This window comes from Polypterus senegalus, chromosome 13 (assembly GCF_016835505.1).
Source record: "Polypterus senegalus isolate Bchr_013 chromosome 13, ASM1683550v1, whole genome shotgun sequence".
Classification (NCBI taxonomy): domain Eukaryota; kingdom Metazoa; phylum Chordata; class Cladistia; order Polypteriformes; family Polypteridae; genus Polypterus; species Polypterus senegalus.
This window is the reverse complement of record NC_053166.1, coordinates 82,798,106-82,870,194: the sequence shown is the minus strand read 5'-3', so window position 1 is coordinate 82,870,194 and position 72,089 is coordinate 82,798,106. Positions and strand designations below refer to the sequence as shown.

Below are 72,089 nucleotides of genomic sequence, written 5' to 3'. Positions count from 1 at the left end.
AGCCCATGGGGAGGAGGACCCACGTTACCTCTTGGGCTGTGCCCGGCAGAGCCCATGGGTGCAGGCCCGGCCACCAGGCGCTCGCCATCGAGCCCCACCTCCAGGCCTGGCTCCAAAGGGGGGCCCCGGTGACCCGCGTCCGGGCAAGGGAAAACGTTGTCCACAGTTTTTATTTTTCATTGGAGGTTTATTGAACCGCTCTTTGTCTCATCCCTCACCTAGGACCAGTTTGCCTTGGGTGGCCCTACCAGGGGCATAAAGCCCCGGACAACATAGCTCCTAGGATCATTGGGACACGCAAACCCCTCCACCACGATAAGGTGACGGTTCAAGGAGGAGCGGGCCTGCACCAAATTAGCATTATTCTGGACAAAAATTTTTAATTACCTTTCAGACAGCCTTGGACTCACAATCCCTCCTAACCCATTAACAGCTGTGTTTGGGGTTCTTCCAGAGGGGCTTAAAGTGGAGAAAGACAAACAAATTGTGATTGCATTCACTACACTGTTGGCACGCAGACTTATTCTGATAAACTGGAAGAACCCAAACTCTCCTCTTTTAAGTCAGTGGGAAACTGATGTGTTATACTATTTGAAATTGGAAAAAATCAAATACTCAGTTAGGGGATCCGTACAGACTTTTTTCAAAACATGGCAGGATCTAATCAGTAATATTTTAAAAATAAGTTCATGAAGCATAGAGAATTTATTAATTTAGGTATGTTTACAAGCCTTAAATTCAACGCCGTTTGGCTTGCTCTCTCTCTCAGGGGGGGGATTGATTTGTCCTTAACTCAATTTTTCTTTTTGTAAAAACTTGATTGCTTTGTATGGAGAGCAATAAAATTAATTAAAAAAAAAAAATATTCACTCTGATGAACTAACCAGAGATTTGAAAATTATCAAAGCTACATATTATTATTTTGATAGGTTGAACCACTTTTGTCCAGTTATTCTCAATAAATTTCATCAGTATCTTGCTGCAGCTGTTTTTCTAAATTGCAGCCACTATTGTTGAAAAGACTAGCAAGTAAGGGACAATGAAAATGGGACTCCACTCAATGGCTCATTATATGGTTTGATATTCAAACAGAACCTACTTCATTGCTAGATCACCATTGCATTTGCTAGCAGCATATGTGACAAAGTAGGCGCCAAGTCAGAGGCCTCATTTATACAACTTGCGTATGCACAAAAAGAGGCCCAAAATGTGCATACACAACTTTCCACACCAATGTCGTATTATAAATGAATACTTGATGAGGGAATATGCATATGTTTACGGGAACTCTGAACCATGCATATGCAACATTTTGGGGAAACTGGGAAGTGATGACAACCTTGATCAAATAGAAATATGCTGCCAAACCAGCAAAATGACGACTCACATGCATAATAATTAATATCACCAAGCCATTATTATTATGTGTGTTGACATCACAAACATATTATACCTCAAAAGTGATAAATTTGATGTACTATTTTAGTTCACTTTTAAGATGGCCAATGCTGCATATTTGCAAAGAAAATATTTTTTTGTTTTTCACCAGCTTATATCAAGTAGCTGTTCTCAGGAAACTAACTAACACATAAGGAATAAAAGCAGGCATTTAAACTTGATTTTGACAGAAACAGTAACAGGCATATCAAAAGGTGAAAAATACAATTTTGTAAATTAAACGTCTTCCACATTATTATTTATTTTGCAGTCACCTTCACCCATGATGGCATAAACAATCAGAAAACTTTAAAATTACCTTCAGTTATTTTCTAGAAATGGAGTGCAGTGCCATGATATGAGTTAAAGTTAAAAACTAAACCAGTACATGTGTAGTCCAGAACCCAAACCTAAATTTACTAATTGCTATAGAATCCACAGTGTGAACCCCAATACAGGGACAGCCTTAGTAATAGTGAATGTGGCCACAGCACCCTCTATAGATTTGGAAGAAGCTAGAATATGCACACTTACTCTTATCAGTTTGTCACTTCTATGGGAATTAAATGGCCCTGAACTGGATAATTGGGTTAGAAAATGAATGGGCATATGAAGGAGAAGCACACTGAAATGAATTATGACTGAGATATGCAAAAGGCTGGAAGGGCAACTCATACTTTATTGTAAGCCACTTTACTTTGTACTATAGGAGTGTGGGGATGAAGCCTGCTAGTAAGGGAGTGTCTCATTACCAGATGTTAATGGACAATAACAACAGGCACAATGGAAAGGTTTTTTTTTTAATTTTTACATTTTTGACATTTTCTCGTCCTTCATAGTAAAAATCCAAACCCTGATAATAAGGACAGTAAATCCACATATCCTCACATATCCTTCTGTATGTGTTGTTCAATGATCTCATGGAGTCCAAGAGAGGAAAAGAACATAGATTGCCTGTGTAAGGATGCCCCAGAGTAGCACTCACCAAACACATGCACCTGTAAGGCATTCACCACAATGTCACACCAAGATCTTCAACCAAACTAATGGCTGTTTAAACCATTTGGGCTCCAATATGTTTTGCTGTGACTCTGACTCCTTATTCCAAATGTGCTTTTCATTCTGATACTTAACTTGGATTTAATGATGGGACTTTAGACTGAAAATACAGCACAATCATCATCCAGAAGAGACATTTATATGAAGCATGTCAGACTGAGACTAATCAAGCAAGCAGCAGAAGATCTGCTTGAATGGCAAAAACCAATGAGGTTAATTTAGCATGAAATGACATAACATTCTAAAACTCACTACTTAAAAATCTCTGAAAGCATGCTGAACCTTAAATTATTTAGGAATAATTATAAATCTATAGTATTACCATTATTTTGCAGCATCCCTCGTGTCTAATGATGAGACCACAGCTCCATTCACGACTGTCTAAGAAAATTCCTTGTGTTTAGGAAAATTACATTTCAGGCAATTTCTGAATCTAATTATTGCATTTCAAAGTCAAAGGATGATATAGATTATCACAGGGCATGCTCAGACTGAGCCAACACATAATCAGTAATCAACTCAACCTGCACATCTCTGGGATGTGGATGGAAAATGCAGCTCTCAGAGGTGGCACCACACAGACACAGAGAAAAGCCAGGCTGGCATGTGATCTCAGGCAGGGCCAGTTCAAAGGTACACTGCACAACCGCAAAGTTGGTTGCAGGCAAGGCCGTCTTAACATCATAGGCTCCCGGACAAAGTAGTGTGAAGGAGCCCCTGTTTTGATAGCAAAACTGAAACATACACAGGAATCAGAAACATCATGGGCCCCTATGCTCCTAGGGACCCACGGTTAATGCCCATTGTGCCCGTACACTAAGATGGCCCAACATCCAAAAGAGAGTACCCCTTTAACATCTACTTGGTCGAATCCGTAACTCAACAGAGCAGGGGGTTTCTTGAAGACCAGTGCCCTTGCGATTGCCTATTAAACAATGTTTTGCTGCATTCCCAGGGTATGGTGACCCTGTATTCCAGGTCAATGCTGGTGGAAGGGAGCAGCTTTAACCAGTGTGCTGCCCTAAAGCAAAAAGTAGAATAACAAAGGAAAAGCCAAGAAATTATAAGAGATTTAATGTAACATGTTACATGCCAGATTGGTTTATGTGGAGTTCTTCAGTGAGCCAGTGCTCATAAACACATGCAGTCATTATCACTTTGAGTACATCCGGCACATTTACAAAAAATTAAGAGATCAAAACAATAACAGTCAATTATTACAATATATCATTTTACCCGCGACTATGTATTCAGATCTACTTAATGTACTGTATATTACTGTACAAACACACACACACACATAATGAAATTGGAATCTTGGATTAAGCCATTAAAAATAAAAAAGTCTTCAGTTTTAATTTTCTAGACTCATGTATAACATTTATGAATTGCAGACAGCAACCCTCAATGAGACGCCAGTCTCAAGTGGTCATGGACAATGAGTCATAGTCAATGAGTTTGAGGACTAAACCCAGGTCTGAACGACTATGCCACACTTTAACGGTACTTATGAGAAGTCAAGCAAAATGACACCTTTAATTGGCTAATTAACTTTTTATGTAACAATGTTGTAATGTAACAATGAACCCACCATTAATGAAGCTCTTAAGTAACCGCCAAATTACCTGCATTTTTACTTTATTATAAGATTTTCTCTGCCGGCCCTGTTGTGGAGATTTTTTATTTCTTTACCAGACTTTCCCTGCTGCACAATCTATAAAACGCCTGCCAACTGGACGGACTGTCTAAAGAGCTTTCGTTTGCACATTCAGTTTTGTAAGTAAGTGACGGCGTGTTGTTTGTTTAATAACGCACGAAAGTTAAAATCTCACAATACACATGACAATAATGACCCTTTAAATACACATATTTTTATATAATAAAAATAGTTTTTTTTTTCTTTTTCTCTTCCGTTACCTTCTGTTCTGCGTTGTCTGACGTACGGACCATCGTTGGACACACAGCCGCCCGCCACACCGATATATGACAGCTGCTCCACGAGAGAAGAGAGGGGGAAACTGAAGCGGCAGGAATCTGCACAACACAAGAGAGTGAGCAAAGTTAATAATTTCAGTGTCTGAAAAGGACTTTACCCACATTTTTACAGCAGAAGTAAAACAGTAACCCAAACCGAGCAATTAATGCTCAGAATTTTACTCACCAGCAACATTCACTAATTGACGGGTCGGCGGAGGGGGCAGAGGGCCATCTTTTTCTAAACGTTGTTGTTAAGAAAATCAGAAAGCGCTGATTCATTTTTACAAACGCCCGCCAAGTTCGTAGGCTCCGCGGTAAATAGCATGAATGTGCTTTGCAACTCCAAACACCGTGACACCATCTGTTTATTTACCTGGTGTTGGTAATGAAATGCTTCAGAAATGCGTTAAGGATGAAGAATAAATATAACTCGCTGTTTGGGTTACACGTCACTCACATTGTCAACAGAATACTTGAGAAATGCGATAACAGTGAAACGCTTTGTGATCGCTTGGCCGCGAGTCTACTGCTAATGGGCAAAGAAAGTATAACTTTTTCTTAATAGACATGCGCACGTCTGTGATCCTTAAGCGGTCTGTTATCATTAAGGCACAAACCCTGAGTAAATTGAAATGGCGAAAGAACTAGACAGGAAAAAAATCAAAGGTATTTGCATGGACGAATAAGTAAAACTTCTTTTATGTGTTCCAAACTAGTATGAGGTTTCCAAAGCTTTAGAAAACACAGAATGCCTAGCCGAATCACCCGGCTGTAAGACCCGTTGAATGATTTAAGGAACGAAAGCAAAGGTTCATGGTTTTTTAAATGGTGTTACTGATGACTGACCCATCCGTATTCCACGTTGCCTCTGTATTAATGTTTCTGCTCCCGCGAGTCGATAAGCTGTTCTTTTTGGGTCCGATTTGATTCCAGTAATGCTGGTGACTCCATCTTGTTAGGTTTATAACCATGAACGCTAACATGTCCGACTCGTCCCATTAGTTCAAAGTGGATAGTTGGTAGTGCTTAAATTTTGAAGAAAATCAGGTATTAAACAGCAGCTCTTTGATTCTCTTTGGTGTTGCGCTGCACTTCCAGCCTCGATCAAGCCACCCCAGCAAAACAGCACGATACTCCATTGTATATTACAACTAGCTGTTAAAGTTTAAAAATCAATAAAAAAAATAAATCGTGTATTGAGAAGAATTTATATTGTTAGCTTTCCTATCCGAGGGCCTCTTAATATACACTATTTTGGTTTTGCTATCGGGGCGAGAAACGTTAGCATAGTATCTCTGGCCAAACGGAAGGTATACACTCCAATATGAAACGTTGCCACTGTATCTGATATTGTTCAGCGCTGGCAGGAGATCGTCCTGAGCGTGGGGATAACTGCATTGGCCGTGATATCACTGTCATTGAGCAGGTACCTTCTAAAACACACGTAGTTGTGACCTCTCATTCAAAAACATCAAATAATGTCTGCTGAACAAACAGGTATGGCTAGCTAAGCTGAGGCAAGGTACGCTCCAACACGTGGCGAGAGGTACAGTCCCTCAAACAAAGGCTTGAGAGTCAGTGAGTGAGGAGGGCTCCGCCTCCCCCTCCACTCGGCCCACAGCCTGTCTCTCGGTTTCGCAAGAAGGGTCAGGCAGCCGCAACCGAACTATGATACTTAGCGCGAAGAGAGGAGTTGCAAAATCAATCAGAATGCTCAAGCAAATTATAGAAAAAAAGATCTAAATCTGTTAAGTAGTTCTCTCGTGAAAAGCAGTCAGACAGACAGACGTTGGATTTTATATGTAGAGAGATAGATTGAAGCAGTGTTGCGCAAGTAAATTAAAGTTTGGGTTCCATCTTTAAAGCCTGCGTATGCTGAAAAAGAGGCTTAAAATGAGCGTACCAACATCCCACACAAAGGTTAGGATTTATGAAAAGAAACTTGGGTAACGTGCCTACATTTACAGCAACACTGAGCATGTGTACTCAGCATTTCAGAAAAACTAGGAAACACCCTTGATCAAGCAGGAAAGTGCAGCCAAACCAGGTAAATGCCAACTCACATGTATAATAATTCATATAACCTTGCAGTTATTAGAATGTGCCAAACATATTACAAATCAAAAGTGAATAATGTACAGACTTTACTTTAGTTCCTTCGGAATAGGGCCAGTGCTTGTATATATTTGCACTGAGTAACGTTTTTGGGTTTTCTTCAGGTTACTTGTTCTCACATCTCAGGGAACTGCCCAACAGGTCAGGAATATATCAGCCAAAAGCTTCACTCCATCATCCCCGCTCTGCTGGAAGCCATTAACTGAACAGCGAGGCACAACATCAGGTTTTTGTATGGTGTGGGTGTACATAAATGAAACATAACAAGTTTCTGCCAACATAAAAGGAAATCTGCAGCAATGTCAAATGTTTGTGACTGCATTCATCTTGCAATAAGGGCACCTAGGGAGAACGTAGCTGCTTTTGTTAACCATAAGTAGTTGCATTAATTTAATGCATGAGTCATCTGTGAAGCCATGATGTGGCTATCAAACGTTGTGTCTCAGTTTCCTGGGTCAGCCCATGATTCATTTATTTTTAAGCAAAGTAGCTTTGGCAGATATTAAGGATGTGTACATGGTGGCTGGCTTATTGGTAAGGTAACAACTCAGAACCCTCACAGTTTCATATGGCCTATACTATTCATTGAAACAGCAATCATGCCAGGGGGTTGTGGCTATCTACTCAGATGTTGGTGCCATACATCCTTCCCAGACCCCCTGAGATTGATTGTGATTTATAAATAAAAATTGTGTAGAATTTTGCATACACCAGGTTTTATAAATCTTAATTTTTTTGTGGCATATGCATTTTCCTGTTTTTTTGGCATGCCCATAATTTCACCCTCAAATCCATGCAAAGTTTTATAAATGAAGCCCCTGGTCAAGTTGTTTGCTACTTTGGCTTCAATGTGTGCAGATGTTTCACTTGCTTTTAGCCTGCAGCTGGCACTAATGTGCAAACTATAGCACATAGGAAAAATAAACCAACTGAGATCCCTTGGGTCAAAATTTCGGGTTCCAAATTGTATGGTCGTAAAGAGCAACTATGTAAAATTTGGTCAGAATCGGTCAAAGGGTGTAGGATTGTATAAGGAACATATAGTCAGACATTCTATTATATACACTGTATACACATACACAAACACACACATATACTGTATATATTGTAACAAAGGCGCTATATTTTTCTTCACCTGTGTGGCACGTCTTCCCCGTGTCCCACAGACACAACACAGTCCCAAAGCACCACACAAAACACCACACTCTTCTCTTTTAACCACGACTCCTTTCCGTCAAGCTTTGTCCTCCTCCTTCCGACTCTGGCCTTTGGAGTGGTGGCTGCTGGTCCCTTTTATACTCCACCTGGAAGTGCTCCAGGTGGTTGACTGCCGAGTTCCGGCTGCACTTTCAGGTGTGGCAAATACGCTGCCCATAAGGGCTCAGGAGTCCCAGCTGCAGCACAACCTGGCGGCGCCTGTAGGACTCAACAGGGCTGCACCCAACTCCAATTTCCATGGAGCCCTGCGGAAAACCGAAGCACCGCTCCAACCCAGGGGGGCTGCCATCAAGCATCCAGGTATTACACAGTCCATGGCTGCTCCACATGAACATATATCGAAGGTGCGTCCTGGCCGGGCATGGATCCGTTGCTGACCGCCACAACTATATATATATACTAGGGGGCTCTTCCCCCTGCTCGCTTTGCTTGCCCACCCCCGGGTTTGATTATTCGGATATACAATTTAAAGACATTGTTATTTTCATGGGAATTGTTACATACTCTTTCGATTCTATGCTGCATTGCTTCTCTGTGATCATAAGTATACACCCGACCGAATTGTGTTTTTTTCTAATTTAAACTTGTCATAGCTTTAATTGTTGCAGGACCACAGATTCTCATAGCGTATGGTCCATTATTGGGCAAATCTACGTTTTGAACTTCGAATGATGCAAATGCAAAAAGATTATTGTAGACTCAGATATTTTGCCTGTAGTGTTTTTGGATTTCACTTTCACCAAGCAACAAATCTTTTAATTCTCACGGATACGCCTCATCAATAGGAGGCAACACAACTTTTCCTGATGGCAACATGATTTAGACAATCTACAAGTCTCCGACTTAAATGTTAAAGCCTTACAATATGTACATACTTCTGACATATCAATTATGTCCATATATTCGATCTATTTTTGCTGTTCTGTTATTTCACCTAGTCAATCAATCAATCAACATTTATTTATATAGCACATATTCATACAAAAAAATGTAGCTCAAAGTGCTTTACAAAATGAATAGAAAAATAGAAGACACAATTAAAAATAAACATAAGTCAACATTAATTAACATAGAATAAGTAAGGTCCGATGGCCAGGGTGGACAGAAAAAACAAAAAAAAAAACTCCAAAGCTGGAGAAAAAAAATAAAATCTGTAGGGGTTCCAGACCACGAGACCGCCCAGTCCCCTCTAGTAACAATTTCTGTTTGTTTATGCTAATGCAATCTCTACTTTCTTTTTTTTTTGATACTTTCAAATTTTACTACTTTCATAATCTGTAACTTGCTTTGCATGTGTATTGCGGCAACATTTTTTTTTGACACTTACGCATTCCACTGCTTTCATAATCTCTGTAACCTGCTCTGCATGTGTATCGCGCCGTTTTTGAACATCTTTATGAAGTCTTTTATTTCTGACCTCGATTGGACCTACTTGGTTTTCAGTCCCACTTGGACTGGGCTGATTATTACTTTCCTTATTTTCAGAATTTGCACATAGCTGCTCTTTCTTCTTCGCTTAGTCGTTGACATGCCATCTAGAAAGTATAACATTTTTAAGAGCTGAGTGCAAATGAAGTGTCTCTGTCAAAAGCATTCCAACAACTGAGAGGTTGTTTTAAATTTTCTGTAAGTAGGTCGTGACATGCAAAAGTGACCATCTCATGGGTCTTGCTTCCAAAGGTTGTAAAGTCTAGACTTGCGGGATGTCAAAGTGTCTTTCCGAGAAGATCATGTCTCAGCCCAAGATTTTTTATTGTATTAGATATACAGTATATATGTATATATATATCCTCTTTAATAAAAGCCCTGTGTGCGTCCAGGTGTCCATGTGTGTGTGTCTTCTGCTGAAGTGCGCATGCGTGGGGCCGCAACACACATCGCACCATGCCCCGGCCATGCGCACAGCACCTTGGTCGCACACACACTCGAAGCTGGGCACACAGTGAATGGCATATCCGCGGGAGCGCATAATAAGCAAATAAAGCACACACACTGGAAGCTGGGCACACAGTGAATGGCCTTGCCGCGGCAGCACATGATAAGCAAATAAAAGACATCATTGCTGGGGAGATTGCTGATTAGGTAGTCCCGGCCGCGCACATAAAATCCGTTGCTGGGGAGACGCCACACGTACAATAATCAGCTACACGCCAGCACAGATTAAAATACTTGCTGGGGAGACGACACAGTCACAATTATCAACTGCACGCCACACATTACATCAGTAGCTGGGGACACTCTGCTGATTGACCACTGTTGTGACAGAAAATTAAAGTCATATTACGGACATCAAAGCCATTATTACTGTCAGAGAAAATTACAGGCATTTTATGGAAATACAAACCAGTATTACTGCGAGAGAAATTTAAAGGCACACAATACACTGGCACATATTACAGCCACATACAAGCCAGTGTTACTGTAAGAGAAAATATTACGGACATATCTACTAACAATATGCCACCCAAAAAAAAAGGACACGTCAAGTAGGACAAAAGACACAGACAATCAAATCCTATATAAGTAACATCTCCTGGAAGAACAGTCAGCTCAACAAGTAAACATCAACAAAAGAAAGGCTGAAAGACAAAAAAAAAAAAAATACAAATAGATCGATTGAAGAAAAAGAAAATGAGCGTCCAGAAAAACGCTAAAAGAGAGAGACTCAGAAGAGCAAACCTTACAAAAAGTTGGCATTTACTTGCTAGAACCAGTATTCAGCCATGGTCAGTTATATGTTGCATTATCAAGAGTTAGAAGTTTTCCAGATGTTGTTGTCAAGGTTGTAGATGGTCCTGAACAAGGCAAACTCAGACAGAATATTTACAAGAAATGTTGTCTATAATGAAATTTTATAGAAAAATTTCATGAGGTAAAAAAATAGAAAATTTTTCCTAAATATCTTCTTCAGATTTTGTGTATTACAGATTGTTACAAAGGTTTACACTAAGGCAATATTAATTATACTTACTGTATTGTCATACGTTTCTATTTTATTTTTATTATTATTATTTTACTTTAGGCTTCTTGGAAAAATATTTTTGACAAAAAAAAACAATTTTAAGACAAGAAACAGAATGAGGTCAGGGTCCCTTGCCATTTAATATAGACTGTTCCTACTAATGTTTATGCACTACTGTTCTAGCCCCCGTTATTGTAACGGGCTTAATGTCTAGTATACATATACACATATATATATATATATATATATATATATATATATATATATATATATATATATATATATATATATATATATATATATATATATTGTGGAGGATGGCCGGCTGTTTATCCTGGCCAATACCCCCAAGCCGCCAGGTGGAGCCCTCCTTGCAGCATGGAGGTTCCCAGAAGACCAGCAGGGCATCACGGACAATGGAGTTTTCGTGCACCGCCCTGCTGGATGCCATGGGGGCCCCGAGAGGGAGCTGCAGGGAGGACTGAAGAGTTCTTTGTGCCCTATGACCCGGAAGTTCGTCATAGGAAGAGCGACGGGCTTCCGGGTTGAAAAGAAAAGGACTATTTACCCTGACCCGGAAGGAATAAGGACTTGTGGACTGTTGGGCAGGAACACCTCCGGGTCAGGGAGTATAAAAGGACTGTGGGAGCTCCTAGACGGCGAGCTGAGTTGGGAGGCAGGGTGGCTAAGCGTCTGGGAGAGTGGAGGATTATTATTGTTATTGTAGTATTTGGGAGTGGAGGGTGCTTTGTGCACATTATTGATATAATAAATATCATTATTGGACTTTTACCTAGTGTCTGACGTGGTGTCTGAGGGTGCAAGGGTGTGAGCAAGCACCTAATCTATTACAATTGGCGTAGCCGGCAGGATTCTCTGGCCGTCAGTTTGGCAGAGGACCTGAATTTATAAAAATTTATTGTGGACAGAATACCCCGGGAAGACAGCGTCACGACACACATAGGAAAAATCGCCAGAAACCTCACCTTTATCAAGTCCGTCATGGGGAAGAAGAAGACAAAGCAGAGCGCCAGCAACAGCGAGGTCTAGCGCTCGACATTGCTTGCACTCAAGACGAGCCATGGAGCAGCTACGAGTTTCGGGAGAGATTTCCGGAGGAAGACGTCTCCGACGAGGTATGTGCTGGGAATGTACTTTACAATCTTTTTAATTTAACACATGATGTCCCATGTGCATACCTCCCAGATGTCCATCCGAAGGCTCTGCGGGAGGCAGAAGACAAACCCGAAGGCGATGGCGCGCTCTCGTTCAGGCAAACGAGCAACCCGAAGGACTTCCGTATTACGGGTGCCGGCAAGGGACACGTGACCTACCACGAAGGATTCCAGGAAGGTGATGTTCCATGTTCAGCTGTTTGTGGCTTCACCCAAGAAAAGACGGACTTGGTTTTTCCGAAGGGGAAAAGGGAGATGAGCGAAGCACCGCTCTCCCTACAAAAAAGTAAGGAGGTCCAGGAAATGACTGATCGGTCTGTCGACAAATTGATGCAGACTGATCGCAGTCAGCCAAAAGCGGCACCGCGGTCCTCCGAAAAGAACTCCAAATCCCAGGCTTCCTTGCGGGACCAGTCGGAGCACGTGCCAGGAGCGGCCATGTTTATTGGCTCCCAGCCGGAGGGTAAGGCTAATGATGGCTTGAGCGTGCCTCCGGTTGTATTGAATAAATTTTGGGCGTGCACGAGCTGGAGAAGTTGCTTCAGCCCGTGCACAGTTTTTTACAGGTGGTGCAAACAATTCAGACGATCGTTGCAGACTTGAGAGGAGCGGCTGAAAAGCCTATGAACAAATTAAATGAGTACCTGCGGCGATTGTCTCGGGAGCCTCCTGTCTTAATTGATTTGGCTGTACAGGTAGGTAAAGCCGGTACCGTATATGATGAAATAGGGACGCAGAGTGACATGGGCCCGCGTTTAATCCATAGCGGGTGCCAAGTGGATGCGTGCCCTACAAGAGAGGCCGGTACGATAACCGAGTGGCCAGCGGAAGGGCTAATCGATCCGGGCAGCTACACAGTGCTGACTCCCGGCGTGACAGCCCTAAAGACGCCGCCACCGGTAATTTATAAAGTAAAAGGGGTGCAGACAGTAAAGGGTCTCTCTTCATCTAGTAGAGAGACTCAGACTGTGGACAAGCCCCAGATCAAGCAGGAGATCCCGAAAATAAAACGGGGGTCTCCTGACAAAGAAAGAGAGAAAGCACCATTAGAGGCGGCAGAGGTTTCACTCCCAGCAAAACAAGGGGCGGACCTAACATTTCCTAATTGTTTTCAGTCCCGCAGGGGGAGAATACCAGGAGGACGGAGGCAGTGCTACGGGTGCCGAAGGTTGGGCCACATTTGGCGATACTGTCCTTGGAGAGAGGGGGACAAGATATCAAACTGGAATAATATTCCCCCTAGGTTCTCCAGGGACCAAGATATTCAGATTAATCAAGGCTCAACGGAATGTCCTCTTGAGGAAGACTTCCCTCTCGGGGCAGGCCGCTCCGAATCTTTATAATTCGTCGCTGGGGGGGAATACTGTGGAGGATGGCCGGCTGTTTATCCTGGCCAATACCCCCAAGCCGCCAGGTGGAGCCCTCCTTGCAGCATGGAGGTTCCCAGAAGACCAGCAGGGCATCACGGACAATGGAGTTTTTGTGCACCGCCCTGCTGGATGCCATGGGGGCCCGAGAGGGAGCTGCAGGGAGGACTGAAGAGTTCTTTGTGCCCTATGACCCGGAAGTTCGTCATAGGAAGAGCGACGGGCTTCCGGGTTGAAAAGAAAAGGACTATTTACCCTGACCCGGAAGGAATAAGGACTTGTGGACTGTTGGGCAGGAACACCTCCGGGTCAGGGAGTATAAAAGGACTGTGGGAGCTCCTAGACGGCGAGCTGAGTTGGGAGGCAGGGTGGCTAAGCGTCTGGGAGAGTGGAGGATTATTATTGTTATTGTAGTATTTGGGAGTGGAGGGTGCTTTGTGCACATTATTGATATAATAAATATCATTATTGGACTTTTACCTAGTGTCTGACATGGTGTCTGAGGGTGCAAGGGTGCGAGCAAGCACCTAATCTATTACAATATATATTCATGCACGAGCACATAGGGGGCCGCTTAAAGACCTGATGCGCACCGCGACATATCATACCAGGGGACAACGATGGGGTACTAACCTCTCTTTCTTTGTTTCCTCAGAAAGAACGAAGCACCACTGCCATGAATTTACCTACACTCGATAAAGTAACCAGCCACTTCCGGGTTCCTTCTTCCCCTCTGGTCCCATCCTGATGATGTCATTTCTCCCATCCACCACTACGGTTCCTTCCCAGCATTCCGCCTGTCTACTTCTGTCCCCACCTCATAAATTGTCCACCTTTCAAATCCTCTGTTGTGTTGTATATGAAACTTACTGACCTTGCATCCTGCATACGGGTACAGAAACCCCAAACCTTTATGCTTGTCTCGTTTTGTCTTTTACAGTGGCGTAGCCGGCAGGATTGACAGCCCAAAGAATGTCAGAAGGGCAGGACTTGAATACCGTTTTGACAACGATGATGAGTAAGCTCCAGTCCATTGAGCTGGAGCAGGCAGCCACGAAGGTGGAGCTGGCAGAGACCAAGACATGGCTGGTGGCTGCGGAAGCGGTCTCCACCTCCTCCAATCATCCCACTCGTTGCGTCAGACGACATTGAATTGTACTTTATGATATTCGAGAGGACGGCCTCTCAGAATTAGTGGCTGAGGGCGTTATGGGCATCCAGTCTGGCGTTGAACTTGAAGGGCTTCACGCAGCAGGCCTTTCATGATCTACCTAAAGAGGACCTCCTGAGGGCTGAGATATTGAACAGCTACGGCATAACCTCGGGCCAGCAGATGAGGAACTGGAAATTTGACCCTGACTGCCCAGCCAGGGCCCAGGTGTTCAAATTCTGGGGCAATCTGGGACGCTGGATAAGGCCAGACATCAACCAGGCATGCAGATGGTACAGCAGGCGGCCTGTGAGGGGTTAGTGAACACCATGCCTGAGTATCTCGCCCAGCAGGTCCGTAGACATCCCTATAAGAATATGAACAGCCTTCTGGAGGTTTTGTAGCACCAGCTGGCAGTGAACCGGGTCGGAGAAGTCTGCTCGCGGAGTTCGACAGAGATGTGTCGCTACCCCTGAGCCCCCCTCTCGCGCTGCAGAGGCTCCAGTTAAGCCGAAAGAAAAGGTGCCCATCCCACAAGTACGGCGAGGTGCCCATCCCACAAGTACGGCATATCCTCACCACCTGCCCATTAAATGTAGAGCAAATGGATTGCACCTGGGCCAAAGGAGAGAGATATTGTGCTCTGTCAAATCCCCTGGCTGTTCCAAATACGGGAGTGGTACTGGTGAATGGGCACTCGGTTGTGGCATTATTCGACCCCGGGAGTAACATCAGCATTGTTGCTCAGCGTTCTGGTCTACTGCAACAGTGGGTAGCTCAGAAAATGAGCGTGACTGGTGTGTATGGGAAGACCAGATCGTATAGGTCCACGAAGTGCTTTATAACATGGAGGGGTGACCCGAAACAACTGCTTATCGCTGTATTGCCCGAACCCCCCTTTCCGGTTATATTAGGACAAGACTGGTTGGAAAGTTAACGCGGTAGCTCAGAGGCCCTTCCTAGACCTAGGTTGGGTCTGATTATGGATGGACAAGGGGCCATCCCAGCTGCTTCTGCGTCGTGCTCTTCGGCAACTATTGATGACATGGACAATCATGGGGAACTCTCGGACGGACCTCGACCCGGAATTACAAATGGGGGAGGATCCAGGTTGGATAGCCGTTAACCCGGTCCTTCCACAAGATCCGCTCGCCGGCATAGACTACCAGTTCCACTCTTTGCCAGCTTCTTTCAAAAGAGAACAGTGGAACGATGGTTCCCTGAAGTTTGCCCGGAATGCCATCATTTCTGTCCACAGCACATCATCGGAAGATTCTCCGCCACCAGCAGGACCCTACTTTGTTTTAGAAAATGATCTGTTGTATTGAGTAGTGGAACACGAATGCAAGGTTATTGTTAGTTCCACGGACCTACCGGCAGGAGGTCTGCGCACTGGCTTATGCCCACCTCATGGCGCCCATCTCAGGACCAAGAAAACCCTTGAGAGAGGGAAACTCAGTTTCTATTGGCCCGGAATCAACGAGGAGGTCCAGCGTTTCTGTCAGTCCTGCCTGGACTGCCAGGTACGTCAGATACCCAGGTGGGACCGTGTTCCTCTGGTTCCAATTCCCCTGTACCCTTTGAGAGGATTGGTGTCAATTTTGTAGGTCCCTTGGAGCCTTCGATGCAAGCCTAAAAATAGATATTAGTTATGGTCGATTACGCGACTCAATACCCAGAGGTGATTCCCCTGCGAACCACTAATACAAAGAATATTGTACGGGAGTTGGTAGGACTTTTTTTCCGAGTGGGCATACCCAAAGAAGTCCTTACGGGCCAGAGTACACCCTTTACTTCAGATACATTCAGGGATGTTGCCAAGTTACTCCGTATTAAGCATCTTAAAACGTCTGTGTATCATCCTCAGATGGATGGATTAGTGGAAAGGTTTAACCAAACCCTTAAACAGATGCGCCGCAAGGTAGTCAGCGCGGACGATAGGAACTGGGACCAGCTCCTACCCCTGGTACATTTCACCTATCGGGAGGTGCCATAAGCCTCCACGGGTTTTCCCCTTTTGAACTTTTATACAGACATTCTAAAAGAAGGTTGAGAAGGAGAGGCACTTCTCTCCACCAACATCTTGGACTATATCGCACAATTACGAGATAGATTGGCTAAAATCCGACCTCTGCAAAACGAGCACATATCGAAAGCTCCAGCAGCGCAGGTGCGGAACTATTTCAGAAACACCTCCTTACGAGAGTTCCAGCTGGCAGACCGAGTGATGATTCTCATGCCCACTTCTCATTCGAAATTGCTTGCTCATTGGCAAGGCCCTTACGAGGTTAAAGAGAGAAAAGGGCTCGTCGACTATTTGGTGAAACCACCAAATCGCCAAGCGAGCGGGTATATCACATTAACTTTCTGAAGCCGTGGAGGTATAGGGAAGACCACCCTCTTACCGGCCCTACTCTCTCCCTTATCTCGAAAAAATCAGACCTTAACCTCTGCCACAATCTGACTCCCCACCAGTGACAGGAGCTGGAAAATGTGATCCTGTCGGTCCCAGAAGTAGTCAGTGAGGCACCTGGACGCAACTCCTTGATTCAGCACGACATAGTGACGGACCCAGGGGTGATAGTCAGTGAACGACCCTATCGCCTCCCAGAGGCAAAATGTGCGGAGGTGGAGCTAGAAGTTCAATGGATGTTGGACATGGACATCACTGAGGAGAGTCACAGCCCTTGGTCCAGTCCCATCGTCCTCGTTTCTAAGCCCAATGGCTCGTGGAGATTCTGTAATGACTTTCGACGTCTCAATCAAGTCTCCAAGTTTGATGCCTACCCCATGCCCCGCGTGGATGAACTCCTTGAGCGGCTGGGGATGGCATGTTATTTGACTACTCTTAACATGACTAAGGGATACTGGCAAATTCCTTTAATAGCATCCACAAGAGAAAAGACAGCATTTAGCACCCCTAGCGGACCCTGGCAATACAAGGTTCTCCCATTTGGACTGCATGGGGCACCAGCAACCTTTCAGCATCTGGTAGACAGAGTGCTAAAGCCCCACCAGTCCTACTGTGCCACCTACCTCGATGACGTGGTAATTTTTTCCGGCACCTGGGAGGTGCATGTGCTGCAGGTTTACGCCGCCCTCCTGATGCTAGCAAAAGCTGGGCTACGTATCAATCCCCGGAAATTTTTTTTGGATTGAACGAGGCCATATATTTAGGCTACCTGGTAGGACAGGGGCTGGTGAAACCACAGTGTTCAAAAATCAAAGACATCCTTGAATGGCCCCATCTGATAACCAAGAGACAAGTGCAAGCTTTCTTAGGATTGGTGAGTTACTACCGTCGGTTTGTACCTTGGTTTTCTGAGAGAGCCGCCCCCTTGACAAATCTGACATAAAAAGGGCCCCTTTTCAGGTGGTGTGGGATGACTTGAGGGAACGGGCATTCAGTGATTTAAAAATGGCCCTCACAACAGCACAGGAGTTCTCAAAACTCCTGACTTTTCTCTTTCCTTCTCCAGATAGATGCTTCGGACACAGGTCTAGGCACTGTGCTAAGCCAAAGCATTGATGGTGTTCAGCACCCTGTGATTTACCTGAGCCAGAAACTGTTGTTCCGGGAGACAAGGTATGCAGCAGTAGAACAGGAAGCTTTGGCCATTAAGTGGGCGGTAACTCACCTGCGGTTCACCCTAGTGATGGACTATACCGCCCTCCACTGGATGACTGCTCATAAGAAGTCAAACCCTCGAGTCACCAGGTGGTTTTTGGACCTGCAGCCGTAAAAGTTCACCGTCACTTATCGTCGAGGTAACCTCCAAGCTAATGCTGACGCTCTCTCACGGGTTCATGATCTCTCGGTTCGGGCTGCCTGACCCGATTGGTCAAGCGCATACGGAGCCGATAAAGATCAGACACGCAACCCCGACATATCGCACCAGGGGACAACCAGTTCCCTCCTGATGACGCCATTACTCCCATCCACCACCACAGTTCCTTCCCAGCATTCCACATGTCTACTTCCGTCCCCACCCCATAAACTGTCCACCTGTCAACTCCCCATTTGTCTGTTGTGTTGTATATGAAACTGACTGACCTTGTATCCTTCCAGTATACAGGGACGGAAACCCCAAACCTTTATGCTTGTCTCGTTTTGTCTTTTACAATATATATACTAGGGGGCTCTGCCCCCCCTGCTTGCTTCGCCAACCCCCAACTTTTACTGTAAAACTTAAGTAAAAACAATATTTAGAACTAGCTTTTTATCAATATCTCTTTGAATTTTGATTCCGTGTTTGAAGTTACATAGTGACAGTGCAACCTATACTGTAACTGCCTGTGAGTAAGTATCGTTTCTTTCTCTGTAATAAATAAACCGACTTTTTTGAATGTTTGTTCCTGTGATTTATTAATTGTCATAGCAAAAGCTATTCTAATGGGAAACTGTAAATGTTTTAATACAAGTGGCATATCAAGATCTCCTTTGGTGTCTAATGTTTTCCGTGGAAGATGTGCTACATTACCTTTCCTGTCGCCTGTTAAAATTTTACATGTCAGAATTGTTCAGCCAATTCTGAATACAACTAATCATGTCCTATTGCATAGCCCATCACTCAAACATAAATTATGCAATAACATTACAATACAAGGTGGTCCAGATCATCTGGATGACTTTGATATATTCAGGGACACTTCCAGTTCGGTGCGAAGACGATTTTTCATGTCGTCAGTTCGCACACTTCTCGATGGCCTGGGATTTTTCGTGTGATTTTCTATGTAATAAACTTAATAAGTTATAGCGTAATGAAAATTGCATAATTCGATCTGGACCAACCTATAGATCCTTCTTCATCAGTAATTCAGCCGGTGGAAGAGCGGATGGTGTTAACGGTTTGTAGATATTCTACAGGATATTGTAAGTTGATGTTTTCATCTTCTGTACAATCACCACCAACTGTTTCAGCATAGTCTATTGATACGCATTTAACCAATTTTCCATGTAACCAATTGACAATTTTCTCTTAATTCATTTGACTTCTACTAGCCGTGTAAGCCTGTGTTGCAACAAGCCCAGGCTCCTAGAAAGTATTGAAATCATCAAAAAAAAATTGAAATGCAGAATTGGCGGCTTTGTTTTGCAGATATGCTTGCCCTCCTTGTCTATCAGCATCTAAGCAAGCTTCTCTCTCATTTGTCTTTCCTTGGTGGTTTTGCTTTGGCAACGGAGTCGCTTTCTTTCAGATTCATGATGTAGCCTCATACTTCTTTCTTCTTCCGTCTCATTAACTTGGAGCTGCCTTGCCAGCTCTTTGAACATCTTGCTGTACCCTTGCACTTCCAGGCTGCCTCATACTTCCTAGCCAGACAGACAGACACACACACTTCCATGCGTAGACGTTTATATATAAGCTATATATAATGTGTATATATATGTAAATATATACATAATGTATATAAATATATACAGTATATATATGTGTGTATATATACTGCTCAAAAAATTAAAGGAACACCTTTGAATCAGAGTATAGCATCAAGTCAATAAAACATCTGGGATACTGATCTGGTCAGTTAAGTAGCACAGGGGGTTGTTAATCAGTTTCAGCTGCTTTGGTGTTAATGAAGTTAACAAAAGGTGCATTAGAGGGGCAACAATGAGATGACACCCAAAACAGGAATGGTTTAACAGGTGGAGACCACTGACATTTTTCCCTCTGAATCTTTTCTGACTGTTTATTCACTAGTTTTATATTTGGCTATGGTCAGTGTCACTACTGGTAGCATTAGGCAATGCCTGGACACTACAGAGGTTGCACAGGTAGTCCAACTTCTCCAGGAATGCACCTCAATATGTGCCATTGCCAGAAGGTTTGCTGTGTCTCCCAGCACAGTCACAAGGGCCTGGAGGAGATGCCAGGAGACAGGCAATTACTCTAGGAGAGCTGGACAGGGCCGTAGAAGGTCCTTAACCCATCAGCAGGACCGGTATCTGCTCCTTTGAGCAAGGAGGAACAAGATGAGCACTGCCAGAGCCCTACAAAATGACCCCCAGCAGTTCACTGGTGTGAATGTCTCTGACCAAACAATCAGAAGCAGACTTCATGAGGATGACCTGAGGGCCCGACGTCCTATAGTGAGCCCTGTGCTTACTGCCCGGCACAGTGGAGCTCGATTGGCATTTACCAGAGAATACCAGAATTGGCAGGTCCACCACTGGTGCCCTGTGCTTTTCACAAATGACAGCAGGTTCACCCTGAGCACATGTGAAAGGAGAAGCCGTAGAGAATGTTATGCTGCCTGTAACATCAATCAACATGACCGGTTTGGTGGTGGGTCAGTGATGGTCTGGGGAGGCATATCCATGGAGGGATGCACAGACCTCTACAGGCTAGACAACGGCACCATGACTACTATTAGGCATCGGGATGAAATCCTTGGACCCTTTGCCAGACCCTGTAACGGTGCAGTGGGTCCTGGGTTCCTCCTGGTGCATGACAATGCCTGGCCTCATGTGTCGAGAGTATGCAGAAAGTTCCTGGAGGATGAAGGAATTGATACCATTGACTAGCCCCCACTCTCGCCTGACCTAAATCCAATAGAACACCTCTGGGACATTATATTTTGGTGCATCTGACGCTGCCAGGTTGCACCTCAGACTGTCCAGGAGCTCAGTGATGCCCTGGTCCAGATCTGGGAGGAGATCCCCCAGGACAGCATATGTTGTATTATTAGGAGCATGCCCCAACATTGTTAGGCATGCATACAAGCACATGGGGGCCATACAAACTACTGAGTACGATTTGGAGTTGCTGCAATGAAATTCCAGCAAAATGGACTAGCCTGCCGCATTTCTTATTCACTTTGATTTAGATAGATAGATAGATAGATAGATAGATAGATAGATAGATAGATAGATAGATAGATAGATAGATAGATAGATAGATAGATAGATAGATAGATACTTTATTAATCCCAAGGGGAAATTCACATAATCTAGCAGCAGTATTTTCAGGGTGTCTTTGAATTCAACCCTCTTTAGGTTGATAATTTTCATTTCCATCAAACAATGTGGCATCCTTTCATTCGTAACACATTACCCAGTCCATTTCAGTATAGATACCCAGCATGATTTTTTTCCCATTGAGATCTCATGTGTTTTCAAAGAGTTCCTTTAATTTTTTTTGAGCAGTTTATATATATAAAACTTTTAAGAATAAACTAGATCAGGGGTCCTCAATTATGGTCCTGGAGGTCTACGGTGGGTACAAGTTTTTATTCCAATCAGTTTCTTAATTAGATACCAGGCCTAGCAGATAATGAAACTTGGTATTTAATTATATGGCTTGTTAGTACTTTCATTCTTCCAAGACAAATCTTTATCATATTGTACATTTTTCATTTTCTAAGAATGTTATTCATGTTTTGTGGTCTGGAACAAATTTGTATCTCTTGGTCCTTCTCTTCTCTCTCATTTATTTTAAAACATTGTATCAACATAGATATTTCATGATGCATGTATATACCGTATGTTTAAATGGAAGCACGCTAGCTGGAAAGCTGATAGTTTCTTGGTCATTTGCATCTCATTACTAACTGATGCCTGGTTAAGAAAACAGATAACAATTGAAACCTAAATGCAGCTGTTTAAAACTAAAAAAGGGAGTTGAGGTCTCTAAATTGTAATAACCAAGTTAGCTAAAATTAAACCTAAAAATATTTTTTAGTAGTGAATACATGGGATCTAATTAAGAAATTGGTTATAGCAGAAACCTGCAGGCCTGTTCACCCTCCAAGATGTAATTGAAGAGGCCTGACCTAGACAGTGTAACTGAAAAAACATAGACAGACATAAACATATTAAGTAAGGTATATATGAAAATTTCTAATTAATTACAACAGCAGTAAATGTCTGCCGCATAAATCCAAACCTCAAAAAACAGAATCACATACCTGATAAGCAGTAAATGGCAAATTTACACTTACTGTAGGAGCAGAACATTTAGCAAGACTTGTCCTCTCTCATGTCTACAACTTCCACTTGATTTTTCTGTTTGTACTTTTCCACAACATCATTTATGATACCATCCTCCTTTAACGCCCTCGATGACAGCTTTTGTTGGTTTCAGCATGTTCATGCACACATTGCGCAGGATGCGACATCAAGGCACATGTCACTGCACAGACTAATAATTATATTTTAGTGATGTGCAAAGTTGAACATTAATCATTCACACGCATGAAACAATGCATTGGTGTACAAAGGAAATTATAGTACAACAGAAACTATAGTTCAAAATTTGTCTTAAAAGAACTAAATGTCTGGAGACAAAAACATTGAAAGATAGACTGGAACCAAAAAAAAAAAACATTGATCTGTGTGGAAAAAGTTTCAACATTGCCCCCAGTAAAGAAAATATCACAAATGGCATTCACACAACAAACCTGAAGTCATTCCCTGATCATGTGATAATCCCACAAGAGCATATCTGAAAAAGCTCCCTTGTCCCCATTTACCCTGCAATGCATGATTCGGCATTTACAAATGAATGCACTCTGTGGAATGTTTTTCAAAATGATATGCAGATGACATGGTACTGTATATTTCGGACCCAGAAAATTTCTGTGCCTGCAGTCTTAGCAGCACTCACAGAATTTCAAAAGCTCTCTGGTCTCAGAATTAATCTGAATAAAAGTGTACTCTTTCCAGTGAATTCTCAAGCATATAATATTAGATTAGACACCCTACCTTTTATCATTGCAGAACAGTTTAAATACCTCGGGGTAAACATCACAAGTAAACATAAAGCTCTATATCAACAAAATTTCGCCGTCTGCATGGAAAAAATTAAACAAGACTTGCATAGATGGTCAACCCTTCATCTCACACTAGCTGGAAGAATTAACACTGTTAAGATGAATATTCTTCCTAAGCTCCTTTTTTTATTTCAAAACATCCCAATATATATTAATAAATCGTTCTTTAAGCAATTAGATTCAACAATAACCTCATTTATTTGGAATTCAAAACATCCACGCATCAAAAGAGCGACTTACAAAGACAAAAGGCAGAAGGTGGCATGGCTCTACCTAACTTCCAGTTTTATTACTGGGCAGCAAATATACAGGCGATAAGAACCTGGACACAAATAGAAGAACATACACAGGCTTGGACAGCAATAGAAGTAAAATCCTGCAGTACTTCTTTGTATTCCTTGCTCTGCGCTCCAATAAACACACGTTATCGGCAATACACTAATAACCCAATTGTGCTCCACTCACTTAGAATCTGGAACCAATGTAGAAAGCATTTTAAGACGGAGAAGCTTTTATCTGTGGCACCCTGCAAAGAACCACCTCTTTCAATCTTCACAAACATATGCAGTTTTAATATCTGGAAAAAATTTGGAATTAACTTGCTTAGAGATCTTTATATAGACGACGTCTTTGCATCCTATGAACAATTACATTCCAAATTTAACATTCCAGCTACACATTTCTTTCACTATCTTCAAATCAGGAACTTTGTTAAACAGAACCTTCCAGATTTTCCTCATCTTGCACCCTCATCCACGCCGGAAAAAATATTGCTCAATTTTAAGGAATTAGACTCCATCTCTACAATATATAAAATCATTTTACAATCCCTTCCTTTCAAAGATCCAAGAGGACACTGGGAAAAAGATCTCTCAATTAATATATCAGAAAAAGAGTGGAAAGTAGCAATGCAGAGAATTCACTCGAGCTCCATATGCAAAAGCATACAATTATACAACTCAAAATTATATATCGAGCACATCTGTCTCGACTAAAACTCTCCAAAATGTTTCCAGGGCATGATCCAACCTGCGAACGCTGTAATCAAGTCCCAGCCTCACTGGGTCACATGTTCTGGGCCTGCACCAAATTAACATTATTCTGGACAAAAATTTTTAATTACCTTTCAGACAGCTTTGGACTCACAATCCCTCCTAACCCATTAACAGCTGTGTTTGGTGTTCTTCCAGAGGGGCTTAAAGTGGAAAAGGACAAACAAATTGTGATTGCATTCACTACACTGTTGGCATGCAGACTCATTCTGATAAACTGGAAGAATCCAAACCCTCCTCTTTTAAGTCAGTGGGAAACTGATGTGTTATATTATTTGAAATTGGAAAGAATCAAATACTCAGTTAGAGGATCTGTGCAGACTTTTTTCAAAACATGGCAGGATCTAATCAGTAATATTTTAAAATAAGTTTATAAAGCACAGAGAATTTATTAACTTAGGTATGTTTACAAACCTTAAATCTTACACCGTTTGGCTTGCTCTCTCTCTCAGGGGTGGGGATCGATCTGTTCTTAACATAATTCTTTTTTTTGTAAAAACTTGATTGCTATGTATGGATTGTAAAAAAATTAATAAAATAAATTTTAAAAAAAAATGATAAAATAAATTATGTCAGCATGGAAGGAAGGCCAAAAACAAATAAAAAATGTTGCATTTTCAAATGTACTGTATATGTGTTTACATGGACTAGGTCTAAGCCTACTGTCAGTGCCCATGATTGCCAACTGCCACACATCTTTTCACACTCGTGTTTAATTACATGGTGACCGACACCTCAAGATTTATGCATGGGTAACCAAGACTCATTATTGTTCTAGTGCTTAGACCAAGGAAGCTAAGTGAAGGGAACACTACAGCAATATAGGCTTTATTCATAAAGCTAATAGTTCAGTTCCCACCAGTCATTTACCCTGCTTGTGGACCAACTTTTAAAAGAAAAAACTGTAATGTGTCCTGGTATTATAAGTCACCTTGCATTAAGAAGTCAGCCATATATACAACACCAATAATCCATCCATCCATTATCCAACCCGCTATATCTTAACTACAGGGTCACGGGGGTCTGGGGGAGCCAATCCCAGCCAACACAGGGCGCAAGGCAGGAAACAATCCCTGGGCAGGGCACCAGCCCACAGCAGAACGTCAATAATAATAATAAAAATTCAGCTCTTACTACAGCAATCAAATATGCCTGCAAACTGTCCAAGGTATATTAGACATAGAGGATAGACAAGCTTTCTGTGACCCAACCCAATACCATTTAACCTCTTGTACAATAAGCATCAATTTTTAGCCCCACATGAGTTGTTTCTAGCATCACTGTACAGGGGATGACCTCAGAAGGTCAATTGGATTGTTGTAGGACTGTTACACTGTGCTAATTTACAGCCTCACACCTAAAGATACATGTCTGAAGGTGATCCTGTGGAATCCTTTCAATTACATTGTAAATCATATACTTGAGGACGCAAGTGGAAATTAAAGGTAGGGGGATAGAGATATTTAAGACAGAGGCCAGAAAACACTTCTTTGCACAATTTGTTGTAGGAATGTGGAAGAAACTACCAAGTCACGTTGATGAGGCAGAAATCTTGAAAACATGCAAATGTTACTTGGGTATAATATTGCGACAATGTCTGTATCATCTAACCAAAAAAGCTTAGTGGATTGAAAGTTTCAAAATATCAAGGGAATACAAGCTAAGTTAATAGTATATATGGACGAAGTAACTAACATGCAGAAACAAAACTTCATATTAGGAATACCATACTATTAAGTTAAAAGTATTATGAATTATCAGGATCCAATTTAAATGTAAACAAGACAAAGTTCCCACTGAGAGGTATCTATACTAATAAAAGGCAAAGCCCTCACTGACTCACTGACTGACTGACTGACTGACTCATCACTAATTCTCCAACTTCCCATGTAGGTAGAAAGCTGAAATTTGGCAGGCTTATTCCTTACAGCTTACTTACATAAGTTAAGCAGGTTTCATTTCGAAATTCTACACGTAATGGTCATAACGGTTGATAACTGTCGACAACGTCCGCCATGTTGAACTTTCTTATTTATGGCCCCATCTTCACGAAATTTGGTAGGCGGCTTCCCTGCGCTAACCGAAACCGATGTACTTACTTATTTTGATGGTATGACGCCACTGTCACCCGCCATATTGAACTTTCCAACGTCACTAATTCTCCAACTTCCCGCGTAAGTAGAAGGCTGAAATTTGGTACTTATTTCGGTGGTATGATTCCACTGTCGGACGCCATATTGAACTTTTAACGGAAACCGATGTACGTACTTATTTCGTTGGTATGACACCACTGTCGGCCGCCATATTGAACTTTCCAATGTCACTAATTCTCCAACTTCCCGTGTAGGTAGAAGGCTGAAATTTTTTCTGGCTCATTTCTTACAGCTTACTTACAAAAGTTAAGCAGGTTTCATTTCGAAATTCTACGCGTAACGGTCATAACGGTCAACAACGTCCGCCATGTTGAACTTTCTTATTTACGGCCCCATCTTCACGATATTTGGTAGGTGGCTTCCCTGAGCTAATCGAAACCAATGTACGTACTTACTTCGATGGTATGAAGCCACTGTCAGCTGCCATATTGAACTTTCCAACGTCACTAATTCTCCAACTTCCCGTGTAGGTAGAAGGCTGAAATTTGGCAGGCTCATTCCTTACAGCTTACTTACAAAAGTTTAACAGGTTTCATTTCAAAATTCTACGCGTAATGGTCATAACGCTCAACAACGTCCGCCATGTTGAACTTTCTTATTTATGGCCCCATCTTCTCGAAATTTGGTAGGCGGCTTCCCTGCACTAACCGAAACCGATGTACGTACTTATTTCAGTGGTATTATGCCACTGTCGGCCGCCATATTGAACTTTTCAACAGTCTTTGTTACTTATGGGCCCATCTTCAAGAAATTTGGTACACGGGTTCCCAACGCTAACTGAATCCTACTTACGCATATATCGCCCATAGCCTGCAGCTCGGTCACCGTGTGAGGTGGCGTTGGGTCCCCCATCCCAACGCCTCCCACGTTGTTGGCTGCCTGCCTATATAAGACCATCCGTCGCTCCGGTCTCTACATTCCCTTCCTTGCTTCGCCACGGGATTCACGTCTCCCTACTGATAACTACAGCCTTTTTGTTTAATCCACGGCTTCTCCGCTGTTTTATTGTTTGTTTATTACAATTATAGTTATTGTGTAGGTATTTTAGACTTACTTTATATTTCTCAGGTACCCATTTCCTTTATCATTCCAACCCCCATTACCATGTCTATCGAGATGATCACCATCAATCAAAGAACTGTCACTTACCGAGTGGTTTCCATGCCCGGAGATACCACCTACCTTTTCCATTCTCTTTGTTACATATTGCACGGCCATATCAGGCTCACTCTTGATATCCGGAGGAACATTGTGTCTTACGTATTGAATGACTGGGACAGGTTCAAGGTTTGGACTGATAACGGTACAGGAGATAATTATTCAACACAGGAGCACTATAAAAGTGAAATGCTTAAGCTCTTCACCTATGGTTCTGCATGTTAGTTGATGGCTGCCGCTGAATTGTTCGGTTGTCGCTTTCAATTGTACCGAAATAGCCAAATATTTTACACCTTTCGACAACCGCCAATGCCTCTTAAAAATCTTAGATTCACAGGTGACGATTTCTGTAGTGGACACTTTGATGTTTATGAATGTTTAAACTCTCAAAAGCTGGATGTGATTTTATCGATGAAACCTGTTGTGTGCTTATAATGCTTGACAGATACCAAATGACACTTCAACACAACAAATCCTGCAAATACTGTCGTAATTGAAACAAACCATGAAACTCAAGCCGATTATGACAGCAGCAATCCAAGCTGTGAGATTTGAGACAAGATTACTATTCACATGGCCAACTGTAAATTACATGCTCAAGAGTAAGCTCAGTGCACAGCTTGGTCATATTACAACCGGAGGGCCGAACTGACAACATGGTATACAAAGAGATCCTTAACAAATAATTATTGGCATATTTTCCCTCAGTTTAAAAAGGTTAAATTTTCTTCTTAATAAAAATTTTAATGCAGTACTTCACCGCTGCAAAGTGCGGGTATTTTGATATATATATATACTGTATATATATATATATATATATATATATGACAGCAACACTCATAACAGTGACAAAACAATTACATTGACAATCATGTTACATTATTTTTAAAATGTTTCCTTTTCTTTTTCATAACTTCTTTAACACACTACTTCTCTGCTGCGAAGCGCGGGTATTTTGATAGTTAACAATAATTTGATTGATTTATAATCAATAAGATTATAACCTATCCCAAGAAGACATCATAATAATGTGGGATTTGAAAAAGAAATTAACTTGGTTAATTATCAGTTTTGACTTTGGCGTTACTGGTAAATGATTAAATAATGTGGCAATGCTCTTACTTTATTTTGTAATGGAGAGCCTGGAATTCCTACCCGGCTGTGACGCCTCCAGAATGGATGGACCGGGGGAAGGAGCTAGCATTGGGCAATACCTTCCTCAGGATGACAGAGGGCAGCCCTCCTGGCTTGTTACAATGCTACATATGGGTTTGGAGCATGAAAGCTCACCTCTGCTGGTGCCCGTGGCCCCTACCAGGGAGCACATGGAGAATGGCTGAACCTTTCTCTGCAGGGCTGCCGCCACACCCATAAGTGCTTCGGGAAGGAGATTGTGGAACACCTGGAGCACTTCCAGGTACTCTATAAAAAGGGGCCATGTCTCTCTATTCAGAGAGTCAGAGTCGGTGGACAAAGCTTGCTGGAAGAGTAGTGGAGGCAAAGAAGAAATAGAAAGTGCTGTGGATTGTACTTATAGTACTGTGCTGTATAAGGTGGGAAACCAGGGAAAAACATTTCCCACGCTTAATAAAGCTGTGCTGTGTTCTGGACCTGGACTTGGGCTCTGTCTCTGTTGTGTCTGGGGTTTGGGGATCTGTACGCCCCTTGTTGTCCACAATTTACACTACCTTTCTCTTTTGTAAGAAGCTGGTCTCCAGCCTTTAGACTTATATTAAGTTAACTGAGGCACACTCATTGTAAGAAACAGAATAATACAATTTATTTCTAAACACAAGAATTATAAAAGTATGATAACTGTACACTGCAAATATATAACTGCATATATATACAGTACATATGTATATTGATATATAATACTGGACACAGACTAGACAGACAAACATAACATATATGCTGGCTTTTAACAGGTACTTGGAATTCAACTTTATCTTGGCACAAATAGCTTTAGGATACCAAGTCTTTATGGTTTATGTCCGATGTTGTGTGGATCTGTGGCTGTTGTTGCTGCACCGGGTTCAAGTGGAGGATTCGTCTTGCGTTGGTCTGCATTCTTTCTCTTTGCAGCTTGATCCATGTCAGTGCTGTGCTGCTGCTTCCTCTTCGTGCCTTCTGCTCTCTTTTGCAAATTCATAGGGAAAAGGCATTACTCAGTCTGGCAAACAGTTGAGATGCTGAAGTTCCCTTCGTGAAGTAATGGCATCTCAGCCTCGTCAGTCTATTGGCAAACAGCCTACGCTTGACAGACTGCGTCTCAGCTTCAATTTCATAAAGAGAAGAGAATTTCACCTTTACAGTTCCCCATGACGAGGGCTGGTCATAACTTCATAGGTTTCAGTGCCTAAGTTTCAGAAGGTCATTTAGTATATTATCCCATCCCTGAGAGAATCCCTAGGGAGTTCAGTGAGTGTCCCGTGAATATCCCAGATAAAAAGAGCTTCTTCAGCATAGTGCAGAGGAAGTTTGAACCTTCTTCTAATTGAATCAAAGTCACTTCCAGTTACAATATCAGTGTCTTTTAATAACTGGGTTCTTCTGTCCATCTTAGTTGTCATCCCTTGAATTATAGCTCTTTGTCCTTGCTTGATTCCATTTCACACCTTCTGGTTGAAGATGTCTGCAGAGAGGCCTCTGAGAGATGTCAGTGCAAATAAGATTTACACTTTTCTTATCAGATGAAGTCCAGGCAGATTCTGGTATAACCTGGAGTTCAGTTACTAAGTTTGGAATGCAAGTCGGGGAAGGCACAGCTGGGTGCCTGCATCCCAGTTAAATGTGCCTTCTTAATAGGCGTGGTGTGCAACGAAAGCCCAGCCAGATGGGCAATGCCCACTTTGTCCTACATTGCTGAAGCATTTAAAGAGAATAGAAAGATGTTTGTAATTATATTAATTTAAACCTTAAAAAAAGTAAGGCCTGGAATAACTGGAAATGTTTTAAGTAAAACTCTATGGGGAAAACAGGAGATTTTCGAAGGTATGATTCCAGGTACGATTCAAGATACAATTCCAAAAATGTGCGGTAAATGATGACCAAGAAAGTATTACCCAATAAGTTTGTAGAGAAAAGCCAAGCAAAATGACACCTTTCACTGGCTAACTAAAAAGATTACAATATGCAAGCTTTCGAGGCAACTCAGGCCCCGTCTTCAGGCAAGATGTAATACAGAAGCTGAAGTTCCCTGTATTTATATCCACACACTAGGACAAGAAACAACATTGGTAAATCTTTAAATGAAAAATCTTAAATGTAAAAATTAATAGGTTCATTCAGGCCAAGATCTGTGGATAAGATAACTGTCCAACAAAGTCCTTTGAAGTCTTGGCAGGAGGAACAGCACACGGTACATTGGATACAAACAAGAATCTAGTCAAAAGTAAAGTGGTCCAAGAAAGACACGGAGCATGTGAAGAGGAAATGTCATATCATTTTCAACCCACTTAATCCAGACCAGGGTTGCTGCAGTCTAACCCAGTTAGCATAGGGAGCAAGGCAGGAACAAACCCATGGTGAACACACACACCCACACGTCAAACACACACTAGGGGTCAGCTTCCATCACCAACTTACCTAACCTGCATGTCTTTGGATAGCGGGAGGAAACCCACGCAGAAAACGGGGAGAACATGCAAATTCTACGCACAGAGGACCAGGGATGCAAACTCTAGTCTCCTTACTGCAAGGCAGCAGCCACCATGCCACCTGAAGAGAAGATGTTACTGCACAAAAAAAAAGTGTGGAAAAAGACCAACAATATTTTATTACCTGAAATCTAAACAATAAAGTAAAGGTATTGTATGGTAAGTTCCAAGCCCCACTAACTGAGAAAACTGTCAGCATTGGGTAAGAATTAAGATGGTGAAAATTATATTATGGGAAGCAAGGAAATTGTTGACAATAAATGAAAAAGTAATACCCATTTTAATTGTTTTACAGAGGCAAAAAATAGAAACATGAAAAATGCAGGTACTCTTTTTAGAAAATTCATACTTATTTTAAATTAAATGATGCATACATTTACACAAAAGGAAACAGGAAAACCATAAATAGATTTTAAATGCAATTTTTTAAAGATTTTTGGTAAAACATAAGCAGAATTATTACCCAAAAAAAAACAGTATTGAGTCCTGGAGGTGAGCAGCAACTTGTTGCCCACTTATACATTCGCTACACTGCTCCTCCATCCATTGGGTGCCAACCATATTTCTTATCACAAAGGTGCACCAGATGGTCAGACTAACGAGGTTCAGCCAGATGTAGAAAAGAGTGAAATTTGTTTGTGTACATTTAAAAGAGTATTCCACCCATACATATGTTTATGGCAGTTTTCAGATTTGTATATCAAACTGGCACTGAAACTCTTTCATTGATCACACTTATCTCGCTTAAAATTGTCCATAATGTACTATGGGCAAGATCCAGCTGGCGAGTGTCGCCATTTAGCTCCAACACCTAGGCTACATGTTCTTGGAGTACACCAAAATAACATAATTTCAGACAAAAACCTTTAAATACTTATCAGACATCTGTGGCATCACAATAACTCCTAACCCATCAGTGTTTGGTATACTACCATGTTCAAGCATAGGGGTGTTCATATGTGCACTTGGCACCAGGACACCCTAGGCCTCAGTTCGATGATCGACTTTGTGGTCGTGTCGTCGGACTTGTGGCCACATGTCTTGGACATGGGTGAAGAGAGGGGCGGAGCTGTCAACTGATCACCACCTGGTGGTGAGTAGGCTTTGATGGTGGGGTAGGATGCCGGTCAGGCCTGGTAGACCCAAACGTGTTGAGAGGGTCCCCTGTCAGAAGTAGCTTCAACTCATACCTCCGGCAGAACTTCGACCACGTCTCGAGGGAGGTGGGGGACATCGAGTCCGAATGGGCCATGTTCTGTGCCTCTATTGTTGAGGCGGCTGACCGGAGCTGTGACAGTAAGGTGGTCGGTGCCTGTCGTGGCAGCAATCCCCAAACCCGTTAGTGCACACCGGAGGTGAGGGATGCCATCAAGCTGAAGAAGGAGTCCTACCGGACCCCTTTGTCCTGTGGGACTCTAGAGGCAGCAAATAGGTACTGGGAGGCTAAGTGGAATGCGGCTTCTGTGGTTGCTGAGTCAAAAACTCTGGCATGGGAGGAGTTTGGGGAGGCCATGGAGAATGACTTTCGGATGGCTTTGAGGAGATTCTGGGCCACCGTCTAGCGTCTCAGGAGTGGGAAGCAGTGCAGTGTCAACACTGTATATGGCAGGGATGGTGCGCTGCTGACCTCGACTTGGGACGTTGTGGGTCGGAGGGGGGAGTACTTCGAACACCTCCTCAATCCCACTAACATGCCTTCCAATGAGGAAACAGAGCCTGGGAACTCGGAGGTGGGCTCCCCCATCTCTGGGACTGAAGTCACCGAGGTGGTCAAAACTCCTTGGTGGCAGGGCCCCGGGGGTGGATGAGATACACCCGGAGTTCCTCAAGGCTCTGGATGTTGTAGGACTGTCTTGGTTGACACATCTCTGCAACATCGCATGGACATCAGGGACAGTGCCTCTGGATTGGCAGACCGGAGTGGTGGTCCCTCTCTTTATGAAGGGGAACCGGAGGGTGTGTTCCAACTACAGAGGGATCACACTCCTTAGCTTCCCTGGAAAAGTCTATTCGGGGGTTTTGGAGTGGATGGTCCGTCGGATAGTCGAATTTCAGATTCAGGAGAAACAGTGTGGTTTGTGTCCTGGTCGCGGAACAGTGGACCAGCTCTACACCCTTAGCAGGGTCCTGGAGGGTGCATGGGAGTTTGCCCAACCAGTCTACATGTGTTTTGTGGACTTGGAAAAGGCATTCGAATGTGTCCCTCGGGGAATCCTGTGGGGGGTGCTCAAGGAGTATGGGGTACCGGTCCCCCTGTTCGGTCCCTGTACAACTGGTGTCAGAGCTTAGTCTGCATTGCCGGCAGTAAGTCAAACCCGTTTCCAGTGAGAGTTGGACTCTGCCAGGGTTGCCCTTTGTCACCGATTCTGTTCATAACTTTTATGGACAGAATTTCTAGGCGCAGCCAGGGTGTTGAGGGGGTCTGGTTTGGTGGACTCAGGATTGGGTCACTGCTTTTTGCAGATGATGTTCTCCTGTTTGCTTCATCAGGCCGCGATCTTCAGCTCTCTCTGAATCGGTTCACAGCTGAGTGTGAAGCGGCTGGTATGCAGCACCTCCAAATCCGAGACCATGGTCCTCAGCCGGAAAAGGGTGGAGTGCCCTCTTAGGGTTGGGGGCAAGTTCCTGCCCCAAGTGGAGGAGTTCAAGTATCTCAGGGTCTTGTTCACGAGTGAGGGAAGAATGGAGCGTGAGATCGACAAGCGGATCGGAGCGGCCTCCGCAGTGATGCGGGCTCTGCATCGGTCTGTCGTGGTGAAAAAGGAGCTGAGCCATAAGGCAAAGCTCTCAATTCACCAGTCGATCTACGTTCCTACCCTCACCTATGGTCATGAGCTATGGGTAGTGACTGAAAGAACGAGATCGCAACTACAAGCAGCTGAAATGAGTTTCCTCCGCAGGGTGTCTGGGCTTTCCCTTAAAGATAAGGTGAGAAGCTCAGTCATCCGGGAGGGGCTCAGAGTACAGCCGCTGCTCCTCCGCATCGAGAAGAGCTCGGGCATCTGATCAGGATGCCACCTGGACACCTCCCTGGAGAGGTGTTCCGGGCACATCCAACTGGGAGGCCCCAGGGAAGACCCAGGACACACTGTAGGGACTATGTCTCCCGACTGGCCTGGGAATTCCCCCGGAAGAGCTAGAAGAAGAGGCCAGTGAGAGGATGTCTGGGCATCTCTGCTCCAGCTGCTGCCCCCACGACCCGACCTCGCATAAGCAGAAGAGGATGAATGGATGGATGGACTGTAATAGCCTACACCATGCTATTAACATGTAGACTTATCCTGCTTAACTGGAAGAATCCCAACCCACTTTTTATAACTCGGTAGGTAACTGTTATGTATTATTTGAAACTGGAAAAAATCAAGCTTCTTACTCAGTAGATCTGATCTTTTTTAAAACACGGCAAGACTTAATTAAAAAATTAAGAGTAAGTATTCATACAGGGGGTCACCTCTCCTTCTCTCAGGTTGAATTCATGTTCTGTTATGCTTTGTTTTCTTTTTCTTGTTTTCATTTTTGTTTTTTTTTCTGTCAAGATTGATTTTGAATTTATTTGTTGCACATGTTCTGCACATTTTATCTGGTTGATTATACACTGTTACTTTCTTAAGAAGGAAAAATAAATAAAAAAAGGTAGTGTCTCTCCCTTATGCAAGGTTTATTAAAGACTGTGTCCTTCCGCGGCTGCCTGCCACAACCGCTGCTGCCTCTTTTAGCTTCCACATCATTCATGTCTCTCCAGTGAGTTTTTCTCTGCCACGTTACAGCCTGAACATTCACGTCACCAGATGCACCTCAAAAGGCTCACTTATGATCAGAGACAATACCAACTGCTCTCACTTTCTCCCACGCTTTCGGCCCATCCATGTCTAGGATCCTACCTGAGACTCACTATCAGTTATATACCTGTACTAGTGCCAGTGGGCTTAAGCAGATAAGTAGGCCTTCTAAGTGCTTCATCATTTCTTCCTTTCTGTACAATGCATACAGACATACACCATCGGCAATGCTTCAAAGAACAGATTTATAGATTTTGACAAAATCTGTCTAAAGTGCTGTGTGCCCCTGCCAGAATTTTTATAATAAAAAAAAAAATCAATGGTAACCACAGTATCTGGTTTGCCAATTGTATGTGTGATTACTTATATGGAAGGTATGTTGTACACAATCCCTTCCAACCTGTCCTAGATACAAAGCAGTGCCGACATTTATTAAACGTCTTGGTGTAGAAAAATAATCCTAACTGGCTCAATATTCTCAGAGTGACACAAATTTGGTTCTGCTCTTAGAAGGAAGGGTAAAGGCATTTTACCAATTTTCCTAACTTAGGAAACTACTCCTAACTTGCTAGGACCTGCCAGAAGATGGCATTCAGGCTGAGATCAGTATGAACATCCTGAGGAAATGCTAGACAACAATGAACTCACAAAAATATAGTGTATATGTAGATTTGCCAGAGATGGAGTAACATTTATAACATAATATTCTTGAACTTTACATGATCAATGCATCTGCGTAGATAATCCATGCCCAGTCAGCCACAGCTAAAGTGTTGGTAACTTTACACTTTTGTTCCACAGGGAAATGGCAGCTTTGCAATAGCAATGATTTGAGTATGTCACATACAAGCATTTATCGAATTTTGCACCAAACTTTGAACGTCCTTAAAATGTGTGAGATAATAGGCAGATTTATACATTTGCCTGCAAATCCATGTACAGTAACATAATGTTAAAATAAGCTGCATATCATGCATTGTTAAATAAATGTGCCTGTTATCAGGCTTAATTCTCATTCAGGCTCTGTGTCTTGGTTTTTCCATCTCCATGTGTGTTGTAATATTATTCATGATATTGCAAAGTGGCAACAATTATGTGCAGCTTAGCACAATATCCTACCTTATTTTGATTTCCTGCTTTGAATATTAATACTATCATTATTATCTTTGTGGTGAAGCCTTAGCATTAGTATTAGAAAAGTACAAAACTTCATCATAAGTGCTAATTTGCTGCAAGGGGTGCCATAAAATCGTGACAGAATTTTTTCTCAGATATGGCCTTCCTACTCCTTGCTGGAATTGGGACTGGAACTAGGACACTTCATAAATACTTCTCATGTCCTACTTTGATATAGGACAAATTCTGATTCTAGTCAGACTTTTTAAATGTAATTCCTGGGAGTAAGTCTGAGATGCTTGAAAAATTCAGGCCAGATCCCACATTTGCAGTGATAAAGAAAAAATACATCCCACCGTTTTCTCTGTTTATGAACTTGTGTTTTATAATGAGTAAGTATAATTTCTAATTCTAATACATGTATGAAGACGTTTGTAAGGCATAGACCATATTATATAGGTGCAGATTCATTAGAGATAGATGTGAAGGTCGGTAACTAATTAATTGGCTCAATAAAGGTCTAACATTACAATAACATTTTATCCTAAAAGATTCTCAGGAATTATGTTTTTTTTTTTTTTGAGAAAAGTTTTAATGAATACACCACCAAAAATGGTCATTTTTTTAGCCTGTCACTTACCTTGTATTGTTGGTAGTGATTGCCAAGACAAATTGTCAATTTCATGTTTTTATTGAGAAAGGAGTTAACAGAATTCCTGATGTAATAGACACGGATGCAGACCAATGCTGAACAACAGCAAACAATAGTTACTCATGTTACATAAACCAGGTGCCCAGCTGTATGCTCATACTGTCCCAAGCATATGTTGGCTTACTAAAATAGTGTTAAATAAGCCATTTCTTTAAAATAACTCTGATTACTATGACACTGAGTTGTCATCACTCCACCCTTGACAGCCTCTGCAAAGCAGACAAATGAGCAAGAAATGTATCTTAACCACAATACACTGTCAGTGATTCTTGTTACTATTTTATTTCCTGTTCACTTCTGTTGTCACAAATGTGCCTCAGAAACACAGAAGGCATGTTTTCTTGAACTGAAATCTTTGCTACTTTAAAGTGGATGTATAAGCTTCGAGGCTTTTCTTTATATCCCGGCACCATAAGGTAAAGTGCACAAGTGGGCTAGTTATTTTAAAAATTTATTAGATATGCTTCATTTTAGATTGCAGCTACATGTGGCAAACTAATATATACCAAGATTGTGAAGCAATAACTTTGACTGAAAAAATACCAAACTTATCCTAGAACATATGAGAAAAAAAAAATATCCCTTGTGTACTATTTACAGTAGTCGATAATATGACAAGGGCGGCACGGTGGCACAGTTGGCTGTGTGGGTTTCCTTCCACCGTCCAAAGACATGCAGGTTAGGTGCACTGGCGATTCTAAATGGTCCCTAGTGTGTGCTTGGTGTGTTTGTGTGAGTGTGCCCTGCCCTGGGTTTGTTTCCTGCCTTGCACCCTGTGTTGGCTGGGATTGGCTCCAGCAGACCCCTGTGACCCTCTAGTTAGGTTATAACGGGTTGGATAATGGATATTATGACAAACTGCGTGTCCAAGCTGACATGCAAAATCCCTACAAACATCAAGCAGGACAGATTTTTTTTATCAACGTCTTTAATGAAAAATAGATTTGACTCCAGGTTTTAAAATCATCTTGCAAACTTAGCACTGTACCATTAAAATACATTTCTGGGTCAACCATCACCAGTGATCTTAGATGGACAGAACACACCAGCGTGGTTGTCAAAAAGGCCCCTCAACACTTTTACTTTCATGTCAGTCTGGGGTAGGGCCGAATGTCTCCCGCAGTTTTCATCAACTTTTATAAATGTACTGCAGAGTCCACTCTAACAGGCTGGATGGTGTGCCAACATGGTAGCAGTTCAGTTAAGGACCGCAAGGAATTGCACAGGGTATTCAGAACAGCGTAGATCATCATCGGCACACCGATCTCTGCTGGACATATTTGCTAAGCGCTATCTGTGCGAGGCAAAACAAAACATAAAGGACAGTAGTCACCTCACACATATATTTTTCTCTCTCTTCCCATCATGCAAGATAACATCCAAACTGTGAGATTTAAGTTTTTAAATGTTTCTACCTGCAGGTAATAAGGCTGCTCAACTGTTATATGTGATGAACTGTCTGTGATTAACTGAATGAATTAAGTGCCACTTCTTCTGTGGCTCTAGTGCATGTAATGCTGTATTTTAGTGTTATTTACTGTGATTACTATTAATATTAGATGCAAGTTTGAGCTGTTTTTTGAGCATTATGTTTTATGTTGATTACCGTGTTGCAAGGAACATTACGCAGTACATTGTATATGTGACTAAAAAAAATCTTTACTTTGACTTTCTTACCCCACACCATCTTAGGAATTTTAATAACAGAGTAGGAAATCATAATTCAAATTTTTAAAAGAAAACCAACTATCTGTAGCTCAGACCATGTCAAGAAAAAAGATCAGAACACTGATCGAAAAGTCAGTGTTCTAATGACACCCAATCTCAACAGACTTTTATCACGTTAGGAACAGTCAGTAAAGTATCCCTTTTGCAAACAGTATTAGAAGAAGAAAAAGGTGGAAAAAAAAAAATCACAGCTATACCCAAATATGCTTAGGTTTTTGACCAATTTCAAATGTACTCTTTCTTTCTGAAGTATTTGAACAAATATTGCCTCACAGCTACTGTCTTCACACCAAAGCCATTACAAACTGCTTGAAGGTTTCAGCCTGGTTTTGGCACTAGTCTCATTGTAAATTCAGTTCTAACTTGGGTTGTAAACAACTCAAAATGTCTGTTAATGACAAAAATGCTACAATTGTTTAGTTTTTACATTTTTAAGTGCAGAATTTAACGCTCTATTCTGTTTTATAATCTGTAAGGGTACACCAGAGCAAGTTGCATCACCCAGCAAAGAAGGCAGTTGCCTTTCACAAGGCAGGAGAAAAAACACAACCATGTGTGAGCCTCTTATCACAACACAAGACTGGTATGAAGGCTAACCTGGGGAAGCAACTCAAGTTCCCGATTTCACTGATGTTACCACACTTATGCGGACACATTCCTGATGTTTAAAACAGGAAGACAGGTGCTCCTGTTTAAGTTGACAACTCCCTGTGGAAGACCATGGGAAAGAAACAGGGCCAGATACAAGAAACTCAACAGGTGAGTGCCATAGGCAGAGGTGGTATGCACTGTATCTGCTGACGGAAGTGGGTTATAGAGGTTCTAAATGGCAGTATCTCTATAAGCTCCTCAAGCTCTCACAGGAAAACCCAGAAGGAAAACTAGGAGTAATACTGAGAAGGCTGTGGGCAGCACATGCTACTTAGTCACAAGTTAGAGCCTGATATGAACAAGTGTATTGTGAATGAAACAACTCATGGCCAGTACTGGGACCATTAAAACTTTCACTATACAGTACATGCTGTTGTTCAGAGATACATCTCCAGGCAGAGGAGTAGCTTCAGTGACAGACTTTTGTCACTGTCCTGCTCCACTGACAGACTGAGGAGGTCGTTCCTCCCCCACACTATGCGACTCTTCAGTTCCAACCGGGGGAGTAAATGCTAACATTAATTTTATTTAAATTTTTTTCATTTTTATTACTATTTAATTTAATATTGTTTCTTTGTATCAGTATACTGCTGCTGGATTATGTGAATTTCCCCTTGGGGTTAATAAAGTATCTATCTATCATACATATTTTAACTCATATCCAAAATGACTCTCAACTATACCCTTTCTTTAAGCAAGGTTGCATTTTTTCTTGTGTACTAAATTGTCTACAAGCTAAAAAGACTGGATGAATGATAACTGCTTCTCTTAGAATACAGAAAAACAAAAATGATATAGACAGCAACAAGGTCCAGTCAGCTTTCAACTCAGGAGGGCTAAATATTGGATTATCTGAATCAGTATGCAGTGTGTGTTTTATTTTGATACCACAGTAGTCTCTATTTTGCTGTACATATTATACTGTTTTTTTTTTCAGCTATAAAATGGAGAAAAAAAGAATTTTAATAGAATTTAGGATACAGAGAGGATACATTTGTGTTCTTTTCTAAAACAATTAACTACTGTATTACATTACTTTCAGCCATCTCAAATTTCTACAAAGCTTTGAGATAATTTAAAATGCAGCAGCAAAGAGACCATCAAAAGAACAAGAAAAGAAGACCGTAACTCTCCTGTTCTTAAGTTTTTACACTGGCTTCCAGTAAGATCACAATTTCAAAATTGTTAGTTTTGCATACAAAATGTTTAAATAGCTTTGTCCCTATTTGCGCAGCAGACAAGAATATGTGCAAGAGTATGGCTGTCCAACACAGGTTATGGGGGCCTACAGTGGAGTCAGGTTTTCATCCCAGCCACATTCTTAATTTGTAACCAATTACTTTATCCTGCCTTAATTTTAATTTAGTGCTTTCTAAATGTCAGAACCCTTAATTGTTCTTCACCTTAACATCAACCAAAGAATGATGAGATGCAAAGCGAACTAACAGATGAACAGCTAATGTCATATGCACCCTAATGTCTATCATACAATATCTGTCTTAATAAAAATACTTTTGAAAAGAAAGTGGTCTGAGAAAAAAAAAATTACTCTAATGTTTCACTTAACATTTTAATGATTGATCTCAGAAAAAAAAAAAAAAACAGAAATGTTTTGTGTAGAATGATAGCTCCAAAAAGAAGAGTTAAATGAAAGTTTTCATTAGCAGTTAGCATTGGTTTCTAATTAAGAAACTGGTTAGAATGAAAAATGGTGGGCCACACGAATTGAGTTTGAAATTTAGCTAGTCTTGTGTTGGCTTGCTTTGCATCTTGTTATTGTTTCAGTAGTGGTAAAGGAAAATAAACTTGTTTAAGTTTCAGATCATTTAAATTGAGTAAAATTATAGGAAAAAAATAACCTTTTTAGAAGCAGTAAAAGGTTACATATATTCAAAAAATACCTGAATGAAAAATGGCAGCCATTGTAGCCTCTAGGACCAGAGTTCGACACCGTTGGACTACAGTGTACATTATGATCCCCAGGTGCTGGGTTTCTAGAATAAAATAAACTAATGTACAAAGTTAAAATGTTTTGTACAGGGCCACATTTAATCAAGCATAGTTTGAGTAGAGCTACTTATTCACTGGCTGCGTTGCAATTCTGTTTGTTTGCCACTTTCACAAAAATACAAGGATGGCTGTTGTTATGAATTGTAACTGTCCTCTTGTATTCTGCTTTTCTTCTTGATATTCTACTGTGGCACTTGGTGCTACTGCTATACTGCCAAGCTACTCCTGCCTATAGGAAGTCACACTAGAGATAACAGGAGCTCTAGGATTGAACAATGAAAGGATTTATAGTATGACTATAACTGTGTGCTATGATGTGGACCAGTGTCTCCCCAAATATGTTAATTTTGCATTTGAATGTTTTTGACTAGACTATAACCGTTCCATTTTCCATTGGGCTTATTATTAGTTATAGTGTTAATGGACTATCAATGTGATTTGTGTACAATATGTTAATGAAACTGCTCCTTTTCACTGTTATTTTTTAGCATTTTGTTGTTCATGCATTATAGTTACAGACTTGAGCATATACTTATCCTCAATGAAGAGCACTATGCAAAAATACACTGAAAACTGTTTTTTGAATAAGTAACTTGGGTGCAATGAAATTACAGTGCAAATATGTAAGGATGTAACTATATGCTGAATTTACTAGTAGAAGCACTGTTTGCCAACCTTTCTAAGAAATTGAATATTGTTTTCCCATATACCCAAAAAAGCAAATACAATGTCAAATCAGGAGACAATATTGAGACTCCAACTTAAGCAGCTGTCAATTCAAATTATTCTTACATTCATAAAACATTCATTAAACATGCTAAGATAAGAGATTTTACTGCCAGTTTCACAAAGGAAGTTGCTGCTTGGTTCAGATGCCAATCTGATACTTCTCCAGCAATGTGAGCAAGGTTAGATTAAAATATAAGATGTCGAAAGTTTACCCCATAGTATAGCATGTATGTTCATGAAGCGTGAACTAAAATGAAAAAGATTAGATCTTTGTCAAAGTTATAATCAAACAAAGGTGTTTTGGCAGAACTGTCATGCAGGTAAACATGTTTTTGGAGACTGTTCACAGCGTCCTAAGGTAGCAATATGGCGCAATAAGACTATGGTTCAAACTATAACTGTTCCTTGTAAAGAATTATTACCTTTAGTGTTCTTGTTATTTAACCAAGTACAGTACTAGAAATCATTAACCACCTATTCATCAACAATACAAAATCTCAATGAAAGCTCTTAGATGCAACATGTTAAAAATAGGATAAGGTGCACATAAATAACTATGGTCACATATGCTACTTATGGAACTATTTAATCCCAAGAAGTTAATTTGGAAGAAACATTTATATTGCATATTATCTTCCCTTAAATTCCTTTCCTTTTTACAAGTAAACCTCTAAAATGAGAACACAAACAATTAAAAATATGACACTGCTCAGGAATGCATGATATACAACCAATGACAACCTAGAGTACTAGAAAAATAAAACAATGTGAATACTGTCAGATTTTAGCTTTTATCTGTTTGCAGTGTTTCAAGCTTAACCACATAATTGTCACCTTAAACTATGCAATTTCTTATTTATATTTTAACATTGGACATTAACACAGTTACAAAAATATACCAAACTATTACATTAACATACAAATAGATATTTGATTTAGCAAATAACTAAAAATGTATTTAGCATGGCTTTATTTACTGTTTGCATTGCCTCATCTTCTATGTACATTATATTCAATGTATTTGTTCATTCTTTTGTTTTTTTAGTCTTGTTCTTGATTGCCTTGTACAGTCCTTCATAAGTGTTCAGTATGAAAGGCACTATATAAAATAAATTAATACAGACAGTGTAAATTTTTTTTTTGTTTTATATCTACAAAAAAAGAGACACACACAGTCACATTTACACCTTGGTTTAGTATAAATAAACAGTGCAGGCAAGCAGGCAGTTTCAGCATGAAGTCCCATTTCTGATCAATACTTCGACTCTTAAACTCCTTTACAGAAGTACTCATCCCGGCATGCAGCTCCTCTCCTAATATGCTCCTTCCCAGAATGTCCCTACCCCTTTTTAGCCATTCACTTATCAGTCACCATATTTTCCATTTAATGTAGTTAACTTGACTCCATTCTTTCTATTCATTTATATATAATAAATCCATTTGACAATCTCTATGAAAGGTCCCATGTACTCTATACAAAGAAATTTGGATAAATGTTCTGTTTATTCTTACTCTGACAAAGGATCTAAAATCTGTCCAGCACATATTATCAAGCCTTCAGCCACATTCACTTAATTTCAATGGACAAACTGGAAAGAAAACAGTTTCAGAATCTAATTAGAATTAATATTACGTATTAGGATTTTTTTTCTAAGTAGCAATAGTTGTCTCAGAAAATGTTGTTTTTTATGTGCCATTATTGTGGTTTGCTCAGGTCCAGAAACTAACACTCTTTGGTCGTGTTAAAGATAAGTCATGTTTGTATATCACAAATACAGTACTCCAAAACCAGGATTTACTTAGAAGTCCCACCTAAACAAATAAGACAAGCCACTCCAAACATGTTGTTCTTTCAGTAAATCAGTGCTGTAACAAAAAGTTCAAAGGTGAAACAAATGTGAGTGTGGCAGAGTAGGCAAGAAACTACATAAATATTACTTAAGGTTTCAAGTGTAAAGTAGGGAGAGACTATCCCAGTTAGCAGTGAAAAAACGGTCTTAAGATTACAACTAGAACATTCTCATTTGTGGTTTAAAAGGATGGAAAAAATACATGTTGTTTTACATTAAAAAAAAAAAAAAAAAAAAAAAGAGCACCAGTAATAATTGTTGGTCTGAAATAAAGCACAGTTGGAATGAATTCAGCCAATAAACTTTTAGGCACATCCAGACACAGCCACCAGGGTCTGTGCACAATTATTTCTCATATGCTTTAGGTTTCTGCATAATGACAATTTAATAGCTAAGAGCAGGTTTAATGGAAATCCAGTTCAACCTGCACCTTTGTAATTTGTATCACTGTGCCAGTGGATTTCAATATACAAGGAGCCATTTCAGAGACTGGCCTGTGATAGGAAAAGATTAATTCAGAATAATACTAAAAAATAAAGCTTTCACGGAGGAAACAAAAAATAGGAATAAGGTCATCTGGACATACTGCTTCATAGGAAATGATAAACAGTTGAGATAAGGACTTGCTAAATTGCAATATCATCATTACAAATTATGGAGAGAGGTATCCAATTCATTTGACAACAAAGACTTTTGAAAAATATGCCTCAATGACATCAGCGAGCTGCTTTAAAAATGGCACAAAAATCACTACGTTTTTCATAACATAGAAATCCCTGAATGGTATGAAATACCAATTAAAAAACTCCCACCTAGAAGCTCATGCATTGTGACAAGGAGTAATTTTGTTCAACTGGCCAGAATGTACAGATTGTAAGGTGTAAGGAAGGAGAGGATGGGGTAGGGACAAAAAGTTCCAAATGTTAACTTCATCTGGTCCTCTCTGATACAGCTGCCTTCTACTACCATAGCTGCGTCTCTCTAATTTCTGAGATGATGTGACTGGCCTTCTGAAGTGCCTATGAAGAGAATAATAATTGATTATGAACATTTTCCAAAATGTATCATAAAGACTACTAACTATTTGACTCTACCATTATTATAAAACAAGATAAAAACTGGCTCTTTGACAGTGTTTATTTACAGTAAACACTAGACACTACTTTCTCTGCTATAAACAGTTTTAACATACAAATCTTTCCATTCAGCCTGAAAGTACATTATTATTTTTCAGTTAATTGAGTATAATTTTACATTTACAGAAAAAAAAAATTGCCAGTAAACACAAAAAGCAACTAACACTCTGTTAGCTAGCCATTTTTTAAACCCACTTAAAAAACCTCACATTGGTCCAGTGTGGCGCTGAGGTGTCAACTGTTGCACAGCTGTACTTAGGTCCCAATCCAGGTGGTCCGTCGTGTGGTGGGTGCGGCAATGCACTGTAACCATCCTGAGCAGGGTTGTGGGGATACTAGAGCCTATCCCAGCAAGCACAGGGCACAAGGCAGGAACAAACCCTGGACAGGGCAACAGACTATTGCAGGGTGAACACACACACTCACTAGGGCCAATTTATAACCTGCATGTCTTAGGATTGTGGGAGGAAATCAGAGCAGTCAGAGGAACCCCTGCCCCCTGATTGCCCCCCCCAAACGACGACACTAGGAAAGCATGAAAATTCCATACAGGGAGGACCTTATCTTTTGTGCTTATAGTGCATCACATCTGTATATTACAGAAAAAGAAACCGACCTTTAGCATATTAGCAGCCTCAATACGCTGAAGAGCCATATCCTCTGATTCAGTTAGCAACCCATCCAACAGTTGGGACTTGTATAACTGGCCAACTAATTCACTCTGAAGGTGTTCCTTCACAAAATTCACAAGAAAGTGCATAACGGTCTTGGGAACGCTGCAATAAATTAAAAAAAAAATGTAAAAATAAATGTATTTTAAAACCATTAATATATACACAGATATAAATATATTAACACCCACACAGTAAATATAGTTTAAAACATATAAAAGATAAGTGGATTATAACTTAACATTTACTACAACTATACTTGCTGAATTTACCTTTAAAATCATTAAAATAAAAAAAAAGTTATTAAAATCTATTGTTAATAGACAGAGACGAAGTAACTTTAAAAAACTATTACACTCATAGATACCGTAAATTAAATTACAGAATTCATTCAATGGGTAACAAAAAGTCCAAAGTAATAAATAAATAAGAGGCATAGGTCTTCGATTTAAAAGCTCAGCGGGACTTTTAAATTGAGCTAATCTTTGTTTAGCCAAAAATAAAGAAGTTAGAAGAATGTACATACAGGTGCATTTGGGTTATATAGTTAACAGTTTTGAAGGTCAAAGCATTTAACATTTTTTTTTATTTCCTTCAGAGACAAAGATATCACATTTTTGCTTATAAATATCCATCCATCCATTATCCAACCCACTATATCCTAACTACAGGGTCATGGGGGTCTGCTGGAGCCAATCCCAGCCAACACAGGGCATAAGGCAGGAAACAAACCCCAGGCAGGGCGCCAGCCCACTGCAGGGCACACACACACACACACACACACATACACACTAGGGACAATTTAGGATCACCAATGCACCTAACCTGCATGTCTTTGGACTGTGGGAGGAAACCCACGCAGACACAGGGAGAACATGCAAACTCCACGCAGGGAAGACCAGGGAACTGAACCCAGGTCTCCTTACTGCAAGGCAGCAGCGCTACCCACTGCCCCACCACGCCGCCCCTGCTTATAAATATTTCTGTAACAATGTATCATATTCAAAATTAACAGTGCTTATTGAACATAACTAACTACATGTATAAGTAGAGTGTATAAAGTTTATTTAATATAATTTTACAATTATCATATATTTAAAAGCTAAACCCAAACATGCTTGTGGTGGTTGAAATAACTTCCATAGACACCAAACTTAAAATTTAAATGATGTAAAAATTACATCCATTGATATATTGTTAATTGCTGATGGTCTATGACACAATTTACCTCTTATTTTTTAAAAATTAGATTTTTGAAGTACCATATAGATAGTTAAAACCCATTTTAACCTGCACATGCTTAAAACAGCGGACAAGTAAAAGACTTCCTGACTCTGTGGCTGTTTCAATAACTTATATTCCTTCTTAAGTTAAATTTGAAACAATAATGTATAATTACTAATTCAGGCATCACAGAATGTTTATTTGTTTTAGGACAGATGATTTCAAAAAAATACACCAGTGCTTTTAAATGAGATTTTACATTTTCAAAAATTTGTATACTGTACTCTATTCAAAATATCTCAATGAAAATTAAAGTTCCTAACAAACCAAAGTGAAGAAAAAGTACTCCAGATTTCATCAAGTCAAACTGACAGACACGACAACATTGTAAATGCATTTGAAAAGTAAAGCAATAAAACATATCAATGCTTGAGCACAAAAAAAAAGTCAAAATGTGTGCAGAATTAAGCATAAGCAACCTAAAATCTGTGCTCAAAACATGAAAAACAAATATAAATTGTAGAGAAAATAAATGTTTTTGCTTCCTCTTACCTGTCCTGTATACTCTTGCGCACAATCAAAAAATAGGATTTGATCAGTCTTTGTATAACCTCACAGTCTCTGTGCTCACGAGGTGTTAATTTACGAGAAACGGGAACAGGCTGGGAGAATAAAGAGAAGAGAATTTTTTTTTCTTTGTTTTTCTGAAACTTCAAAAACATACATTTTACACTATACTGGAAAACTGTCAAACCTAGATTTTAATGTGGCAATACTGAAAACATATTTTTTCTTTTTTTTAACCACCCACACACACACACACACTTTTTTTGGGTGAAAAATTAGTTCAGAAAATATTACTTTGGAAAGTAATATTCACTTGCACATTTATATGGGGACTGGGCAGTCTAATGGTCTGGAATCCCTACAGATTTTATTTTTTTCTCCAGCCATCTGGAGTTTTTTTTGTTTTTTATGTCCCCCCTGGCCACTGGACCTTACACTTATTCTATGTTAATTAATGTTGACTTATTTTGTTTTCTTATTGTGTCTTTTATTTTTCTATTCTTTATTATGTAAAGCACTTTGAGCTACTGTTTGTATGAAAATGTGCTATATAAATAAATGCTGTTGTTGTTATATTTACAATGACATGAAAATATTAATTTAAAATTATTTAAAATATTTTTTCCTACTGGTTTCTGATATTGCAATATAAATGGCAAAAATACTACAGCTAGAGTAATGCACATTTTTTGTGGAGAATTCAACAAACAAATTACAAAGTGCCACTTTGTAAACAGCCAATCCATACCAAGAGTTTGTATGCAAAACAGACTGGATCATAACCATGCAAGGTCGTTAAACAGGCCTTTGAGTCTGCCAAGTGCAAGTAACCTGAAAATCAAGTATTTATCCAGTACCGTGTGCAGGTGAATAGTTTTAAAAGTGCAGATAGTACCATGTTTAACTATTATTCTATTATTGTATTTAATTTCATTTTTATTTTCAGGATATTTATAATTACTTGTGAATGACATAAGTGCTTACATCCATTTACATTCCCTCTGTTACTGAAATACATGCTTACACACCACCAGTACTTTTTAAGTTGTAATGCTGCCAAGAAAGCCTTCAGCTCTTTAATCAGGTATCTGAAGTATCACACACAATAAAATTAACAAATAAGGTTTAGATGCTCCAAGCCATTAACAAAGAATTTGGGAAATATTTATGCAGGTTAAAAAAGCTTAAAAGTAAAAAATGTTTCTCTGAGCATCTGCAATGAGAATGGACTACAATCTGTTATCTGATGCTGCCCAGCAGTGTAAGGAAGCTCAGTTCATCTGAGGTAATTATCCAAATTTGCCTTACTGACTTGTGATGTGATGAAATTAATTTAGGTGACAAGTTTTAATTTTTAACTACAGGGATAAATTCAGTTTACTAGCATGTTTTCTAAAACTTGGAACCATATGTGTTATGCAATTTCCTTTACCTAATATTCTTTAACCATATTCAAAGGAGATGCTGTACCTTAAAAACAAATCCCCATGTCATCCACTTTAAGTAACCAATCCTACATGCCTTTCCAAATCTAACAAACAAAGAATAGACATTGCATTCTCAAGTCCCACTCCAAAATTCTGCATATCAATTCTTGAAATATTCAACAGAGAGATACAATAAGTCATCTCTGCAATAAAATTACTAGTCATTCCATTCTGTCATGGTACATAAAACATGAGACATTAGATATATAAGATTTTCTTCTGTTTGTGAGGTCCAAAACATCTGCCTTTCTTATTCCTCATCACTGAATTCTATGCATTGTACTTCCAAATGAGTATACATTGGTTGTCATCTCTCTCTCTCTCTCTCTTCCCACACACACACACACACACACACACACACACACACACACACACACACACACACACACACACTGTCTATCCCTACGACTAAAGACAAAAATCAAATCAGTTTAATTTTATTGGAGTGAGAGGTGGATTAGTTAGAGTGAGTTACTTGCCATATTACATTACATGACTGGCATCATTGGAGCACTGTGTACTTGCTAAGATTGCATAAATGAGGCTATGACTGAGAAGGAAAAAAAAAAAAAAATCAATGGAAAAATAGTGCAATGCAACATAACCTTAAGAAGAATGTTCTATTCTATAGCTATATGCTACAAACAAAATAAACAAGTGAGGCTAGCCGGCTGCAATTAGCAGGTGACTAACCAGATCTTGTTCACTTGTGCTAAGGGTCACTATTTTCCAGTTCTTTTGGTCAGCATTTCTTGTTAAATAATTAAACGTAAGAGACAAAGGTGGTGTGGCAAGAAACGCTAAGATTTACAGAGTCAGAAAACCCTGATTTATTTAATTTATTTATTTATTTATTTTTTAAACAGGCACGCCAGGAGCACACCCAGCCTTGATCTGGTATTCACACTCCCACACAGAGATACATACAAATAAAATCAAATGGATGGATAATAGCGTATATTTTAAACAAATAAAGAAGGAAAAAAACAATAGTTAGATAACTAACGTGCACATAAAACCCCTCCCCAATTCTCTCAACAGCAAAAATGACTTGTGATTATCGAACACTAGACAAATAATACCTGTCGAAGCACTAAGCACAAAACAGTTAACAATAAACACTCATGGTAACAGTCCAAACACACTCCAATGAAGTAAATGCAGACGATGGTGAAAATAAACTGAAATCTTAAGAATATAGCTTCCTGAATGCTGGAAAGTTTTGTCCTGCCATGTTCCAGATGTTGCATTAAAAATCTGTAGAAAACTGGAGTGCTCCCCAAATGAAGATGTTTACCAGGCACAGGTCAAGCACATAAAGGTAGAAAGAAACTGTAATCCAAAAGATTATTTGTAATCCAGAGGTGAAGGTGAAGCATGGAAATAGAAAAGACGGGCGACTACTTCTTGTGGTGCACCTCTAAAGTCTGTGCCATACCTCATTTCCCCGCCAGCAACCCCAGCGGCAACACTCAAAGCTGGCCAATGGTGAAGTACTAGTGGGGCTGCTGGGATCTGCAGTTAATTTAAGTATGACCATTTAAATATGCCCACACCAAAAGAATTTGACAAAGAACCATAAGGCATGCCCTTGTTCCTTGTGTTCTAGTGAAAAATCTCACTGTGGGCCCTAAAGATCTCATAACAAAGGATCACTTCTATCCTCAGGACGACAGGAACTGGACATCAAGCTAAAATATTATTACTGCTCTGTGCTTTAAGTTATAAGGCTAATACATCTTGTAACAAGGGTAACGCAAGCAAATGATTAACATAAAGTGAAATCAATCATCTGTGTATCAGATGGACATTTAGCTTTTAATAAGTTGCTTGTTCCAAGCTGAATTAAAAAAATTGACTCATGAGCACATATACATATAGCTGCTAGGTCCCATCCACACAAAAACTTTAAACTGTGTGTGTCACTCACATATAAACACACACACGCTGGGGAAAAATAATTGCACAGTAGATACAAGCACACAGGCACTGAGAAATTTGTAAACAAGGCAAAGATTCTTAGATTTATGCACGGCTCACAGATGACACTTTAGATTCCACAATTCTGAATCAGGTTGTATATTCCCAAGCAGTGTATTACAAAGTAAAACAACATCCGAGAATGAATGGAGGAAAGCAAAACCAGAAACACCAATTTGGACAACCTACAAAAAGAATACAGATTTTAAGGCTGAAGCAGATCTTCAATTCAGAAAGGAAGTCCCATGTGACTTTAGTTTCCTGTTTATGATGTGTACTTTTTTAAATTATGTTAACCATATTTTAGCAAAAAATGCATGTATTTTGCACATAAGTGGATAACTAACATGCAGATTATGCAAATAGAGTATCATGATTTTTTTTAATTTTTTTCCATGGATGCTTTTCACATTCTTTGCTGTTTTACAGCATTGAACACCATATTTGGCTTATTTCATTGACATTTTTTTACCTTTGTTCAGCATATAAACAGGAGATTAATAATTTTTCTTGGCCATCACTACAAACTGCATGGGATAAGTAACATATTAAAAAATATAATTTTTGGGAATATTCCTTTAATTACATTAATTATACTTATTTGTTTTACCAGTGAACGATACCTTGGCATCAAAAGCCCACTGGCAACAGAAATTTAGTGTTTGATTTTGAGAAATAAAGTATACGGTAATAGCAGCCATGCTAATTGCACATCTATGAGATTATGTGCATATGTCAATGCATTGCAGTATCTCATTAGAGGGATTTGAGATGTGTTTCAAAGCATTATGAGCTGAGCCACACAAATAGCTGGCCAATGTGTCATTTTAAAACACAAAATAAACACATTTTATTTAGGAATAAACATAAGGTGCAGCTCATTTTGAAACCATTGTAGACTAGCCACAGGTATACAGATAGCCACATTGTATGAAACTTTCCTCAATTTTTAATGCTACAACTGTAACTTGCTGGAGTTTTTTACCCATATCCCAAAACATATGCAGGTGCAGCCAAGGAGGCACCTGCTCCTCACATCTCTAAGCTGAATATGCCTTTTAGCAAGTTGATTAGCCACATCCATTACATTCAGAGGATGAAGATGAAGACTTCCTTCCTTTATTGGGGCTATGTGTAGTAGCTATATCAAAAACAATTACTCTTACCATTATTAAACTCCCTCATTTAAATACAACTCTCAAACCAAGCTCGAATCATGCATTTTATTTCTGAACAAATTCCAAAATGGGATAAAAGCTGTAATGAGTGTTAAAGTAATTTTGTTGCAAAATCAGCTTTATTGTGCCGCTTACACACTGCATCGGACATTCATGCATTATAACCAGAGCTGGTTTACATATAAATCAGGGTTATTTATGTCAACTCTGTAGCTGCTGCAAAAAGGATCTTTTTAGAATTGTGTATCTTCTCTGAAAAAATTCATTTTTTGCACTTAAAGATGTTGCTTCATGCATTTGTACATATATGTTGCTCTACAATTTCTTAATAGCTAAGTCTTTTCAGAATATTTCCATCCCAGACATTTTGCTTGTTGGGTTTTCAAAACTACTGACTTCTTTTTGTCTAAATATGACAAGTGTGGCATAGGAGAAAACACACAAAACATACTGTACCATCACATGATTATCATAAATCCTTTCTGTACTGATCTGAGATACCGCAAATATTCCTAAATCAATTTTCACTAAATCAACTGACAGCATAAGGCACCAATCTGAGAAATAGTATTCCATTTAGGACATATTTTGAAACAAAAAAAAAATAAAATCAGAAAATTGGATAATAAATACGGCCAAATAACTAAACACCAAGACAACATTCGATAATAAATATGGCCAAATAACTAAACACAAAGACTTATACATTTTATATGACCCTTAACAAACCGTTTAGCTTGCCACATAGACACTGCATTGTACAAATCAAGTGCTTTAAAATAAATTTCACCATCAGGACAGCAACAATTACAAAATACACAATGAACTCACTGCATCCAGCAGGTTGACTGCGTGTCCTCTTGATGGGCTGTTGAATGCAGAGTTCTGTGGAGTTCCTTTGGTTTTCTCTTCACTTATTCGCTCATCTGCTGGCTTCTCACTTTTCCACCTGCGACTGCTGTCTTGTACTGTCTCAGTCTACAAAAAAAAACCCAAAAAAGACCAATTAACAACAGTGTGTTTTTGAACACCATACACTTCAAGGCAGCCAAAGAAAACAAAGGAGGAAACTTAGCAAATAACACAACAATTAATAAATTTTTAAATAGCCTGTATCCTAAAGTAACATGGATAAAAGAAAGATACTGGTGCAAGTATAAGTCATGATCTTCAGCATTGTGTCGTTAAACATATCAAAAACATTTTGGCATCCACTGTGTTCAGAACCAAAAAAACAAAAAAACATAAAAAAAAATGGAAATTCCAATGTGAAAAAACATTGCTTCTCTGTTTAATGGCTAAACACTGCTATATCAAGATAATTTATTCTTACTGCCCATCATCCTATGTCTCCCACCAGGGACTGAAGAACAACCCTCAAATTCATATCCTCTATAGAGCGGACACACAAACAGCCTGATAACTCGGCTAAAAAAGGAATGTATTTATTGTTGCTCTAATTGACAAATGGCAGTACATTAGCTGTATGTTGAATAGTGCTGTAATACAGGATTGTTGGAGGGAGTGAATATAAAAATTGACAAAAAAAGGGGTATCCATGGAAAGTAGCACTGTAATTGCAAGCTGGTCTGGAGTTAAGACTAAACAATACCAGGAATATATAGAATGAAACTCTAAGGGAAAAAGGCATGATTTTGTGGGGTTGGAAAATATCCGACACACCCACCACTCCCATCCAACTTAGTAAACCATCTGAAGAAGTCAACATCAATATTCAGCTACATTTACTCTATAAGAACACATCTGCTCTCAAAATGCCTACTTTGACTCAAAGGTGTATTCACCCATTATACAATACTATAGACACACATCATATAACTTCCCTGTTTTAATTAAATAAATTGTTGGTACCTGTGCACTATTTACTGATGCGGAGACCAAAGCTGCATCTGTGAAATCAGGGTGTTTTGTATTGATGTATGCCAGTTCAATTGCTACAAGATTGTGAACCTGTTTTTAAAAAAAAAGAGACAGAAAAAAAACACACACACACACACACACAAATATGGACTGGTTATTACTATCAACTGTTCCACAACATAATGTAAGTGCAAGTACATACAACGTCCTGCTCCTCTAGAATTTGCAATCTGGGAACTCAAAAAGATACTGTCTTAATAGGTTTAACTTTTTTCCCCAAAAGAATATGCATGTACAATGAGAAGACATACAGTTTGCCATTTACTACAGACTTGAACTGGATTTGAATAGTAAAAATAAGCTTACCATATCATTAGTGATTGGGAGCCTCTTTCTCAATAAGCCAGTTACAACCTCAACAATTGAGTCATGTAATTTGGGGAAACGTAGGAGCTCCTGAGGCAAAGGGAAAAAGTCTTTGAACATCACAAGTGAATCTGCAATTTTATTTGCTCTCAGTCAAGGCTTACAACAGTGGTTCAGGTAAAACGTGTATTCTTATATACCTTAACCACCTTAAAACAGTTATTAATCACTTATTTTCATCACAACTTCATGACAAGCAGTTACAAAATCAACAAATAAAGAACTATAGGTTACTCATCTATACAACAGGGAGAACTGGACAGGCAAGTGACTTGCATAGGGAACACTAAAATTGGCTGTGGAGATGAACCTGGCAAACTTTTTACCTCAGATTCACAACAATCCATTATCTTTAATCCAAGTCTCATTATAGATGTCTAACTAAACATGTCTCTAGTTTTATTTTTGCAAATTTAATGTGGTTTTCTATGTATTTATTCATTTATTAGTCCACTGCAACAACACATACATACTAATGTTTCACTATGCTACCACAGAACAATAACATCTAAAAACATTCTTGAAATTGCTTTGGCCATTATAATCTCAGTAATCACTATATCTTTTTAAATCAATTGTCATTTGGATCTAAAAAAAAAAAAAAAAGTGTAAAATGTACTATAGTTTTAAGCCAAAATATTATTCATTAAGCTTCAATAATTGTGTACTGCAGACTGCAATACACTTTACATAAGCTACATGTTTTTATATAATAACTCCATATGACTAAGGACAATTTTGTAGATGCTGGTTAACATACAGCAGACTACAACAGACCATGGTCCTCAACCTGTGACTGCTAAGATACTTATCATAATCCTAAAGTATGGTAGTTCATTGAATAGGTCTATTTAAACACAAAAGGTTCCATACTACTAAGGTTGCAAAATAAGGGGGTGCCAGGGTGTCCATTTGGATTTCCATAAAAGCTTTAAAATCCAAATTGTGGATGTGTCTGTGAAAATCAATTTTAAAAAGCATTTTATGGTGTTATAAACCACTCAGTGCCCTTTATTGAGTTTGTGAGAAAGTAGTGTAGCTATCTGTGAACACTTCACAAGCTAAAGCTGATGTTACATTACGTGACTTCTAGCCGGAGGGGTATGTCAGACTTGCCCACCACACAGTTTCTGATCTCATCACTGGACCATGTCAATTAAATGGCTGAGAATCACTGGGCATGTCTACTTTACCAACTTTGTGACAACTTTCTAGCACAGCTGAGCTAAAACCCTTTTTTGACAGCCAACAGTATGCCTCTGATGGAGCCAGCATTATACCAAGGATAACAACTACGCCAAGATTAGCTCCAATCTCCTCCCTACTTTTCCCCCATTTCCTAATGGATTGAACATTCTGGGTTTGAATACCAAGCCTTATTATTGCCTGTGTGGAGAATGTACACACACACACATATGGGCTTAAGAAGGGCTAAATGCTTAATTAGCTGCAATCCTTCTAGCTTTAATTGAAAACATGCCCTTTGACAAGCCTCAAAAGTTTTTGAAAAAGAGAGCAGAGACTTCTAGAGAAACGGCATAAACAGGAGCCCCACACCGCCATTGGCAAGTGAATTAGTCTCAATGATGCTGAAGAATGCAATGGTGGGTAGCAGAATATGACAGCAGAGTTTGCAAATTCTCCCTAGGTGAGATTAATTTTCCTCCAGGTACTCCCATTTTCTTGCTACATTTCCAAAGAAATGCTCATTATGTTAACTGGTGATCTCAAACTGGTTCTGCGTTAGTGTGAGGGTAAGTTTGAGTATGTGTGTGAATGGGTACTACAATGGAATGACGCCTTTCCAAGGCTGTTTTCCCTCTTAAGCCTCACTGGATTGACTTTTGACTTAATACCCGCCTCTTCCCCATCATTCATTGGTCAAGAGTCCTTGAGTTTATGTATATGCTGATAATTTAAGAGATATTTAATGATATTTAAAAAAACAAAAATCATTTTACACTTTTTAAGCGACTCCTAACGGGAGCAGCCTAAAGAAGAAGAAGAGTAGTAAGATAACAGACATGTCGATTATGCAACACAAGTAATGTGACATTTTTTTTTTTTTTTTTCTTCCCATGGATGTTTTTCACATTTCTTGCTGTTGTACAGCATTGGTCACCACTGAGTACTGGTATGTAATAATTTTTTTCCTTCTTTCTCTCTCTCTTTCCATTCTGCATGATCTCATGAGATTAAAAACATTTGTGGCCACCACTACAAAGTACATGGGGTAAGTAAGATGTATCTTTTTTTTTTTTTGGATTGGGAATATTCCTTTAATGCAGATGATATTAAGACCATAGCAGTAACTGTACTGTTTTTTCTTGCTGTTGTTTTTTCCTTTGCTCCCTCATAAAAGCTTTGTGGCATACCTGAAGAAGCAGTATGGAAACAGAGGTAAAAAGAATAGCAGGGATGCCAATATGTGTTTTCTATTGAATAAAAAGAAGTTATACGCAGTCCCGTCCACAATTTTTGGCACCCCTGGTAAAGATGAGTAAATTAGGCTCAAATAAATCTTAAGCTTTCACTGAAAAAAGTGAGAGATATCCAGCCTTTATTTTAAGCAAATGTTTATGAGAAAAAAAAATCCCTAATCAAGAAATAATTATTCTTAACAAAACAACATGTGATACAATTATTGTCATCCCTAGAAATTCCTATGAACAAAGTGTAATTATAGATTTTTTTCCATTTTATATTACTTTTAATTGAGCATATTTTGTAGAAACTTTCCAGCAGTAATTAATGATTTCCTGTTTCACTGGGGTATAAACATGAGGTGGCAGAAGGGCAAACTTTCCTTAGTTGTCATTTACATGGGAAAGATAAGAGCACACAAAATTCACGAGAGAGAAATGTGGGTCCACAAGTAACTCACATTACTATTGCTTCCATTTGACAATAACCTGGTGTGGTGACACTACAAACCTTTCTTTAAAGGCAAGAAGCATTTTAACAGCCTAATTAGGACAGCAGCGTAACGCATACAGGGAGATGTACATCTACCCAACCAGAGCAATATAAACTTTTCACAAAATTTCCAGTGCAGCAGACACCACATACAATTTACATAGTATAGTTTTAAACTGTTAAAAGGGATACACTTGCACATTAGCAAGTACTGCTGCTCCAAGGATTCAGCATCCTGGGTCCAAATCCCAGATCTGGTCATTATTTATGTTGAGTTTGCACATCCTCCCCATTCACTGTATATGTGGGTTTACCTTATAGTACAATCCATATTCCCAAAAATATTGTTTAATTTAATTAGAAACTCCAGTTCAGCAAAACATATTTTAATATCAACCTGCAGTTGAATTTGAACATAACTATACTACATTTCCATATGTTAAATATTAAAACCAGAAAAAAACACATTTCTAGAAAGATGTAATATTCTGAAGCCCATTTTTCTAATTTATGGTGGCAGCAGGCCACATGGCATGAATCAACCCTGCATGGTATAAACGTTCACCATAATGCCCACCATGAACAAACTCACACATGGCAATCTAATATCATGAATCAATGTTATATGTAAAAATATTGATAATGTGGGAGAAAAATGTGTGTACCTTCTCCACACAGGCAATAATAAGGCTTGGTAATCAAATCCAGAATGTTCAATCCATGAGGAAGATGCCTTAACCACTTTGCCATTGTGCTGCCATCTAAAAGACATTTCTAATAATTTTTCCTAGGTAGAATTTTAAATAAATATAGTTCACACATTTCACTTAAGCAGCACATACTTATTTAAACTCCACCTACTTTATTTATTCTTTTTCTGTAGCTATAAGACACATGTGGGTCATTTCTACCTGGGTGTTATAAGTTGTACAGTGCTGAATAATCCTCTGCAGTTCCTCATGCACCAGTTCCACACAGCGCAGGCTTGGCTCCTCCAAACGTTTTATCTGTCTCTTCACCAGAAGTTCAAAAGATACTTCTGGAACAAACAACGCTGGCCTGGGACCCTGGGAAGTAAAAGTGACATATTTCAGTGCACATTATAAAAAGTAAGCAAGTGTTCATCTGGACTTCCATAGCCTGCATCTCTTAACAATACCGTTGCATTCCTGATTGCAGTCAAGATGTCAAGCATTGTAAGTCCACTAAGTGGATCAATGGACTCCAGTGTTCTACCAAATGTTTCATGAAATATATAACAGATTCTAGCACCTCCGCACCTGTTGAAGGAGAAGAATACAATGAATAGGCAAACTTAACTTAGTTAAACCAGAGTTAAGTAAGGCTATGACTTTGGATGAATAGTACTAAAGACTGGGAAACTAATGTCATTTAAAAATAAATACTCACAGTTCAGATGTCTCAATATTTTTGGCCGTGCCTTCAATGGTATTGCAGTACTCCGTAGCAAATTTGGTAATAATCTGTAGCAGAGTAGCATTAGGATCTTCCACCGGTTCCCCATAACTGTTCAGTACACTCTGATATTGTGCAGTAAGCACATTTACTCGAGTTTTTAACTCAGGTAGGCAGTCTCGAATGTGGTGCATAAGCAATCGATTAAGTGTCTTTGCTAAATATTTAGTGCCATTGCGATTGGCCAAAGATGGGTATTTTCTTTGCAAAAACGCCTGTTCATCTTGCGTTGCTTCTGCTATGCTCTTTCTGATATTGATATCATGTTGGCTTCTACAGAAAAAACAGCAAAATAATACAGAAGGCAAGTCAGAATTAAAAAAAAATTCTTTGCAGTATGTTCTGAAGTCAAAAATCTCTCTGTTACATTTGGAACTCAAATACTACTAATTACTATTCTGAGATACTTGGGCGCATATTAGAATTACTCATAACTGAGCTACTGAAGAACTCAAAGGTATACAGTCATATGAAAAAGTCTGGGAACCCCTCTTAATTCTTTGGATTTTTGTTTATCACTGGCTGAGCTTTCAAAGTAGCAACTTCCTTTTAATATATGACATGCCTTATGGAAACAGTAGTATTTCAGCAGTGACATTAAGTTTACTGGATTAACAGAAAATAGGCAATATGCTTCATAACAAAATTAGATAGGTGCATAAATTTGGACACCCCAACAGAGATATTACATCAATACTTAGTTGAGCCTCCTTTTGCAAATATAACAGCCTCTAGACGCCTCCTATAGCCTTTGATGAGTGTCTGGATTCTGGATTGAGGTATTTTTGACCATTCTTCTATACAAAATCTCTCCTGTTCAGTTAAATTTGATGGCTGCCGAGCACAGACAGCCTACTTCAAATCAACCCATAGATTTTTAATGATATTCAAGTCAGGGGACTGTGACGGCCATTCCAGAATATTGTACTTCTCCCTCTGTGTGAATGACTTTGTAGTTTTGGGTCATTGTCTTGTTGGAATATCCATCCCCTGCGTAACTTCAACTTTGTGACTGATGCTTGAACATTATCCTGAAGAATTTGTTGATATTGGGTTGAATTCATCCGACCCTCGACTTTAACAAGGGCCCTAGTCACTGAACTAAGTACACAGCTCCACAGCATGATGGAACCTCCACCAAATTTGACAGTAGGTAGCAGGTGTTTTTCTTGGAATGCGGTGTTCTTCTTCTACCATGCAAAATGCTTTTTGTTATGACCAAATAACTCAATTTTTGTCTCATCAGTCCAAAGCACTTTGTTCCAAAATGAATCTGGCTTGTCTAAGTGAACGACTCTGTTTGTGGCGTGAGTACAGAAAGGGCTTCTTTCTCATCATGGTTTGTGGGTTGTCTGTAACCATTTTCACAATCCTGCACATATGCCGCTCCTGTATTTTTCTTGGCCTGCCAGACCTGGGTTTAACAGTAACTGAGCCTGTGGCCTTCCATTTCCTGATTACATTCCTTCCAGTTGAAACTGACAGTTTAAACCTCTGAGATAGCTTTTTGTAGCCTTCCCCTAAACCATGATACTGAACAATCTTTGTTTTCATATCTTTTGAGAGTTGCTTTGAGAATCCCATGCTGTTACTCTTCAGAGGAAAGTCAAAGGGAAGCACAACTTGCAATTGACCACCTTAAATACATTTTCTCATGACTGGACACATCTGTCTATGAAGCTCAAGGCTTAACGAGCTAATCCAACCAATTTGGTGTTGCAAGTAATCAGTATTGAGCAGTTACATGCATTCAAATCAGCAAAATTACAAGGGTACCCAAATTTTTGCACAGCCAGTTTTTCACATTTGATTTAATTTCATACAACTAAATACTGCTTTACTAAAAATCTTTGTTCGGAAAACACCCCAGTACTCAGATGTTCCTAGGAAACGAAAGGCATACCACTGTTATCTTTTTTGTTGAAAGTAGAGTAAATTATTATGCAGGCTGAGCGGGGTTCCAAACTTATTCATATGACTGAATATCATAAACAAACATCTCCAACTGTCTGACCTGTTAACAACTCCAATGATGCCAAGTTTCACAGGAATGACACGGCCCATTAAAACATCCATGGCATCAGTCCCAGCATCCATCAAATCCAACTTTGTTACTACTGCTAGTGTCCGACGACCTAGAGGTATAGAAGTAAAAAGCCTTTAATTTTTGTTCACTTGCAGGTCACAAAGACAATAAGTATCAACACTTTTACTATGATCCCTCTACAATATGATGTAAGGCATCTGTTTGTTTTTACCACTCACTAAAAGAGGATTACACGACAGAAAATCCTTAATACTGTCAAATTAAGGCAATCTCACCATCTGGGTCAACATCACGGGCCAATTTTAGCGCCTCAGATGTAGCCATGTCTGTGTTTGCCGCAGTAACAGCTAGAATAATACAATTTGGGTTTCCTATGTATGCCAAGATCATTTCCCTTATTTGGACCTCAATGTCTTGTGGTTGATCACCTACGGGCACCTGAAAATATCAATATCAAAACAGTTATCATGGATCTGACAATTATCATAATGAAAATAACTTTTCAAAATCTTCAATTGACACTCAAAACATTATTTCAATGCTCTTCTGTCAAGACACAACAGCTATAACTATATTGAGCTACCTTGGTGATGCCTGGTAGATCCACTAATGTAAGATTCAGTACATGTGGAGAATAGATCTTTAGATGTATTGGCTCTGGACTAATCCCCTAAAGGAAAGAAAGATGCAAATTCAAGTTATAAGGATAAACCAATTCTTCATATACAAGTGCCCATAATGACACTATAAACACCTGTCAATCTTCCCACTTCAAAGCCTTCAGATTTGGGTTAGGCAATTCTCTGTATATTTGAGCCTGAGTAAAAGATTTAAAATACACTAGAATAGGCCAGTTTCAGACTCGTGATCAACTCTCTCTCCCCGATGTGCCAGTTATCTATCATACTTTTTCATAAACACTTTAGCTTAATTATAATACATTTACAATCCCTCCCCTAATGCACACACTTTTTCAGTTATTTCAGGTATTGGTTAAATAACTCACAGATAATTTAATGACTCGTAATTAAACCCTAATATTTTTCGTACACGTTCTTTAACTGTATATATTTTTACATGTGTCTTGCAGTCTTTTAATATATTAAATAATGTTCTTAAACTCGACTAATCCAGTTCAGGGTCATGGGAGACTAGACACCAACATATTTATCATTCAAAGTCATTGTATTATGGAATCTAATATGTTTTCTTGCTGGGAATCTCAGTTATTCTTTTTAAATCTCTTCTAAGTTATACAACATTATGAGATATTAGTGGTCACACAATGAACACAATATAAATTGAATTAAAATAAAGCAAAAAAAAAATTAAATTAACAGGCTCCTGTGTACTAAAGTAATAGCAGCAGTAAGGGCCTTTCTGCATTTCAAAGAGAAGTGTAAGTCACATTATTAAATTCTACACTAGCAGACGGAGATCTAGTGCCAGCCATCTGTTTAAAAAAAAGGGTGGTAAAAATTAACAACACTGACATTACATTCAAAATAAAAAAAGAACAAAAGCAAACAGTCTTTAGGAGACTGCAAGTGAAAGTGACCTAGAAACCCACCAGTTCTGGGGGTGACACCAGTTTTGATTGGTCTACCTGTTTGATGGTTTGCCACATTAGACAAGTGGGAATTATTTTACATAGTGAAAATTGTGTCTTGGTTTCTTTCATAAGCTGATACTTGTGAAATATGAAGTAAATATGTTAGAAGACAACATTTAAAAGTAAAAAATCCGTCTGCATTTCTCTTGCTGTTTATCTTTATGGTACGGTAGAGTATGGCTAGAAGGTGTAACAGGAGATTGGGTCTGTCCTTAACAGAGCCTCCCATCAGTCTTTCATGAGGTTAGCAACGTGCTTGAAGCATGAGCTGTAAATAAGCAAATACATACAGAGTGCAGGAAGGCGAGGAATAAAGTATCAGCCACTAAAAATTAGGTTAACATTTGAAAAACCTCTGAGTTGTTTATTTTACTTAAGGCATTTTATTTAACTTCAATATTAATAGGATGAAGTAAATGTCTGGAAAAGGCTGCATGCAAGTGCATTTCTTTAAGGTCTGCCACGTTCGCTTAGCTATTCCAGCAGAGGCAACTGAAATAGGCAACTAAAATGTGTTTAATACGCTTAATGTTTTAATACACTTAGTGCCTGTGTGCTGTACTCTCACCCCCTTTAATACAAAGTAAGACAAGGTTAAGCTTCCCTCTTTGGCAAGATACTATCCTAAAATCATGCATCATATTAATAAAAAAAATGGTGCGACTCAAACCACCTACAACTGAACAACAGCAAAACCAAGGAGCTGGTAATGGATTTTAAGAGGCCCAGGCCCCTCATGGACCCTGTGATCATCAGAAGTGACTGCGTGCAGAGAGTACAGCCCTATATATACCTGGGAGTGCAGGTGGATGATAAATTGGACTGGACTGCCAACACTGATGCTCTGTACAAGAGAGGACAGAGCCGACTATACTTCCTTAGAAGGCTGGCATCCTGCAATAAGATGCTGCAGATGTTCTATCAGATGGTTGTGGCGAGCGCCCTCTTCTACATGGTGGTGTGCTGGTGTGGCAGCATACAGAAGAGGGATGCCTCACGCCAGGACGAACTGGTGAGGAAGGCAGGCTCTATTGTAGGCATGGCGCTGGACAGTTTGACATCTGTGGCAGAGCAACGGGTGCTGAGCAGTCTCCTGTCGATCACTCCTTACGCTGAACAGTACCATCTCCAGACAGAGGAGCAGCTTCAGCGACAGACAGCTGTCACTGTCCTGCTCCTCTGACAGACTGAGGAGATCGTTCCTCGCTCACACTATGCGACTCTTCAATTTCACCCGGGGGGGTAAACGTTAACACTATACAAGATTATAGACTGTTATACCTGCCTCGCACTCTCCACCTTGCATTTTTTAACTTGCACTGCTTTTTTTATTGCTCTATAATTAATATTGTTTTTATCAGTATACTGCTGCTACTGGAGCATGTGAATTTCCCCTTGGGGATTAATAAAGTATCTATCTATCTTTCTAAACAGAGCATGAAAGTAATACAGATTAGCAGTCAAATGTTACTCATGTGTTTTTTTGTATTTATTACAAAATACAGAAAACAATTCAAAGCAGTTTTACGTTTCCTTCAAATTTATAAATGAACACTCGTGTTTCCATTCACAAAAAAAACAAGTACTGTTTATGATTAAACATGTTAATATATAAACATTCTACAGTGTGCACTGAAAGGACATTTCCTCGTAAACATGTTAGCAGCACTGCCTAGTAAAATAAAAAGATGTTTATAGTACTGCTGGCATTTCATTGGCAAAATATTGCTTGTTGTATAAAAGTAAAATCAGATCTGCCCGGGTTTTCCTCAGGGTAGTCTAGTGATCCTTGCTCATTCCTAAACACTTGTTGTTGTTTATGTTAGTTTGTGGCCCCATGTTAGTATCAGTGGACCACGCAATGGGCTTGGCAGAGGAGCACCCAGTACTGCAGAGACAGGCTCTGTAAGTTTTAACATAAAACCTGCACCCTCAGTAAAAGCACTATGCTTTGGGAGAGAAGTAGGATAAAACTTATGTGGAGTTTCACTGAGGGAATGGAAGAGAAGTGTAAAAATAAAATTGCTTTGGAGATGGTAAACTGTGTGGTATGTACATGCATAAACACATTTCTCTATCAATTTATTTTCAAAACCACTTAATCCTGTTCAAGAATAAGAGCTGGAGCCCATCCTATCGGTATGAAATGAAAGGCAAATAATCAACCCATGACAGAGTGTACTCACACAGATATATTCAGGCTGGGACAATTTAAAGTCAACAATTAACCTAACACATAAACTTTGGGAATATAGGAAATAATCGAGGTGCTTGGAGGAAAATCCATACATACATTGGGAGAAAATACAAACTCCAAACAAAGTGTAACCAGGCCAGGACTAGAATAAATATCATTTGTGTGTATGTACATATACATACATAAAAAATAGCAATTTTTTTTAGATTATTTTGTGGCTTAGCCAAAGGCATTCCAATCAGATGGTCACACTTAACTGAACAGGACTAGGCTTTGCATTCTCAGAGGAATTTGCGAACAATTTATAATCTGTGCCTTAATGTGATATTACTAGACTACTCTAAATAGGGCAGGGAGGTCCTATTCACAGTCAAATCTTTTGTTACAAGCAAAAACTAAAAACAGATACAAATGTCAAAGAGAAAAAAAAAAAACAGGTTTTATTCATTACTGTTATTTGCTTAAAAAGTAGGATTAATGAAAGAACAGTGTCTCCAGGGTTAGAAAATGCTAAATTAAATTATTCACCAAGCAATTATGGAACATTTTCTTCAATGACAGAATATGCCTCTTACAGATGCAAAGATTTACATAGTTAAGGAAAACTACCTACTTGGTTAACAAAAAAAAAAACCTTGATTTACCTTATTGTTTCCTGTTGTTCGCTCAGTCTCACTCTCAATTTCTTGTCGGATTTCATCAAAATCTGTAAAAATCTAAACGGCACATGATTAATTTGCTTGCTTTGCTTTCAAAAAAACATTCTTATTAAAATTTTTGTTAGTGGACTGCAAACACTTTTGTATTTTAAAAAAACATACTGGAAAACTTACTGAAATAAAGAAAAAGAATTAATGTGATAGAAACATTCAAACTGATCTTAATTAAAGCAACCATTTTAATTTAGTCTTGCATAACAAAATTTTGTTGCATCTTAAGTGTGTAGATTTCATTTTTGGACACACACACACATGGCTTTTGTTCAGGTGTGTAAAGATGGCAGAGTAACTTGAAAGACAATCACACATCACAATAAAACAAGTTCTGCAAGTTGCAGTATGGAAAGAATCCAGCAATGCTTGTAACCTAGAGATGTTCCATAAAACACATTTACAAAACTATGAACTGACTCTAGAAGATAGATAAACAATTACTTATTACACACAAATGATACTATAATGATTGATTTAATACGGTTTCCCTGCTTTCCATATTTGTCTGAAAACTATAGCAAGTACCACTGAAAAATGTTGAATTGAACAGCTTTACTGAAGCATTTCTCTTAGTAGGCATGTGTATAATTTAGCGGCTTCTGATGTACAGATGATGCAACTTCAGGAAAATAATTCTGATGTTTTTTAATAGAAATATTAAAACACCTGGCAAAACTGCAGGTCTCTCATTACTTTAAAGTTGTCACATGTAGAACTTTTTAAATGTTCATATTCTGCCAGTTCTCCTGTCAGTGTCAGTTCATACCTAAACCATAATCCTTCTATGTACTGATTATGTTTAACCTTTTATCCAGTACAGGGTTTTTTTTTGTTGTGTCCAGAGACAATTCCGGCAGAGGTGGGGGTAAGCTTGCATTGCACAAAAACCCACTCTTCCACTAGGCCAATTCAGTGATGCCAGTTAACTTTAAGTAACATCTTCACTTAACATCTTTAATTAACATATTCGAAAGTGTTGAAGGGAAAACTGTGATACCCAAAACTACACTAACAAGCTAAGCTGCAGGATAAACAAAAACAGAAATTCACAGCAAAATACAGCAAATATCATAGATTAACCAACTGCCCTGCACCTCACCTATTCACTATATCAAGTCACAAATTAGTAAGTTTTGAACGGGTTTGACCCTCTTTTAACTTGATCCAGTAACAATACATACAGCAACATATACAATTTAAAACCAGAATGTGGGTCCTAAATACAAAAGGCCTATAGCTGCTTGTTCCTTACAGTTTTCTATTCAAGGTATGTTTATATCAAAAGAGGGTCATTTACTGGAGGATTTCTCAAAATGTATAATAAGTTATTCTACCAATTTTTTCTTCTTCAGTATGCTAGTAGCAGCTGGCCTATTTTTAAAAGCAAGTACTCATCATTATGTTTTCACACTTAAAAGTTATGACACACTTTAGCTCCAAAACCAATTCATAAATTAACCAATTTGGAATTTTACTAAATTCAAAACTATGGATAAGGCCATTGCAAAGGTATACGAATGACAAACATGAACAGCATCAAACAGACAAAGTTATCAGAAAAGAAAAATATTTTCCTTTCTTTAAAACATGCAGCAGATTCAATACCTTATTCTTACAGTGAAGAAAAGTACCCCATTGCTCTGCCTTTATTCCTGATAAAAGAAAAAAAAAGTAATTAATACTCACATCAGGTTTAATGTACATATATTCTATACTTAAAAAATACACAAAAACAAATATGTATTTGTATTTTATAAGCATTATTGGTGCTGTGTGACTATAAAACAAGAACACTGCATGAAGTTACATGAGGAAAAAATGTAATGCATTATACGTATTGTAAGAAGTTGCTAGGGTTGAACAGACATGACTGTAGAAGAATTCAATGAAATAGTCAGGCAAACACTATTTACTGAGTGATAAGCCTACACACACACAAATGAAGACCTCATTTGTAACCCAGTGTTAGTGAATAGGTAGCTCAAGTTTGCCTTGGAGATATAAACACCTTAAATGTGAATTCTTTAAGAGCACCATTATGACTGTAAGGGTACAAAAGATGGCTTGAAAGCTAAACTTTCTCTCTCAAAGGTCTAGATTGTGACATGGATCAACACCCTCCTAGCCTCTACGCGTTAGAGGTGTATATGCACCTGAGGCCACCAGGAGGTGCTGTCTTAAGATGACCTCAAGATTTCCAAAGCACATCTTTGCGCCAAGCTGGGGTTTAAATGATTTGTCCTACAGCTAACAGGGTCTGCAGCTCAGAAACATGTTGTGGCAAATGCTCACTGGGTAGGAAGGAAGAATAAACAAGTGTTAAAAGCAAAACAGAACACTTGAGTTTGCAAAATTCTGGAAACTGACTGATATATTGTGAGAACAGGCAGATAAGCCACTCCCAAATTTCAGTCACCAGACACAAAAAGGCTTTATTTTCTTCTTTATTTCTATTGATATTGTACATTATTAATTTACTGGGATCAATAAAGCCATTACTGATGTATATAGGTCAAGTTCTTTGGTCCTTTATGTGCAGACTGGTAGGTCCCCAGGAGGCACGCTGTTATGCTTTTAAAAATAGTGGTGCCCTAACACAAAAGTAAATTCCTGGAATTTGATTCCAAAATGAAGCAGTGTAGGAAAAGCTCTTATTTATGTTGCTAATGGGCAGATGTCTTATGGTAAGTCAACTGGATAATGTGTTTACTTTATTAAATTAGGGTATAGACTATTCATAGATTCAAGAGCATGCTGTGGATCTGTTTCAGTCACATCTGGAACTAAACCAAAGTCACAGAGCACCAGTCCAGTTTACAATGGAAAAAACACCATTGTAGTGATACTTGATGAGGGGATAAAAACTATGCTATGAAATTCAGCAACACATACATAACAGACATACATGCAGTGATGTACCAACCAGAGACAAAACACACATGCAGCACAGCGTCCTTGTGATATATGCAAGCAGAAATACACTTAGAAGCAAGTGCTGCGCCAAAAATAGAATAATATGTTCTAGAACAGTGTGATAGACCTGGGTGGCAGTTGATTGTATTTTGCTTTGCCCCTCTTTCTAAAAATAAAAGAGAGAGAAGGAAAGAGAGAGGGAAAGAACACAAGAAATATTTATCTGTTAGAAAGATAAAGACAGATAAACACTTTACATATGAAGAACATGCCTAAATTCAGCCTATTGAGCACAGCGGCACTGCAGATTACAGCAAAGGCAAAATACATCCCACTTACAGCACCACAAATCACACTACTTCAGACGTCTTAAAGCATATGGTAAACCTTACTGATTCACATATCTCAGGTATAATTAACATTTACATTTTAAGCTAGGACCATATCTGTGAACATCATGGTTAGCTACAGAATGGTTATGCATCCCAGTGGTCTTTACTGGGCAAACCCGAGGAGGCTGAATACTCTCCCATCACTAGCACTTCTCATTCTATAAGGTTAAAGACGAAGACCTTCTAATGAGTTCAATTACTGGAAAATTAAATTATTTTGGTTACTTGGCCATCATGGTTGTAATTTTCCGAGTTGCACTATGGTTAAATATTCACCACTTAATAAATGGCAGAAAAGAGTCATTGTCAGTGGATCAAAAAGCCTTTTAACATGCTGCCAGTGGCATGACAACATTGTCTGTATAAGAAATTGTGTGTAAACCCATGTTGCCTTTTATATTACATGAGCCTTGATGCAAAGTATTACTGTCTTTACTACTATACCATGACCTTCAATTCTACAATGGTCAAACAGGATAGCACAATCAAAAGTAGCCATCATAAAGAGGAATTTTCTATAGCCAGTCAGTATAAATTAATGTTTACAGCAGTCACAGATACACAATCTTACCATTGTCACCAGCGGCCAATGCTTGCTTTCGATCCTCAGGTGACCCTACATGAATCAGCTGCAGTACCAGTGGGCGACGTGTTACAATGCCTGATCCACGAGGCAGAAAGTCCTGCCCAACAATACTCTCTAGTACTGAACTCTTCCCACTGCTCTGAAATATGAAATACTTATGTTACTTTAAAAAAAAAAGCCCAAGCCATAAATCAAACACAGTTATGACACATTTTAGCTCCAAAGCCAAATAAAAGAAGGAGAGAACAACTAACCTGTAATCATATTGGGATTTTAGTGAATTCAAATTATGGATAATGGCGGACTAAACCACAAGTATGATCAGGATCAAACAGACAAAGTGTTATCTGTATGTATTTTATTCAACTTGTGGTCACAGGTGGTCACAGCCAATCCCATATGTGAAAAGGTGGAACCCACCCTAGGAGGGACACCAGTGCCAGGGCACTCCCAGTCACATACCTACCATCACCCACACCAAATCAAATTAGAATCTCCAATTACCAGTGGAATGTGGGAGGCCAACCAGAGAAGCCAGAGGGAAAAAATCCACACAGACAAGCCCCGGGATTTAAACTCCATCTCTGCAAGCTATGTGGCAAGGGCATTTGCAATGAATTACTGTCCCACCTCACAGACATAACATCAAAAAAGACCATCATTATGTTGCAACCTGATAAGATACCTTCAAATTGTTTACTAGTGTAAACTGGGCAAAAAAACTGATGGAAAAAATGCAAAGGAAACGTTTCACTCACCTGGGATCCCACAACCACAATCTGCGGAAGTTGAATAACTTCAGCACCAACTGTCAGGAAGATTTCCTGCAGCTTGTTGACGACCGGGATAAGGGCATCCATTTCTGCAGACACCTGAAGATATAAGGCCAGCTGTCAGCATGTTGAATTTGCATTCTATCAGGATGACAGCCTTAAAAGTTAACAACAGATAAACAGCCCTGCCTTTTCAGCATAACAATTGGCTCTGTGCTATTATCATATTTCAGCTTTAATGCAAGACTCAATATATGGACACAACGTGCCAATGCTGTATATTTTTAACCTTATTTATTCTCTGAATGGGGTTCATCAAAATAAAAACATAATTTTGATTGGGTCGGTGGGCCAGCTCAACCACCTCACTAAAAATCATCTGAGTTTGAGGATCGCTCGGGTATACCGTTAAAATTGGACACTTCGACATTGTATTTGCAGCCACGAGACAAGATGCAGAAGTGGGTGTTGGTGGAGACGCGTGCTTGACAGAAGCCGGTGTCTCTTGATCAATAATAGCCAGTGAAGGAAATCCGTGAGAAGATGATACAGTGGGATATCCGTCAGTGTGTAACCATAGTAATCAATACCAATCTACAGGCGCAAGTGCCTTGATGAAAATCGTGACTACTTATCTTTACGAGATCGTATCACCCTAACTATAAGGCCGCAGACAGCGACTGTGACAAGCCAAGGCAAAACCAAAATTCAGCCGACCCCCAGCAGATTAGACAGCGCCCATTGTACAGAGTGCTACAAATATAAGAGGCAGGGGGCGCAGTTGAAGAAAATAAAGCATGAGCCTTTAGAGCCATTATCGAACATACAGGCGAGATGAGATGTACTTGGAATTCCGAGTACACAGCTTCAATCGCTCGCCGTTTTCGCCGGTGGTATTTACCTGTCAATCTGCCCTAATGCCACCCGAGGCCACAGGTAACCTTTACACGACCTTCTTCTCCGGCTCGATGTATTTCAATGGCCTGCCATCCACGCGACTAAATGAATAAATCCAATATCTATGTGACTGTGCGTTTTAACAGCATAGGAAAATCCAAGAGTCCTATTTCGCCCTGTATCGTCTCCTTCACACCAGGAAACGAATGCTACCCTTTCTCTGCGCATTGATTGGCAACATCGAAAACCAGGTCCCTCCTTCTGAATGATTATTGGTTTCTTTCTGTAAATGGTAGCCATCGATTGGCAAGACATCAAAGATGGAGTTACGCGAACCTATCCGCTCTAGCCTTTCTATTACCGGAGAGCATTGTGATTGGTGTAGAAAGTCTTTCAAACCGAGCCACCACATAGCCATTTCTGTAATCTGATTGGATATGAAGAGCACAGAGCTGTTACCAAAAAACTTTATTAACACACATGTAATCTTATTTTGTAGTTTATGGAGCTTTTGAAATAAATGAATGGGATGGTTTGCTGAGTTCATAGCCTGTTTTTTCGTAAAGGTGTATAATTTTATGGAAGCTAATTGACTAGTGTTGAAAGTTTTAACAAACAAGTTTTGCTTGGCAAAAATTCTGCGGATGAACTGTAAAATATTGATTGGCATCGTAGCATTAGTAGTTACAAGGATCTGTATTCAGCTGGTAGTACAAAATCCCAGGCCAAGGCGCCAAATTGTTATGTGGGTGATTCAGAATGACCCCAGCAATAGATCTATAATTTTAAAAATGATTTAGAAAACTTACTTAAATTATTGATATGCAATTTCCATAGAATAAACCGTATTTTTTCAAACTATTTTTCTGCAACATTTAATGAGCTACAAAAAATTCTCAGAATCATTTTATTAATAACCAAAGGTCACCACTGTCGTTCTTTATTTTTTGAAATGTGTTTGCAATACCTGCATGTATATTAACTATAACTGCTTGGATTAACGTTTTGTATACAAAAGAGATGAAGATTCCATTGATCAGGCAAAGATCATTTGTACTGTCACTAGTCAGACAGATAACTACAGTAATATTTACAAAATATTTGTATGGCTTTTCTGCTGAATGTCCAGAATATTATATTAGCAAGGTTTGCTAGATTATAAAATAGGCAGACCTGACATAATATTAC

The 72,089-nt window shown here is 39.5% G+C and overlaps 2 protein-coding genes across 7 annotated transcripts in view; both read right to left on the bottom strand.

Annotated features, from left to right (window-relative positions):
- The window catches only part of slc23a1 (solute carrier family 23 member 1), a 59,841-nt gene extending 54,984 nt beyond the window's left edge, over positions 1-4,857 (bottom strand). For all 3 annotated transcript variants that reach the window (XR_005636270.1, XM_039775771.1, XM_039775773.1), the window contains exons 1-2: positions 4,658-4,857; positions 4,414-4,530 (exon numbers count right to left, since the gene is read on the bottom strand). Coding sequence is in view for 2 of the 3 variants with exons in the window: in XM_039775771.1 (XP_039631705.1) it covers positions 4,414-4,530; positions 4,658-4,666 (126 nt within the window). In the remaining variant the exon portion in view is untranslated. The remainder of the gene's footprint in view (positions 1-4,413; positions 4,531-4,657) is intronic.
- A 32,914-nt stretch (positions 4,858-37,771) lies between these two features.
- On the bottom strand, positions 37,772-71,120 carry si:dkey-32e23.4 (dynamin-1-like protein). Of its 4 annotated transcripts, none has more exons than XM_039773888.1 (19): positions 70,906-71,120; positions 69,990-70,103; positions 69,217-69,370; positions 68,381-68,419; positions 66,946-66,992; positions 65,272-65,343; positions 61,402-61,488; positions 61,094-61,256; positions 60,786-60,906; positions 58,706-59,044; positions 58,455-58,575; positions 58,207-58,362; positions 54,320-54,409; positions 53,945-54,043; positions 52,904-53,050; positions 47,413-47,522; positions 45,582-45,741; positions 41,142-44,848; positions 37,772-38,155 (listed from the first exon to the last, which is right to left on the bottom strand). In XM_039773888.1, the coding sequence occupies exons 2-18, from the start codon at positions 70,089-70,091 to the stop codon at positions 44,792-44,794; spliced, it is 2,064 nt and encodes a 687-aa protein (XP_039629822.1). In that variant the 5' UTR covers positions 70,092-70,103; positions 70,906-71,120; the 3' UTR covers positions 37,772-38,155; positions 41,142-44,791. The 4 variants fall into 4 exon arrangements, with proteins under 4 accessions (XP_039629822.1, XP_039629824.1, XP_039629823.1 ...); XM_039773890.1 differs by having other exon boundaries at positions 44,642-44,848; XM_039773889.1 differs by lacking the exon at positions 37,772-38,155 and having other exon boundaries at positions 42,757-43,078; positions 44,642-44,848.
- Between the last annotated feature and the right edge of the window lie 969 nt (positions 71,121-72,089).

What these genes read in the sequence shown, in the direction of transcription:
- si:dkey-32e23.4 (XM_039773888.1), bottom strand. Translation starts at nt 70,091, where the DNA reads ATGGATGCCCTTATCCCGGTCGTCAACAAGCTGCAGGAAATCTTCCTG. An exon ending in CTGCAATCAGGAATGCAACG is followed by an intron (nt 58,363 to 58,454) that starts GTATTGTTAAGA and finishes TTTACTTCCCAG; the next exon opens with GGTCCCAGGCCAGCGTTGTT. An exon ending in AGGCTGCTAATATGCTAAAG is followed by an intron (nt 44,849 to 45,581) that starts GTCGGTTTCTTT and finishes TTCTCTTCATAG; the next exon opens with GCACTTCAGAAGGCCAGTCA.